Raw genomic sequence first — 72,089 nt, forward strand, 5'->3', positions numbered from 1 at the left:
GCCCCCCTAGGGCCAATGACACATGGGGCCTAGCCCCCCAGAACGAAATTAAAAAAAAGGATTAAAAAAAGAGAGGATTTTTTTTAAAAAATAATTAAAAATAAGTAAACTTAATTAATTAATTAATTAATCCTAGTTAATTAATCTAATTAATCTATTAGTTTAATTAAACAGTAGTTTGATTAGCCTAATCCCTAATTAACTAAAACAGCCAATGACACGGGGGTCCCACCCCTGTTGACCAGTCAAACGTTGACTGGTCAACTGGGTCCCTCTGGCCCACCTGTCAGTCACTGGGTACACTTTTGTGTACACTGTGCTGGGTGCGCCTAGCAATTTAGCAATTATTTTCGAATTAAAAATAATTTCAGAAATTAGTAAAATCTATAGAAAATCATATCTTTTAATCCGTAACTCGGATGAAAAAACTTTGTACATGAAAGTTGCTCAGAACGACGAGACGAATTTGAATACGCAGCCCGTTTATCCGCCACGCATCCCTAGCATAGCGAACACGCAACTTTCCCCCTCTGTTTCATCTGTCCGAAAACGCAAAACGCCGGGGATACTTTCCCGGATGTTTCCCCCCTTCACCGGTATCACCTCATACCACGATAGGGCACCCCTAGCACCGATACTTGTCATGTCATGCATCGCTATGCATCTGTTTGCTTAAATATTTATTGTTTCTTCCCCCTCTTCTCTCGCTAGACACCGGGACCGACGCCGTCGCTACCCAGTACGACTACGGAGTTGACGACCACACCCCTCCTTGTCTGAGCAACCAGGAAAGCCCCCCCTTTGATCACCAGATATCGCCTACTCTTCTCTATACTGCTTGCATTAGAGTAGTGTAGCATGTTACTGCTTCCCGTTAATCCTATACTGATGCATAGCCTGTCCTTGCTACTACTGTTGTTACCTTTACCTGCAATCCTAATGCTTAGTATAGGATGCTAGTTTATCATCAGTGGCCCTACATCCTTGTCCGTCTGCCATGCTATACTATCGGGCCGTGATCACTCGGGAGTTGATCACGGGTATATACTATATACTTTATACATGATACATGTGGTGACTAAAGACGGGTCGGCTTGAGGAGCACCCGCGAGTGGATCTTTGAGGCGGAGCGACAGGGCAGGTTCCGACCACCTAGGAGAGAGGTGGGCCTGGACCTGGTCGACGTTTGCGGATACTTAACACGCTTAACGAGATCTGGGTATTTGATCTGAGTTTGGCCATTTGGTCTATACGCACTAACCATCTACGCGGGAGTAGTTATGGGTATCCCGACGTCGTGGTATCAGCCGAAGCCTTCGTGACGTCAGCGACTGAGTGGCGCGCGCCGGATTGGAACGTAAGCATGCTCTTGTATTAAGGGGGCTAGTTCTGCTTCCGGCCGCGTACGCAACGTGCAGGTGTGCTAAGGGCGATGGGCCCAGACCCCTGTGCACTTAGGTTTAGACCGGCGTGCTGACCTCTCTGTTGGTCTAGATGGGGCTGCGACGTGTTGATCTTCCGAGGCCGGGCATAACCCAGGAAAGTGTGTCCGGCCAAATGGGATCAAGCGTGTTGGGGTATGTGGTGCACCCCTGCAGGGAAGTTAATCTATTCGAATAGCCGTGATCTTCGGTAACAGGACGACTTGGAGTTGTACCTTGACCTTATGACAACTAGAACCAGATACTTAATAAAACACACCCTTCCAAGTGCCAGATACAACCGGTGATCGCTCTCTCACAGGGCGACGAGGGAAGGATCATCGGTTAGGATTTATGCTATGCGATGCTACTTGGAGGACTTCAGTCTACTCTCTTCTACATGTTGCAAGACGGAGGCTGCCAGAAGCGTAGTCTTCGAAAGGATTAGTTATCCCCCTCTTATTCTGGCACTCTGCAGTTCAGTCCACATATGATACCCTTACTCCATTTGATACCCATGCATATGTAGTGTAGCTCCTTGCTTGCGAGTACTTTGGATGAGTACTCATGGTTGCTTTCTCCCTCTTTTCCCCCTATCCCTTCTTCCTGGTTGTCGCAACCAGATGTTGGAGCCCAGGAGCCAGACGCTACCGTCGACGACGACTCCTACTACACCGGAGGTGCCTACTACTACGTGATGCCCGCTGACGACGACCAGGAGTAGTTAGGAGGATCCCAGGCAGGAGGCCTGCGCCTCTTTCGATCTGTATCCCAGTTTGTGCTAGCCTTCTTAAGGCAAACTTGTTTAACCTATGTCTGTACTCAGATATTGTTGCTTCCGCTGACTCGTCTATGATCGAGCTCTTGTATTCGAGCCCTCGAGGCCCCTGGCTTGTAATATGATGCTTGTATGACTTATTTTATTTGTAGAGTTGTGTTGTGATATCTTCCCGTGAGTCCTTGATCTTGATCGTACACATTTGCGTGCATGATTAGTGTACGGTTAAATCGGGGGCATCACAAGTTGGTATCAGAGCCGACTGCCTGTAGGAATCCCCCTTCCACACTCCTTGGCCGAAGTTGAGTCTAGTCAATGAAAATTGTTTTACTAACATGGCTGTGCGGCCCATGGGCCCACATCGCCATTGGGTGGTATTAGGAACTTTTATTCCATGACCTATACTCTGGGACTCTGAACTCTCTCCTACTCGGGTTAAATGAATTTTGCTAAATCTAACATTAGGATCTCGTTATCACTTTCACCCGGAGAGCCCCTTATTACTGATGATCGTCTGCTGCACGTGAAGACCCTGAAGATACTCTCCGCTGTTAACCCGAGAACTTGTGTTCATCGTGTTTACAATTCCCCTTCCACCGTCAACCCTTGTGGATAATTACTTGCAGTTGTTATTCTTACATTCATCCATAGTTGATCTTGTTATTATAAGATACCCCGAAATACTCGTCGTTGTTTCGATACTCCTTGAGCTTATCGCCTTGCTGTTCCTTGTCACCTGAATACCCCTACGGATAATTCCTCGCACTTATCGAGTATCCGCTCATTCCCAGTTGTTCATGTGTTTCGCAAAAGACTTCGAAATACCATTCGATCTTCCAAAAATCTTGAGCATCCTCTTGCTCTTGAAATTCTTGCTTGCTTGCATTATGGTTAATCCCATAAGTCTCGTAATCTTATTGGCATCTCTTGTCATTATCATTTTGAGTCCGTTGATTCAATTTGTTGCGAATGCTCGCAATTCTCAATCAGATCCTAGAATTCAACCTTCTGGCTCAGACGTCATTTTGAATAGGAGCTAGTTCTCGACCAATCAAATTGCCGTCGATTGTGCCCCTAAGTCTATTCAACTTATCCATCCTTGATCAGAGCGTCTGCTTCTGATCCCTTGTTTTGGACATCATAATTCCTTTGGTATCTAAACCTCGAATTATTCAGATGTTCTATAAAATGATAACTGTGCATTCTTTCTTCGTCTGATTGAGTACCGATACTCACATCAGCTCCGTTGTGGATTGCCCGATCCATTGTTGGATTTCATCTGACCTCGTCCTTCATATTCAATAACCTTGTGAGCCTTTCCACGGGTACATAATGCCTTTGGTAAATTGTATCCTCTGCTTTGTCAACCATGCTCTGTTTTCGGACTTGTGTTAGTTACTCTTGAAACTTGTGGTATATGTTTCTAAGAAGCCCCTATGGGTTGAACATATGCCTTCTCTAAACCATGTGAACCCAGAAGTTTTCACGAGTCATACTCTTCTGGTGCTTCGCCAGATAAAATTTCAACACTGCAACTTCATCGAACGCGAGAAGTGAATGAAAGGTTATGCATTGGAGAAGTGGGAGTCGACCTTGAACTTTGTGTTCATGCCCATGGACACGATGTAGATCTTATCATTAAAGCTTCTCTTAAATTAATTACTCCCTTGGTATAAGTTCATATTATATCTGGGATCTGGCCTTTTACAATCGTGGTTTCGACCATGTTCTCTTTTAGGTACCGTTTCTCGTGCAAGTTTAAGCACTTGTCTTCTGCAGAGCAATACCCCAGTCCAACCTCTACTTTGATCTGCCGTCGAGCATTACCCCCCTGGTATCTCGAGGGTACCACGGGATACATAACTTCTTATGAGTTCTTCATCAACTAATATTCTTGCCGATTCCATTTTTCCAACGGGTTCTCAGTTGTTAGAACCCCTCAAGGACACCGACAACTGAATTGAGTCCGCACTACGATTCAACAACTCTTGGTAACCTTCATTACTTACGAGTCTGAACTCGATCTCGTCATTCCGAGCCTACTCGGCTATATCATTATCGTGCCAAATTTTAACTGTGCTACCTGGTCCTTCTTTCCGGAGCATAATTTCGACGATGGGCTAAGCTTACGTCAATCTTCCTTGTCTTATTGTTTCACCTCAAACCACAAACTTGATTTCAAGTTTGTGTCGTACCCATGGTTCCAATAACCTTTTGCTTCATCATTCGTTTGACTCGATGTCATCGCCGACCGATTACATCTCCATGAAACCTCTCGACAGAAATTGTCATGATCATCATCAACATTTCGAGCTCCTCAAGGATATCAATTGAATTCCTGATGAGAAATACCATCCTTGCCCTCGATGATTTGTGTTATCATCGACCCCTCGATTGCCTTCCGTTCAACACAAACTTGTTCGTGTTTTGTGTTATACCTTGAGATCCTTGCTATCCAGCAATTGTTCTCCTTTACCTTGGAGTATTACCACCTTTGTTGCCAAGAATGTCATGAGAATATCACCACCCTTATGAATTCTTTGTACAAGTGATACTTCCTGCCATCTCCGTTCATTCCTTGGTCCTTGTGTTGATTCCAACCGGGGTACCAACAAGTGAACGGTGCTGTTTGGATTCTGCCCTTCTAGCAACCCTATTGCTTTGAAGTTAATGGTCGGCCGTTCATTCTTGGACTATTGATTATTGAATCACCATTCTGACATTGGTCGTGCAACCCAACCCATATTTCGGGTGCACCTTTCAACCAAGGTTTAATTGTGTATGTTTTCCTCGAGCATATTTCATTATATCATTTGATCTGACAAATGTTATCTCCTTATCCACATAATTGTGGAGATCCATTTTTTTTGATACCCCGTTGAATTGTCGCTGAGTCCATCAGCCACCTCCTCATCCTCTCCATGGATTAATGATGAACTCTTGTTTCGGAACTCGCTACCATAGTACATTTCCCGAGAATCTTACAATGTCGTCTCGTTAATTGTGTTGCACCTTTTCTTCTCAGGCATCCTGAGTCTGAGGTATCCTGACACCAATCAGATCTAAATCTTGGTCAGATATGATGGTTGGAACATTTTTCAAGAGACATATCATTGGTCCTTATATGACCCGGTAAGGTGATGTCATGCCTAGCCCACCTGACCGGAGGACCTAATGTTTTAGTTTCCTTTTTAGCAAGGTTAACCATTCTTCCATGAGGAAATGGAATGACTTTCTTTATAAATTGTTCCTGATGAATCCTTTGTATATCCAAAGCCCGACCTTTGTTTGAAGACCATGTCGGTGCTATCTCGAAGCATGTATGTGGTACTCCTATCATCGATAAGAACACTTGAAGCACAAAGCTAAATTTTCTTAATCAAATTATCCAAACATCGTTGTATGGATAATGTCATGAAATTTCTCTCCCCTACCTAAAAGGTTTTCTACATTATATCCTGTCATGGATATCATACTCTGCTTGTCCTTGGGAAGGGTATACCCCTGGTATATGTGTCAAACACGTTATCCTTTACACTGTTCGGTTTGATCTGATGATCACATTTTCCTTCCATTGGTTTGTTTAAACCTCCTTGTGATCTATAATATATAAGCAATAATATTTCCCTGCTTGTGTAAACACCTCGTTGTACCACTCTGTCTGCAAGACCCTGTTGCGATTGTTGATGACATTCGGTAACCACCGATGGACGAGAACTTTGCCTATTGGTCCGCCTCGTTTCAACGAGCAGGAGAATGGTTCTCTTCGTCCCTTTGGTACCGATGTTGTTGCCGACTTAACCGACAGACTATCCTCTGACATGCCTTGCTCACATGATCATGCAAGATGTCAACGCCCTTCCTAGTTTTAACCCACATGGTGGGCCCATAACCCACAGTTCCCAGGATCGAAACCTGACTCTCCTATACACCCTGTTTCCAAGGTTGTTCCTCGCGCTTGACTTCGTATGTAATTCACGGACCACCTGTCTAGTGATCTATTCTGGTATGAGGCGCAATACCTATTCTCGTTGCCCTAAAACCCTTTCACCTTCTGGTTAGGCATCGAATGATTGCCTATCCATTTGAAGCTTCTCATGGTACCTTCTTACTTCACTCTCGATATCTTCTTAAGTTTCAAATCGAGAGATACTTATGCTTCTTCCCTGAGTTAACCGTCTGATGCTCGATCTTGTTAGAATCCATCCATATCGAGTTTTCCCTTCTTACCCTTTCGTATGTACAGTGAAGATCCTGAAGGAAGGACGACAACTTCATTATGATGACCTGAAGCAGAGAAATGAAGACATCAGCGCTATGGATCGACCACTTCGAGAAGAGCAACCAAGACCGAGAACACTCGTTAGAATTTCGTAACCAAACCCCTTTCCCTTACTCCCGCTCCTAAATCTCGGGACGAGATTTCTTGTAGTGGAGGAGAATTGTGACGCCCGGATAATTAGGCTACAGTAATCCCACGTTAACGATGCCACGTCACTTTGATTACTGTTAGTAATCTCGCGTTAGTTCGAAACCGATTCAAATTCAAAATCAAAATCAAGCAAACAATAAAAGTTTTTCAAATATTAAAACTAAAATGTTCAATAAATAGTAGATAAATCAGAGGCTATGATAAAATTGTAAACAACATTATTGAATTGATAAGTGACTTAAACAACCTCAAACAGTGGCTGAAAACAATATTTACTAACCTTTTTATTAATAAAAAAATAAATATGAAATGATAATTACCCCAAAACTAGTTTTTGGTGGTAGGTTATATTGTGTTGTGAATTTTGGGCCAACTCTCATATTTTACAAAACTCATTTGGTGCCCAAACAATTAGCCAAAACAGAAAAGGAAATAAATAAAAGAAAGAAAATATATAAAAAAAAGAAAGAGAAAACCCCCTGCCCCCTGGGCTTCGGCCCAGCAAGACAAGGCCCAACCGGCCAACCCACCTCACTCTCCTTATCCACTCCCCTCACCCCCCGCAACCCTAGCCGCCACCCACTCGCCCCCCCACTCGCTCTTCCCCCTCCTCTCTCCCGATCTGGATCGGGATCCAGAGGAGCCGGCGGAGCTCGCCGCCCCCCCACGCCAGGACGCCGCCACCTCGCCGTCCTCCTCCACTCCGTCGCGCGTCCCCGTCCCCCTCCACAACGGTCCTCCCCGACGTGCTCCACCGACCCCGACGCCACCCCGAACCGCCGGCGCCGAGCGCCATCCACCCGGAGCTCCCCCCGTCGCCGCCTGTAGTCTTCGTCCTCCTCCGCGACCCCCCACTGCCACTCCCCTACACTACTCGGTGAGGGTCATGCCCTCTTCTCTCTCCCCTGTCCCGCGCACTCTATGGCGTCGTCGCCCCCCTGCAGCTCTCGACCACGCCCGCGTCTTCCCGTAGCCGCCATCGCGCCCTGACCGCGGGGTGGCCACACCCAGCGTGCGCGCCCGGCCCGCGCCTGCCGCCTACTGATCTCGCCGGCCCCGCCCCTCTCGTGCTCACCCCCGCGTGCTCGTCGGTGCCCTGCTCCTCTGCTCACGCGCCACCACGCTCGCCAGCTTCCGCGCGCGCCGCACTGCCGCGCCTCGCCGTGTCCTCCCTGCAGCCGCTGCTGCTCGCCTTAGCCTCGCCCCTCCGCCCCTGACCACTGCTCCATCGCGCGACCCCGCCACCACCTCCACCGTTGTAGCTTGCGCGCGCCACCGCATGCCTCACCTTCGATGCCTCACCTGGCCGGCGTCTTGCCGCCGTCCCCTAGCCGCCCCGTTGGCCACGCCCGGGCCAGCGCCCGCACACTCACGGGGCTCCGCCCGGAACGCCCCAACGCCCGTGCGCCCATTATGCCCCCCTAGGGCCAATGACACATGGGGCCTAGCCCCCCAGAACGAAATTAAAAAAAAAAGGATTAAAAAAAGAAGGATTTTTTTTAAAAAATAATTAAAAATAAGTAAACTTAATTAATTAATTAATTAATCCTAGTTAATTAATCTAATTAATCTATTAGTTTAATTAAACAGTAGTTTGATTAGCCTAATCCCTAATTAACTAAAACAGCCAATGACACGGGGGTCCCACCCCTGTTGACCAGTCAAACGTTGACTGGTCAACTGGGTCCTCTGGCCCACCTGTCAGTCACTGGGTACACTTTTGTGTACACTGTGCTGGGTGCGCCTAGCAATTTAGCAATTATTTTCGAATTAAAAATAATTTCAGAAATTAGTAAAATCTATAGAAAATCATATCTTTTAATCCGTAACTCGGATGAAAAAACTTTGTACATGAAAGTTGCTCAGAACGACGAGACGAATTTGAATACGCAGCCCGTTTATCCGCCACGCATCCCTAGCATAGCGAACACGCAACTTTCCCCCTCTGTTTCATCTGTCCGAAAACGCAAAACGCCGGGGATACTTTCCCGGATGTTTCCCCCCTTCACCGGTATCACCTCATACCGCGATAGGGCACCCCTAGCACCGATACTTGTCATGTCATGCATCGCTATGCATCTGTTTGCTTAAATATTTATTGTTTCTTCCCCCTCTTCTCTCGCTAGACACCGGGACCGACGCCGTCGCTACCCAGTACGACTACGGAGTTGACGACCACACCCCTCCTTGTCTGAGCAACCAGGAAAGCCCCCCCTTTGATCACCAGATATCGCCTACTCTTCTCTATACTGCTTGCATTAGAGTAGTGTAGCATGTTACTGCTTCCCGTTAATCCTATACTGATGCATAGCCTGTCCTTGCTACTACTGTTGTTACCTTTACCTGCAATCCTAATGCTTAGTATAGGATGCTAGTTTATCATCAGTGGCCCTACATCCTTGTCCGTCTGCCATGCTATACTATCGGGCCGTGATCACTCGGGAGTTGATCACGGGTATATACTATATACTTTATACATGATACATGTGGTGACTAAAGACGGGTCGGCTTGAGGAGCACCCGCGAGTGGATCTTTGAGGCGGAGCGACAGGGCAGGTTCCGACCACCTAGGAGAGAGGTGGGCCTGGACCTGGTCGACGTTTGCGGATACTTAACACGCTTAACGAGATCTGGGTATTTGATCTGAGTTTGGCCATTTGGTCTATACGCACTAACCATCTACGCGGGAGTAGTTATGGGTATCCCGGCGTCGTGGTATCAGCCGAAGCCTTCGTGACGTCAGCGACTGAGTGGCGCGCGCCGGATTGGAACGTAAGCATGCTCTTGTATTAAGGGGGCTAGTTCTGCTTCCGGCCGCGTACGCAACGTGCAGGTGTGCTAAGGGCGATGGGCCCAGACCCCTGTGCACTTAGGTTTAGACCGGCGTGCTGACCTCTCTGTTGGTCTAGATGGGGCTGCGACGTGTTGATCTTCCGAGGCCGGGCATAACCCAGGAAAGTGTGTCCGGCCAAATGGGATCAAGCGTGTTGGGGTATGTGGTGCACCCCTGCAGGGAAGTTAATCTATTCGAATAGCCGTGATCTTCGGTAACAGGACGACTTGGAGTTGTACCTTGACCTTATGACAACTAGAACCAGATACTTAATAAAACACACCCTTCCAAGTGCCAGATACAACCGGTGATCGCTCTCTCACAGGGCGACGAGGGAAGGATCATCGGTTAGGATTTATGCTATGCGATGCTACTTGGAGGACTTCAGTCTACTCTCTTCTACATGTTGCAAGACGGAGGCTGCCAGAAGCGTAGTCTTCGAAAGGATTAGTTATCCCCCTCTTATTCTGGCACTCTGCAGTTCAGTCCACATATGATACCCTTACTCCATTTGATACCCATGCATATGTAGTGTAGCTCCTTGCTTGCGAGTACTTTGGATGAGTACTCATGGTTGCTTTCTCCCTCTTTTCCCCCTATCCCTTCTTCCTGGTTGTCGCAACCAGATGTTGGAGCCCAGGAGCCAGACGCTACCGTCGACGACGACTCCTACTACACCGGAGGTGCCTACTACTACGTGATGCCCGCTGACGACGACCAGGAGTAGTTAGGAGGATCCCAGGCAGGAGGCCTGCGCCTCTTTCGATCTGTATCCCAGTTTGTGCTAGCCTTCTTAAGGCAAACTTGTTTAACCTATGTCTGTACTCAGATATTGTTGCTTCCGCTGACTCGTCTATGATCGAGCTCTTGTATTCGAGCCCTCGAGGCCCCTGGCTTGTAATATGATGCTTGTATGACTTATTTTATTTGTAGAGTTGTGTTGTGATATCTTCCCGTGAGTCCTTGATCTTGATCGTACACATTTGCGTGCATGATTAGTGTCTACGGTTAAATCGGGGGCGTCACAAGTTGGTATTCGTTCGATATTTTGATGAGATGTATGTTGTCTCTCCTCTAGTGGTGTTATGTGAACGTCGACTACATAACACTTCACCATTATTTGGGCCTAGAGGAAGGCATTGGGAAGTAATAAGTAGATGATGAGTTGCTAGAGTGATAGAAGCTTAAACCCTAGTTTATGCGTTGCTTCGTAAGGGGCTGATTTGGATCCATATGTTTCATGCTATGGTTAGGTTTACCTTAATACTTTTGTTGTAGTTGCGGATGCTTGCAATAGAGGTTAATCATAAGTGGGATGCTTGTCGAAGTAAGGACAGTACCTAAGCACCGGTCCACCCACATACCAAATTATCAAAGTACCGAACGCGAATCATATGAACGTGATGAAAACTAGCTTGACGATGTTCCCATGTGTCCTCGAGAGTGCTTTTCTCTATATAAGAGTTTGTCAAGGCTTGTCCTTTGCTACAAAAAGGATTGGGCCACCTTGCTGCACTTTATTTACTCTTGTTACTTGTTGCTCGTTACAAATTATCCTATCACAAAACTATATGTTACCACTTGTTTCCGTACTTGCAGAGAATACCTTGCTGGAAACCACTTATCATTTCCTTCTGCTCCTCGTTGGGTTCGACACTCTTACTTATCGAAAGGACTACGATAGATCCCCTATACTTGTGGGTCATCAAGACTCTTTTCTGGCGCTGTTGCCGGGGAGTGAAGCGCCTTTGGTAGGTGGAATTTGGTAAGGAAAATTTATATAGTGTGCTGAAATTTACTGTCACTTGTTACTATGGAAAGTAATCCTCTGAGGGGCTTGTTCGGGGTATCTTCACCCTGACCAGTAGATCAAAGAGTTGCTCCTCAACCTACTGAACCTACTGAAAATGAAAATGTCTGCTTTGAAATTCTTTCGGGTATGATAGAAAAACTGCTAGCTAATCCTTTTGCAGGAGACGGAACAACGCATCCTGATGAGCACCTAATATATGTGGATGAAGTTTGTGGATTATTTAAGCTTGCAGGTGTACCCGGAGATGTTATTAAGAAGAAGGTCTTCCCTTTATCTTTGAAGGAAGATGCATTGACATGGTATAGGCTATGTGATGATACGGGGTCATGGAACTACAAACGATTGAAATTGGAATTTCATCAGAAGTTTTATCCTATGCATCTTGTTCATCGTGATCGCAATTATATATATAATTTTTGGCCTCGCGAAGGAGAATGCATCGCTCAAGCTTGGGGGAGGCTTAAATCAATGTTATATTCATGCCCCAATCATGAGCTCTCAAGAGAGATGATTATTCAAAATTTATATGCTCGGCTTTCTGATAACAATCGCACCATGCTCGATACTTCTTGTGCTGGCTCTTTTATGATGAAGACTATTGAATTCAAATGGGATTTATTGGAAAGAATTAAACGCAACTCTGAAGATTGGGACCTCGACGAAGGTAAGGAGTCAGGTATGACACCTAAGTTTGATTGTGTTAAATCTTTTATGGATACCGATGTTTTTCGTAAATTTAGCACTAAATATGGACTTGACTCTGAGATAGTAGCTTCTTTCTGTGAATCTTTTGTTACTTATGTTGATCTCCCCAAGGAGAAGTGGTTTAAATATCATCCTCCCATAGAAGTAAAAGTAGCTGCACCTATTAAAGTTGAAGAAAAGACTATCACTTATAATGATCCTATTGTTCCTACTTCTTATGTTGAGAAACCACCTTTCCCTGTTAGGATAAAGGATCATGCTAAAGCTTCAACCGTGGTTCGTAAAAGCAATATTAAAACTTATACACCTCTTGAGCAAATTAAAGTTGAACCTGATATTGCTATTGTTAAAGATCTCTTGTCTGATAATATTGATGGGCATGTTATTCATTTCCTTGATGAGACGGCTAGAATTGCTAAACCTTGTGCTAAAGATAAAAACAAACCTGTGGTAGCCATGCCTGTTATTTCTGCTAAAATAGGAGATCATTGTTATCATGGCTTATGTGATATGGGTGCTAGTGCTAGTGCAATACCTTGTGCCTTATACAAAGAAATTATGCATGATATTGCACCTGCTGAGATAGAAGATATTGATGTCACAATTAAGCTTGCCAATAGAGATACTATTTCACCAATGGGAATTGTTAGAGATGTTGAAGTCTTGTGTGGGAAAACTAAATATCCTGCTGATTTTCTTGTTATTGGTTACCCACAAGATAGCTTTTGTCCCATTATATTTGGTAGACACTTCTTAAACACTGTTAATGCTGAGATAGATTGCAAAAAGGATGTTGTTAATATCGGTTTAGATGATATGTCTCATGAATTTAGTTTCTCTAAATTTAGTAGACAACACCGTGAAGAAGAATTACCTAGTAAGTATGAAATTATTGGTCTTGCTTCTATTGCCGTACCTCCTAGTGATCCTTTAGAACAATATTTGCTAGACCATGAAAATGATATGTTTATGAATCAAAGAAGGGAAATAGATGAAGTATTCTTTAAACAGGAACCTATTCTGAAACACAATTTGCCTGTTGAAATCCTAGGGGATCCTCCTCCACCCAAGGGTGATCCCGCGTTTGAGCTTAAACTGTTGCCTGATACTCTTAAATATGCTTATCCTGATGAGAAAAAGATATATCCTGTTATTATTAGTGCTAACCTTTCAGAGCATGAGGAAGAGAGATTATTGAAAACTCTGAAGAAGCACTGTGCTGCTATTGGGTATACTCTTGATGATCTTAAGGGCATTAGTCCCACTCTATGTCAACATAAAATAAATTTGGAAGAAGATGCTAAACCAGTTCGTGATCATCAACAACGGCTGAATCCTAAAATGAAAGGAGTGGTAAGAAAGGAAATACTAAAGCTCCTTGAGGTAGGTATAATCTACCCCGTTGCTGATAGTCAGTGGGTAAGTCCTGTCCATAGTGCCCCTAAGAAGGGAGGTATTACTGTCATTCCTAATGATAAAGATGAATTGATTCCTCAAAGAATTATTACAGGTTATAAGATGGTAATTGATTTCCGCAAATTAAATAAGGCCACTAAAAAGGATCATTACTCCTTACCTTTTATCGATCAAATGCTAGAAAGATTATCCAAACATACACATTTTTGCTTTCTAGATGGTTATTCCGGTTTCTCTCAAATACGTGTGTCAGCCAAGGATCAATCAAAGACTACTTTTACTTGCCCTTTTGGTAATTTTGCTTATAGACATATGCCTTTTGGTTTATGTAATGCACCTGCTACCTTTCAAAGATGCATGATGGCTATATTCTCTTACTTCCGTGAAAAGATTTTTTAAGGTTTTCATGGACAATTTCTCCGTCTATGTATCTTCTTTTGATGATTGCTTGAGCAACCTTGATCGAGTTTTGTAGAGATGTGAAGAAACTAATCTTGTCTTGAATTGGGAAAAGTGCCACTTTATGGTTAATGAAGGTATTGTCTTGGGGCATAAAGTTTCTGAAAGAGGTATTGAAGTTGATAAAGCCAAGGTTGATGCTATTGAAAAGATGACATGCCCCAAGGACATCAAAGGTATAAGAAGTTTCCTTGGCCACGCCGGATTTTATAGGAGGTTCATTAAGGACTTCTCAAAAATTTCTCGGCATCTGACTAATTTATTACAAAAAGATATAACATTTGTCTTTGATGATGATTGTGTAGAAGCATTTGAAATACTTAAGAAAGCATTGATCTCTGCACCTATTGTTCAGCCACTTGATTGGAATTTATCCTTTGAAACTATGTGTGATGCTAGTGATTATGCTGTAGGTGCTGTTCTAGGGCAAAGAGTTGATAAGAAATTAAACGTTATTCAATATGCTAGTAAAACCCTAGACAATGCTCAAAGAAATTATGCTACTACTGAAAAAGAATTCTTAGCAGTTGTATTTGCTTGTGATAAGTTCAGACCTTATATTGTTGATTCTAAAGTAACTATTCACACTGATCATGCTGCTATTAAATATCTTATGGAAAAGAAAGATGCTAAACCTAGACTTATTAGATGGGTTCTCTTGCTACAAGAATTTGATTTACATATTGTTGATAGAAAGGGAGCTGAGAACCCCGTTGCAGACAACTTGTCTAGGTTAGAAAATGTGTTTGGTGACCCACTAACTATTGATGATAGCTTTCCCGATGAGCAATTAAATGTCATAAATGCTTCTCATACTGCTCCATGGTATGCTGATTATGCTAATTACATTGTTGCCAAATTCATACCACCTAGTTTCACATACCAGCAAAAGAAAAAGTTCTTCTATGATTTGAGACATTACTTTTGGGATGACCCACATCTTTATAAAGAAGGAGTGGATGGTGTTATTAGACGTTGTGTACCTGAGCATGAACATGAACAGATCCTACGCAAGTGTCACTCCGAAGCTTATGGAGGACACCATGCTGGAGATAGAACTGCACATAAGGTATTGCAATCTGGTTTTTATTGGCCTACTCTCTTCAAAGATGCCCGTAAGTTTGTCTTATCTTGTGATGAATGTCAAAGAATTGGTAATATTAGTAGATGTCAGGAAATGCCTATGAACTATTCACTCGTTATTGAACCATTTGATGTTTGGGGCTTTGACTATATGGGACCTTTTCCTGCCTCTAATGGATATACACATATTTTAGTTGCTGTTGATTACGTTACTAAGTGGGTAGAAGCTATTCCAACTAGTAGTGTTGATCATAACACTTCTATTAAAATGCTTAAAGAAGTTATTTTCCAAGATTTGGAGTCCCTAGATATTTAATGACTGATGGTGGTTCACATTTTATTCATGGTGCTTTCCGTAAAATGCTTGCTAAGTATGATGTTAATCATAGAATTGCATCTCCTTATCACCTGCAGTCTAGTGGTCAAGTAGAATTGAGTAATAGAGAACTCAAATTAATTTTGCAAAAGACTGTTAATAGATCTAGAAAGAATTGGTCCAAGAAACTTGATGATGCATTATGAGCCTATAGAACTGCATATAAAAATCCTATGGGTATGTCTCCGTATAAAATGGTTTATGGAAAAGCATGTCACTTACCTCTCGAACTAGAACACAAGGCATATTGGGCTATTAAAGAGCTCAATTATGATTTTAAACTTGCCGGTGAGAAGAGGTTATTTGATATTAGCTCACTCGATGAATGGAGAACCCAAGCCTACGAAAATGCCAAGTTGTTTAAAGAAAAAGTTAAAAGATGGCATGATAAAAGGATACAAAAGCTTGAGTTTAATGTAGGTGATTATGTATTGCTATACAACTCTCGTTTAAGATTTTTTGCAGGAAAACTTCTCTCTAAATGGGAAGGTCCTTATGTTATCGAGGAGGCCTATCGTTCCGGTGCCATAAAAATCAATAACTTTGAAGGCACAAATCCGAAGGTGGTGAACGGTCAAAGAATCAAACATTATATCTCAGGTAATCCCATAAATGTTGAAACCAATGTTATTGAAACCATAACCCCGGAGGAATACATAAGGGACACTTTCCGGAACGTTTCAGACTCCGAAAAGGAATAGGTATGTGGTACGGTAAGTAAACTGACTCCAAAACAATTTTTAAGGCAATATTTCTCTGTTTTGGAATATTTAGAAAAATAGAAAAATAAGAAGCAATCCGGGAAGGACACGAGGCCTCCACAAGGGTGGAGGGCGTGCCCCCCTACCTCGTGGGCACCTTGTGCGCTCTCCGGACTCCGTTTTCGTACAGGACACGTATTTTGGTCGGTAAAAATTCATTATATAATCTCCCGGAGGTTTTGAATCCCGTATCACGCAAAAATCTCCTGTCTTTGTTTCGAGCTATTTTTCTGACAGATCCAGGACGTCATGTCGTCTTCAAGTGCCCCCAAGGACTAGTTCTTCGAGAAGGTCATCAACCCCTACCTCGCGGAGGTGCTGCAACACCCTCAAACCATTGAGATGCATGAGGGGTTGTTGCACATCCGCGATGTTGAGGGACCAAGGAAGACCGGAAGCACTGAGGCAAGGCTCGAGGCATTGGAGCTAGAAGTTTTCAAGTGTCAGGAGATGGTGGAGCATGGACTCGATTCCAATCACATTATGACCACAGAGTTCACCAACAACCACAAGCTGGACGTTAAGGACATTGGGGAGGCCATCTTCAAGCTTCATGAGAAAATCGAGCACCTCCAAGCCTAGATCTATGACCTGCAAAATCAAAACTGTGAGTATGAATATAGATTCAAGAGGATGAGTTTGGCTGCAGATTTGAGGTTTCCGGAGAGTCGATCATCCTTCTATGATGGTGAGCCTATGCCTTGGAAGAAGGACGACAAGCCTACGCCATCAACAAAACCATCACCTTCTCCACCAACAAAGAAGAATTGAGTATCTGGTATGGGCACTCCCCTTGGCAACTGCCAAGCTTGGGGGAGTGCCCCGGTATCGTATCACCATCACTTTTATCTTTACCGTTTTTCTTAGTTCGATCCTTTTGGTAATATCTTGATCTAGTAGAATAAAGTTTATGGCATGATCTAGTTTTGAGTTTTGCTTTATGATCCCTCTATGTAATCGAGTCTGTGAGCTATATATAATAAAGATTAGTGTTGAGTCAAGGGCTTGATTATTTTGCCATGAGCCTAAGTGAATAAAAGAAAAGAGAAAGAATAAAAGGGGAACAAAGAGATCATATGGATCTTATGGAGAGTAATGAGCTCACATAGAAAAGTATGATGAATAGAAGTTGTTGAGAGTTAACAAACATAGTTTTGGTCATCGTTGCAATTAATAGGAAGTAATAAAGAAAGAGAGGTCTTCACATATAAATATACTATCTTGGACATCTTTTATGATTGTGAGCACTCATTAAAATATGACATGCTAAAGAGTTGACGTTGGACAAGGAAGACAACGTAATGGGTTATGTTTTCTTACATCTAAGATAAATTATATTGTCATGGATCATCCAACATGGTTGAGCTTGCCTTTCCCCCTCATGCTAGCCAAATTCAATGCACCAAGTAGAGATACTACTTGTGCTTCCAAATACCCTTAAACTAGTTTTGCCATGAGAGTCCACCATACCTACCTATGGATTGAGTAAGATCCTCCAAGTAAGTTGTCATCGGTGCAAGCAATAAAAATTGCTCTCTAAATATGTATGACTTATTAGTGTGGGAGAAAATAAACTTTATACGATCGTGTGATATGGAAGAAATAAAAGCGACAGACTGCATACTAAAGGTCCATATCACAAGTGGCAATATAAAGTGACGTTCTTTCGCATTAAGATTTTGTGCATCCAACCATAAAAGCGCATGACAACCTCTGCTTCCCTCTGCGAAGGGGCTATCTTTTACTTTTATCTCCTACCTTGCATAAGAGTCATGGTGATCTTCACCCTTCCTTTTTACATTTTATCCTTTGGCAAGCACAGTATGTTGGAAAGATCCTGGTATATATGGCTAATTGGATGTGAGTTTTCATGAACTATTATTGTTGACATTACCCTTGAGATAGAACATTGGGAGGCAAAACTATAAGCCCCTATCTTTCTCTGTGTCCGATTAAAACTCCATACCCATAAGTATTGCGTGAGTGTCAGCAATTGTGAAAGACTATATGATAGTTGAGTATGCGGACTTGCTGAAAAGCTCTTATATATTGACTCTTTCCTATGTTATGATAAATTGTAATTGCTCCAATGACTGAGATTATAGTTTGTTAGTTTTCAATGAAGTTTACGGTTCATACTTGAAATTGTGATTGAATTATTACTCTAGCATAAGAAATCATCTAACAAGAATTATATAAGTTGTTGTTCTCAGAATGATCATGATGCCCTCATGTCCGTATTTTACTTTTATCGACACCTCTATCTCTAAACATGTGGACATATTTTTTGATTTCGGCTTTCACTTGAGGACAAGCGAGGTCTAAGCTTGGGGGAGTTGATACGTCCATTTTGCATCATGCTTTTATATCCATATTTATTGCATTATGGGCTGTTATTACACATTATGTCACAATACTTATGCCTATTCTCTCTTAGTTTACAAGGTTTACATAAAGAGGGTGAATGCCGGCAGCTGGGATTCTGGGCTGGAAAAGGAGCAAATATTAGAGACCTATTCTGCACAGCTCCAAAAGTCCTGAAACTTCACAAAAGACGTTTTTAGAATATATAAAAAATACTGAGTGCAAGAAGTTCACCAGGGGGCCACACCCTGCCCACGAGGGTGGGGGGCGCGCCCGACGCGCCCCCTACCTCGTGGGCCCCCTGGTGGCCCTCCGATGGCCATCTTCTGCTATATGAAGTCTTTCGATGAGGAAAAAATCATAAGCCATCTCCTCGGGCGAAACTCCACCGCCACGAGGCGGAACCTTGGCGGATCCAATCTAGGGCTCCGGCAGAGCTGTTCTACCGGGGAAACCTCCCTCCGGGAGGGGGAAATCATCGCCATCGTCATCACCAACGCTCCTCTCTTTGGGAGAGGGCAATCTCCATCATCATCTTCACCAACACCATCTCCTCTCAAAACCCTAGTTCATCTCTTGTATCCAATTTTTGTCTCCAAGTCCAGGATTGGTACCTGTGGGTTGCCAGTAGTGTTAATTACTCCTTGTAGTTGATGCTAGTTGGTTTAATTGGTGGAAGATCATATGTTCAGATCCTATATGCATATTAATACCCCTCTGATTATGAACATGAATATGCTTTATGAGTAGTTATGTTTGTTCCTGAGGACATGGGAGAAGTCTTGCTATTAGTAGTCATGTGAATTTAGTATTCTTTCGATATTTTGATGAGATGTATGTTGTCTCTCCTCTAGTGGTGTTATGTGAACGTCGACTACATGACACTTCACCATTATTTGGTCCTAGAGGAAGGCATTGGGAAGTAATAAGTAGATGATGGGTTGCTAGAGTGACAGAAGCTTAAACCCTAGTTTATGCGTTGCTTCGTAAGGGGCTGATTTGGATCCATATGTTTCATGCTATGGTTAGGTTTACCTTAATACTTTTTTTTGTAGTTGCGGATGCTTGTAATAGAGGTTAATCATAAGTGGGATGCTTGTACAAGTAAGGACAATACCTAAGCACCGGTCCACCCACATACTAAATTATCAAAGTACCGAACGCGAATCATATGAACGTGATGAAAACTAGCTTGACGATATTCCCATGTGTCCTCGGGAGCGCTTTTCTCTATATAAGAGTTTGCCCAGGCTTGTCCTTTGCTACAAAAAGGATTGGGCCACCTTGCTGCACTTTATTTACTTTTGTTACTTGTTGCTCGTTACAAATTATCCTATCACAAAACTATCTGTTACCACTTGTTTCATTACTTGCAGAGAATACCTTGCTGGAAACCGCTTATCATTTCCTTCTGCTCCTCGTTGGGTTCGACACTCTTACTTATCGAAAGGACTACAATAGATCCCCTATACTTGTGGGTTATCAACTGGGCATCCCTATTATCGCCCTTTTCTCGTGCGATGGCGAGTGAATAAACACTCGACCTAAGAATAACCCGCTTAGCATGGAAGATACCGACCACCTCATGTTGTTCCATGAACGATCCAGGCACACAAAAAGGATATTTTTTTCAGAAGTTTTTAGAGGGGGCACATGCAAATTTACTTAGGACGGTAGGGTAATACTGCATATAGGTAGGTATGGTGGACTCATTTGGAATAACTTTGGGTTCAAGGTTTTTGATCTACAAGCAGAATTCCCACTTAGTACAGGAGAAGACTAGCAATTAGATTGAGAAGCGGCCAGCTAGAGAGCAACAACGATCATGATCATGCATTATGCATAAGTAACATTGGACACTAGCATGAGTAGGATATGATCACCATGAACATAAATATCATAGAGGCTATGTTGGTTTTGATTCAACTACATGCATGAACATGTGCCAAGTCAAGCCACTCGAACATTCAGAGGAGGATACCATATCATCATACTACATCACATTCATTTTAACGCAATGTTGACATCCAAGATAAATCGTTATCCACTCCTAGCTACTTATGCATGGCATGAGGAACTATAATATCTAATTTTCATTGCAAACATGTTTAATCATAATGGGTTAAAGCATGGATACTAGGTTAACCATATTTACAAAAATAGAACAAGTCGAGTTCATACCCGTTTCTCTCTGCCACGGCCAGGTCATCCAATATCGTCATTATTGTCTTTCACTTGCACGACCGAATGATATGAAAATAATAATAGTGCAAGAGTGACGTGGACTAAGCTAGAATCTGCAAACATTTTATTCAACAGGAGAAGATAAGGTAAAATGGGCTCTTTGTTAGATCAACAATAATGCATATGAGAGCCACTCAACATTGTCATCGTGGTCTTCTCCTCGGTATGACTCAATAAAAAGAAAAGAAATTCAGAGAAACAAACTGGAATATTTTTGGAGGTTTTGGTTTTCTGGAACAAGCAAATAAAAGCAAAAAAGCAAAAACGAGAAAAACTATTTACATGGGAAAGCTCCCAACAAGCAAAAGAAGAACAAGGAAATCTTTTGGGTTTTCTTTTTAGTGCTACAGCTAACTGAAGGAAATATGCCCTAGAGGCAATAATAAAGTTATTATTTATTTCCGTATATCATGATAAATTTTTATTATTCATGCTAGAATTGTATTAACCGGAAACATGATACATGTGTGAATACATAGACAAACAGAGTGTCACTAGTATGCCTCTACTTGACTAGCTCATTGATCAAAGATGGTTATGTTTCCTAGCCATAGACATGAGTTGTCATTTGATTAACGGGATCACATCATTAGGAGAATGATTTGATTGACTTGACCCATTCCGTTAGCTTAACACTTGATCGTTTAGTATGTTGCTATTGCTTTCTTCGTGACCTATACACATTCCTATGACTATGAGATTATGCAACTCCCGTTTACCGGAGGAACACTTTGTGTGCTACCAAACGTCACAACATAACTGGGTGATTATAAAGGTGCTCTACAGGTGTCTCCGAAGGTACTTGTTGAGTTGGCGTATTTCGAGATTAGGATTTGTCACTCCGATTGTCGGAGAGGTATCTCTGGGCCCACTTGGTAATGCACATCACTACAAGCCTTGCAAGCATTGCAACTAATGAGTTAGTTGCGGGATGATGTATTACAGAACAAGTAAATAGACTTGCCGGTAACGAGATTGAACTAGGTATTGAGATACCGACGATCGAATCTCGGGCAAGTAACATACCGATGACAAAGGTAACAAGGTATGTTGTTATGCGGTTTCACCGATAAAGATTTTCGTAGAATATGTGGGAGCCAATATGAACATCCAGGTTCCACTATTGGTTATTGACCGGAGACGTGTCTCGGTCATGTCTACATAGTTCTCGAACCCATAGGGTCCGCAGGCTTAAAGTTCAGTGACGATCGGTATTATGAGTTTTTGTGTTTTGATGTACCGAAGGTAGTTCGAAGTCCCGGATATGATCACGGACATGACGAAGAGTCTCGAAATGGTCGATACGTAAAGATCGATATATTGGACGACTATGTTCAGACATCAGAAAGGTTCCGGAAGGTTTCAGACATATACTGGAGTACCGGGGGTTACCGGAACCCCCCTCCCCCGAGGCTTAATGGGCCTACATGGGCCTTAGTGGAAATAGAGGGAAGCAAGGGGAGTGTGGGGCGCGCCCCCCCAAGGCCCAAATCGAATTGGTTTAGGGCAAGGGGGCCCGGCCCCCTCTTTCCTTCTCCTCCTCTCCCTTTCCTTCCCCTCTCCTACTCCTAATAGGAAAAGGAGGAGTCCTACTCCTAGTGGGAGTAGGACTCCCCCCTTGGCATGCCCTCCTTGGCCGAATGCCTCCCCCCCTTGCTCCTTTATATATGGGGGCAGGGGGCACCCCATAGACATAACAATTGATCATTGATCTCTTAGCCGTGTGCGGTGCCTCCCTCCACCATAATCCACCTCGATCATATCATAGCGGTGTTTAGGCAAAGCCCTGTGTCGGTAGCATCATCATCACCGTCACCACGCCGTCGTGCTGACGAAACTCTCCTGTGAAGCTTTGCTGGATCGGAGCTCGCGGGACATCATCGAGTTGAACGTGTGCAGAACTTGGAGGTGCCGTGCGTTCGGTACTTGGATCGGTCGGATCGTGAAGACGTACGACTACATCAACCGCGTTGTGCTAACACTTCCGCATTCAGTCTACGAGGGTACATGGACAACCTCTCCCCTCTCGTTGCTATACATCACCATGATCCTGTGTGTGCGTAGGATTTTTTTTTGAAATTACTATGTTCCCCAACAGTGGTATCAGAGCCAGGTTTATTGCGTAGATGTTATATGCACGAGTAAAACACAAGTGAGTTGTGGGCGGTACAAGTCATACTGCTTACTAGCATGTCATACTTTGGTTCAGCAGTATTGTTGGATGAAGCGGCGCGGACCGACATTACGCGTACGCTTACGCGAGACTGGTTCTACCGACGTGCTTTGCACACAGGTGGCTGGCGGGTGTCAGTTTCTCCAACTTTAGTTGAACCAAGTGTGGCTACGCCCGGTCCTTGAGAAGGTTAAAACATCACTAACTTGACGAACTATCATTGTGGTTTTGATGCGTAGGTAAGAACGGTTCTTGCTAAGCCCGTAGCAGCCACGTAAAACTTGCAACAACAAAGTAGAGGACGTCTAACTTGTTTTTGCAGGGCATGTTGTGATGTGATATGGTCAAGGCATGATGCTATATTGTATGAGATGATCATGTTTTGTAACCGAGTTATCGGCAACTGGCAGGAGCCATATGGTTGCCGCTTTATTGTATGCAATGCAATCGCCCTGTAATTGCTTTACTTTATCACTAAGCGGTAGCGATAGTCGTAGAAGCAATAGTTGGCGAGACGACAACGATGCTACGATGGAGGTCAAGGTGTCGCGCCGGTGATAATGGTGATCATGATGGTGCTTCAGAGATGGAGATCACAAGCACAAGATGATGATGGCCATATCATATCACTTATATTGATTACATGTGATGTTTATCTTTTATGCATCTTATTTTGCTTTGATTGACGGTAGCATTATAAGATGATCTCTCACTAAATTTTAGGATAAAAGTGTTCTCCCTGAGTATGCACCGTTGCCAAAGTTCGTCGTGCCGAGACACCACGTGATGATCGGTGTGATAAGCTCTACGTTCATCTACAACTGGTGCAAGCCAGTTTTGCACACGCAGAATACTCGGGTTAAACTTGACAAGCCTAGCATATGCAGATATGTCCTCAGAACACTGAGACCGAAAGGTCGAGCATGAATCATATAGTAGATATGATCAACATAGTGATGTTCACCATTGAAAACTACTCCATTTCACGTGATGATCGGTTATGGTTTAGTTGATATGGATCACGTGATCACTTAGATGATTAGAGGGATGTCTATCTAAGTGGGAGTTCTTAAGTAATATGATTAATTGAACTTAAATTTATCATGAACTTAGTACCTGATAGTATTTTGCTTGTCTATGTTGATTGTAGATAGATGGCCCGTGCTGTTGTTCCATTGAATTTTAATGCGTTTCTTGAGAAAGCAAAGTTGAAAGATGATGGTAGCAATTACACGGATTGGGTCCGTAACTTGAAGATTATCCTCATTGCTGCACAGAAGAATTACGTCCTGGAAGCACCGCTGGGTGCCAGGCCTGCTGCAGATGCTGCTGATGATGTTAAGAACGTCTGGCAGAGTAAAGCTGATGACTAATCGACAGTTCAGTGTGCCATGCTTTACGGCTTAGAACTGGGACTTCAACGACATTTTGAACGTCATGGAGCATATGAGATGTTCCAGGAGTTGAAGTTAATATTTCATGCAAATGCCCGGATTGAGAGATATGAAGTCTCCAATAAGTTCTACAACTGCAAGATGGAGGAGAATAGTTCTGTCTGTGAACATATACTCAAAATGTCTGGGTATCATAATCACTTGACTCAACTGGGAGTTAATCTTCGTGTTGATAGTGTCATTAACAGAGTTCTTCAATCACTGCCACCAAGCTACAAGAGCTTCGTGATGAACTATAATATGCAAGGGATGAATAAGACAATTCCCGAGCTCTTCGCAATGCTAAAGGCAGCGGAGGTAGAAATCAAGAAGGAGCATCAAGTGTTGATGGTCAACAAGACCACCAGTTTCAAGAAAAAGGGTAAAGGGAAGAAGAAGGGGAACTTCAAGAAGAACAACAAACAAGTTGCTGCTCAAGAGAAGAAACCCAAATCTGGACCTAAACCTAAGACTGAGTGCTTCTACTGCAAAGGGACTGGTCACTAGAAGTGGAACTGCCCTGAGTATTTGGCGGATAAGAAGGATGGCAAGGTGAACAAAGGTATATGTGATATACATGTTATTGATCTGTACCTTACCAGAGCTCGCAGTAGCACCTAGGTATTTGATACTGGTTTTGTTGCTAATATTTGCAGCTTGAAAGAGGGACTACGGATTAAGTGAAGATTGGCTAAGGTCGAGGTGACGATGCGCGTGGGAAATGGTTCCAAAGTCAATGTGATCGCCGTCGGTACGCTACCTCTACATCTACCTTCAGGATTAGTTTTAGACCTGAATAGTTGTTATATGGTGCCAGCGTTGAGCATGAACATTATATCTGGATCTTGTTTGATGCGAGATGGTTATTCATTTAAATCTAAGAATAATGGTTGTTCTATTTATATGAGTAATATCTTTTATGGTCATGAACCCTTGAAGAGTTGTCTATTTTTGTTGAATCTCGATAGTAGTGATACACATATTCATAATGTTGAAGACAAAAGATGCAGAATTGATAATGATAGTGCAACTTATTTGTGCCACTGCCGTTTGGGTCATATTGGTGTAAAGCGCATGAAGAAACTCCATACTGATGGACTTTTGGAATCACTTGATTATGAATCACTTGGTACTTGTGAACCATGCCTCATGGGCAAGATGACTAAAACGCCATTCTCCGGAACAATGGAGCGAGCAATAGACTTGTTGGAAATCATACATACTGATGTATGTGGTCCGATGAATATTGAGGCTCGCGGCAGGTATCGTTATTTTCTCACCTTCACAGATGATTTGAGCGGATATGGGTATATCTACTTAATGAAACATAAGTCTGAAACATTTGAAAAGTTCAAAGAATTTCAGAGTGAAGTGGAAAATCATCGTAACAAGAAAATAAAGTTTCTACGATCTGATCATGGAGGAGAATATTTGAGTTACGAGTTTGGTCTACATTTGAAACAATGCGGAATAGTTTCGCAACTCACGCCACCCGGAACACCACAGCGTAATGGTGTGTCCGAACGTCGTAATCATACTTTACTAGATATGGTGCAATCTATGATGTCTCTTACTGATTTACCGCTATCGTTTTGGGGTTATGCTTTAGAGACGGCTGCATTCACGTTAAATAGGGCACCATCAAAATCCGTTGAGACGATGCCTTATGAACTATGGTTTGGCAAGAAACCAAAGTTGTCATTTCTTAAAGTTTGGGGCTGCGATGCTTATGTGAAAAAGCTTCAACCTGATAAGATCGAACCCAAGTCGGAAAAATGTGTCTTCATAGGATACCCAAAAGAAACAGTTGGGTACACCTTCTGTCACAGATCCGAAGGCAAGATTTTTGTTGCGAAGTATGGATCCTTTCTAGAGAAGGAGTTTCTCTCGAAAGAAGTGAGTGGGAGGAAAGTAGAACTTGATGAGGTAACTGTACCTACTCCCTTATTAGAAAGTAGTTCATCACAGAAACCGGTTCCTGTGACATCTACACCAATTAGTTAGGAAGCTAATGATGATTATCATGAAACTTCAGATGAAGTTACTACTGAACCTCATAGGTCAACCAGAGTAAGATCCGCACTAGAGTGGTACGGTAATCCTGTTCTGGAGGTCATGTTGCTAGACCATGATGAACCTACGAACTATGAGGAAGCGATGATGAGCCCAGATTCCACAAAATGGCTTGAGGCCATGAAATCTGAGATGGGATCCATGTATGAGAACAAAGTGTGGACTTTGGTTGACTTGCCCGATGATCGGCAAGCAATAGAGAATAAATGGATCTTCAAGAAGAAGACATGCACTGATGGTAATGTTACTGTCTACAAAGCTCGACTTGTTGCAAAAGGTTTTCGACAAGTTCAAGGAGTTGGCTACGATGAGACCTTCGCACCCATAGCGATGCTTAAGTCCGTCCGAATCATGTTAGCTATTGCCGCATTTTATGATTATGAAATTTGGCAAATGGATGTAAAGACTGCATTCCTGAATGGGTTTCTGGAATGCAGAGTTGTATATGATGCAACCAGAAGGTTTTGTCGATCCTAAAGGTGCTAGCAAAATGTGCAAGCTCCAGCGATCCATCTATGGACTGGTGCAAGCATCTCGGAGTTGGAATATACGCTTTGATGAGTTGATCAAAGCATATAGTTTTATACAGACTTACAGTGAAGCCTGTATTTACAAGAAAGTGAGTGGGAGCACTACAACATTTCTGATAAGTATATGTGAATGACATATTGTTGATCGGAAATAATGTAGAATTTTCTGGAAAGCATAAAGGAGTATTTGAAAGGAGTTTTTCAAAGAAAGACCTCGGTGAAGCTGCTTACATATTGAGCATCAAGATCTATAGAGATAGATCAAGACGCTTGATAAGTTTTTTCAGTGAGTACATACCTTCACAAGATTTTGAAGTAGTTCAAAATGGAACAGTCAAAGAAAGAGTTCTTGCCTGTGTTACAAGGTGTGAAATTGAGTAAGACTCAAAGCCCGACCACAACAGAAGATAGAAAGAGAATGAAAGCCATTCCCTATGCCTCAGCCATAGGTTCTATAAAGTATGCCATGCTGTGTACCAGATGTATTGTATACCCTACACTGAGTTTGTCATGGGAGTACAATAGTGATCTAGGAGTAGATCACTGGACAGCGGTGAAACTTATCCTTAGCGGAATAAGGATATGTTTCTCGATTATGGAGGTGACAAAAGGTTCGTCGTAAAGAGTTATGTCAATGCAAGTTTTGACATTGATCCAGATGACTCTAAGTCTCAATCTGGATACATATTGAAAGTGGGAGCAATTAGCTAGAGTAGCTCCGTGCAGAGCATTGCTGACATAGATATTTGCAAAATACATACGGATCTGAATGTGGCAGACCCGTTGACTAAACTTCTCTCACAAGCAAAACATGATCACACCTTAGTACTCTTTGGGTGTTAATCACATAATGATGTGAACTAGATTATTGACTCTAGTAAACCCTTTGGGTATTGATCACATATCGATGTGAACTATGGGTGTTAACCACATAAATATGTGAACTATTAATGTTAAATCACATGGCGATGTGAACTCGATTATTGACTCTAGTGCAAGTGGGAGACTGAAGGAAATATGTCCTAGAGGCAATAATAAAGTTATTATTTATTTCCTTATATCATGATAAATGTTTATTATTCATGCTAGAATTGTATTAACCGGAAACATGATACATGTGTGAATACATAGACAAACAGAGTGGCACTAGTATGCCTCTACTTGACTAGCTCGTTGATCAAAGATGGTTATGTTTCCTTGCCATAGACATGAGTTGTCATTTGATTAACGGGATCACATCATTAGGAGAATGATGTGATTGGCTTGACTCATTCCGCTGGCTTAGCACTTGATCGTTTAGTATGTTGCTATTGCTTTCTTCATGACCTATATGCGTTCCTATGACTATGAGATTATGCAACTCCCGTTTACCGGAGGAACACTTTGTGTGCTAATAAACGTCACAACGTAACTGGGTGATTATAAAGGTGCTCTACATGTGTCTCCGAAGGTACTTGTTGAGTTGGCATATTTCGAGATTAGGATTTGTCACTCCGATTGTCGGAGAGGTATCACTGGGCCCACTCGGTAATGCACATCACTATAAGCCTTGAAAGCATTGCAACTAATGAGTTAGTTGCGGGATGATGTATTATGGAACGAGTAAAGAGACTTGCCAGTAACGAGATTGAACTAGGTATTGAGATACCGACGATCGAATCTCGGGCAAGTAACATACCAATGACAAAGGGAACAACATATGTTGTTATGCGGTTTGACCAATAAAGATCTTCGTAGAATATGTGGGAGCCAATATGAACATCCAGGTTCCGCTATTGGTTATTGATCGGAGACGTGTCTCGGTCATGTCTACATAGTTCTCAAACCCGTAGGGTCCGCACGCTTAAAGTTAGGTGACGATCGATATTATGAGTTTTGTGTTTTGATGTATCGAAGGTAGTTTGGAGTCCCAGATATGATCACAGACATGATGAAGAGTCTCGAAATGGTCGATACGTAAAGATTGATATATTGGACGACTATGTTCAGACATCGGAAAGGTTTCGGAAGGTTTCAGACATATACGGGAGTACCGGGGGTTACCGGACCCCCCCGAGGGCTTAATGGGGCTACATGGGCCTTAGTGGAAATAGAAGGAAGCAAGGGGAGTGTGGGGCGCGCCCCCCAAGGCCCAAACCGAATTGGTTTAGGGCAAGGGGGCCGGCCCCCTCTTTCCTTCTCCTCCTCTCCCTTTCCTTCCCCTCTCCTACTCCTAATAGGAAAAGGAGGAGTCCTACTCCTAGTGGGAGTAGGACTCCCCCCTTGGCGTGCCCTCCTTGGCTGGCCGCCTCCTCCCCCTTTCTCCTTTATATACGGGGGCAGGGGGCACCCCATAGACACAACAATTGATCATTGATCTCTTAGCTGTGTGCGGTGCCCCCTCCACCATAAACCACCTCGATCATATCGTAGCGGTGCTTAGGCGAAGCCCTGCGTTGGTAGCATCATCATCACCGTCACCACACCATCGTGCTGACGAAACTCTCCTGTGAAGCTTTGGTAGATCGGAGCTCGCGGGACATCATTGAGTTGAACGTGTGCAGAACTCGGAGGTGCCGTGCGTTCGGTACTTGGATCGGTCGGATCGTGAAGACGTACGACTACATCAACCGCGTTGTGCTAACGCTTCCGCATTCGGTCTACGAGGGTACGTGGACAACCTCTCCCCTCTCGTTGTTATGCATCACCATGATCCTGTGTGTGCGTAGGAATTTTTTTGAAATTACTACATTCCCCCAACACTAACTACTCTAGAAATAGAAATAAAAAAGAATCAGGAAATATTTTTGAATTTTCTCAAAGTTTTTCAAACACACAAGAAGAAAGCAAGAAAATAAATTTAACATGGATAGTACAATGAAAGAGTGTGGACACCGACAAATGAGTTGCGTGAACATGAATATAAAGTCGGTGGAAATACGTACTCCCCCAAGCTTAGGATTTTGGCCTAACTTGGTTGTCAGTTAGTAGCCTGGATAATAGTCGCGGTGGTAGCTCACGGAGGCTCTCGGTGCGGATGCCTCAGCCTGTCGTGCGACCACCACCGCCATGTTATGATCTCGGGCCTCGCTCTCAAGAACAAAGTATCTTCATCTGCTGTGATAATCAAAGAGAGCAGGCGCGGGCAAATATGTGTGCACATCAGAGTCTTGATTAAACAACAATTTATAGGTGAAATTATGGGGTTCACCTTTAAGGATCTTATGGCGTTTCATAGCATCAAAGTCTAAATAATGGGTGGGTAAAATAGGATCATAGGGCAAAGATGGAACACCCAGCTCTTGTGCTAAATGCGTGGCATAAATGCCACCATAGAAATAACCACTATTAGCGTTGTGTTGCAACATGCGCGCAACAGTCGCTCCAAGATTATAACTTGTGTCATCGGTGAGATAGGTGAGTATGAGGCTGAAGTCTGGAGCACATAGTGTACTACAATCTTGTTTGCCTACAACACATTTTCCATTAAATAATGTGAAGTACTGGATTGCGGGAAAATGAATGCTCTTTATTCGACCTTGCGTCACTCCCCTAGTCTCACCGTAGCAAAGACTAGTCAAGAGCACTTGAAACTCAGACCTCGATGGTTCGTCAAGTGAACCCTAGAATGGGATTTTGCAATGTTGAGCAAATCTTTCTAGTGATATGGTAAAAGGATTTTCATACAGTTTAAATTACACCCTAGACTCATGGGGATGGAATTTAAATCCTTTGACAAATGATTTAGTGAGAGTGTGGTGTTGATTGCACTTATCTGAAATGTAGGGACCAAGGTTGGACATTGTGAATATATTGCTCCAATTCCTCCTTAAGGCCCACACTCACCATATAATCATCGCATGGCCATGGGCATGTTTTGGTGGCGACATCTCGTATGAAACTTTCACTTGGTTCAACATACGACCGACGAGCGGAGTTGTCACTAGAAGATGCCCCCGAGGATCTTCTCCTCGAAGAACTCCTTCCAAAAAGGTTCATCATGTTTGCGTACAATTTTCTGAAAAAAGGAAATTTTTGGGTGACAAAAATTTATCAACAAAACTTTACAAGATTGATAGTAACTACTCATAGGGATACATAGAGGCCATAGCAAGCATTCAAACTACTTAGAACTCTAAGAATTCAACATGCAAGCTCATCTACAACAGCACCAAGAGTAGCTAATTATTCAAAATATAAACCACTAAAGCAAAAACTAATTGGATAAACGGAGGAGTCACATACCAAGCAACAATCCCCCGAAACACGAAACGGAGCTTCAAGCAAAGAGATCGAAATCCGCGGGTTTGAGAGCAAGAACACGAGAGAGAGAGAGAGCAATGGTGATTTTTTTCTGGAGGTAGGTGATGATGTGGTATGAACAGATAAGTGAGGGGCCCATGTGGGGACCACAACCCTCCAGGGCGTGCCTGGGGGTCCTGGTGCGCCCAGGTGGGCTGTGCCCACCTGGTGCACCTCACTCTAGTGTTATTTGCACAAAAAAATCTTAAATATTCAGAAAATCATTTAAATTTCAAAGCATTCTGAGAACTTTTATTTTTGGGTCATTTTTTATTGCCCGAAAAATTTAGAAAACAGACAAAACATGGTATTTTATTTTATTTAACTAATAAAAAAGAAAACAAAAAGTAGGGACAGAAGGTAGTGCTCACTAAATTCATCAACTTCATACCTCTAAAAAATGATCCATTAATAAGGTTGATCAAGTCTTATTAACAACCACTTTCGATTAGCATGAAACCGAAGAACTTTCGTAAATCACTAAGTTATCTTAATGGGGATATGAATGTCCCCAACAATAAGCATTTCATAATTCTTTTTAACAGTAGGTAGAGGTAGTTGAAAACTTCCAATAGTGATTGTCGGAGATTTCTCGATGACATTAATACCATTCACTTGGAATTGTTTCTTCAAAAAGTGCACCGTATGCTCATTACCATTGATATGAAAAGTGACCTTGCTTTTATTGCAATCAATAACATCCCCTGCAGTATTCAAGAAGGGTCTACCAAGGATAATCGACATGTTGTCGTCCTCGGGCATCTCAAGTATAACAAAGTCAGTCAAAATAGTAACATTAGCAACAACAAAGGGCACATCCTCACAAATACCGATAGGTATGGACATTTGCAGAGATATTTCAGTAGGTGTGAGTTTATTCAAATAAAGTTTTTTTATATAAAGAGAAAGACATAACACTAACAACAGCCCCCAAATCACATAAAGCAGTTTTCACATAATTACTTTTGATGGAGCAAGGTATAGTTGGTATTCCTGGATCTCCAAGTTTTTTAGGTACTCCATCTTTAAAAGTATAATTAGCAAGCATGGTGGAGATTTAATCTTATGGTATTTTTCTCTTATTGGTGATGATGTCTTTCATGTACTTTGCATAAGGAGGCATTTTAAGGATATCAGTCAAGCGAGTATGCAAAAAGACTGGCCTCGGCATTTTAGCAAAGCATTCAAATTCTTCATCATCTTTCTTTTTAGTTGATTTAGGTGGAAAGGGCATAGGTTTTTGAACCCATGATTTTCTTTCCTTACTGTGTTTCCTAGCAACAAAGTCTCTTTTATCATATCTTTTATTTTTAGGTTGTGGGTTATCAAGATGAACTGTAGGTTCTATCTCAACATCATTGTCTGGTTCTTCAGTATTTGGTTTACTATCTTCATGAACCTCATCATTAACTTTTTCATTATCAGAAGGTGAGTGTTCACTACCAGGTTGAGTTTCAGCATCAGAGAGAGACTTCATTATCATGAGTTTTTTCTACTTCAGGTTCACTAGAGGCATGCAAAGTCCTATCATTTTTATTTTTATTTTTATTTTTAGAAGGACTACGTGCATCAGTGTTAACTCTTTGGGAGTCCTGTTCAATTCTTTTTGGGTGTCCCTTGGGATAAAGTGATTCCTGAGTCATTTTACCTCCTCTAGTTGCTACTCTAATAGCAAATTCATGTATGTTATTGTTCATTTCATCTAGCAACTCTCTTTGAGATTTAGCAACTTGTTCTAACTAGGTTTGAACAATAGAAGCATGTTTTCCCACACCTCTAACATCATTTGAGATTCTGAATAACAAGTCACTCAAGCGAGCAATCATATCAGAATTGTATTTCAATTGTTTCATAACATTTGCATTGAAGTGATCTTGCTTTCTAATGTAATTTTCAAACTCATACAGACATTGCCTAGGGTGCATATTGTGAGGATTGTCATTATCATTGAATTTCATTAGAGAATTTACCTCTACCACCTTAGGAGGAGGTGGTGTATTAAGCCCATGTATTTCTTCAATAGGGGGGTAAATTTTTGACATCCTCAGCTTTAATACCTTTTTCCTTCATATATTTCTTTGCCTCTTGCATATCTTCAGGACTGAGATATAAGATACCCCTCTTCTTCGGAGTGCGTTTAGTAGGTGGTTCAGGGAGAGTCCAATCATCATAGTTTTTCAATATTTTATTCAATAATTCTTCAGCTTGCCCAATAGTTTGTTCCCTGAAAACACAACCAGCACAACTATCTAGGAAATCCCTAGAGGCATCGGTTAGTCCATTATAGAAGATTGAAGTAAATATGCCCTAGAGGCAATAATAAATTTGTTATTTATATTTCCTTATATCATGATAAATGTTTATCATTCATGCTAGAATTGTATTAACCGGAAACTTGATACATGTGTGGATACATAGACAAAACACAATGTCCCTAGTGTGCCTCTACTAGACTAGCTCATTTATCAAAGATGGTTAAGTTTCCTCACCATAGACATGTGTTGTCATTTGATGAACATGATCACATCATTAGGAGAATGATGTGATGGACAAGACCCATCCGTTATCTTAGCATAATGATCGTTAAGTTTTATTGCTATTGCTTTCTTCTTGACTTATACATATTCCGTTGACTATGAGATTATGCAACTCCCAAATACCGGAGGAATACCTTGTGTGTTATCAAATGTCACAACGTAACTGGGTGATTATAAATATGCTCTACAGGTATCTCCGAAGGTGTTTGTTGGGTTGGCACAGATCAAGATTAGGATTTGTCACTCTGAGTATCGGAGAGGTATCTCTAGCCCCTCTCGTTAATGCACATCATGATAAGCCTTGCAAGCAATGTGACTAATGAGTTAGTTGCGGGATGATGCATTACAGAATGAGTAAAGAGACTTGCTGGTAACGAGATTGAACTAGGTATGGAGATACCGACGATCGAATCTCGAGCAAGTAACATACCGATGACAAAGGGAATGACGTATGTTGTCATTGTGGTTTGACCGATAAAGATCTTTGTAGTATATGTGGGAACCAATATGAGCATCCAGGTTCTGCTATTGGTTATTGACCAGAGAAGTGTCTAGGTCATGTCTATATAGTTCTCGAACTCGTAGGGTCCACACGCTTAACGTTCGTGTTGGGGAACGTAGTAATTTCAAAAAAAAATCCTACGCACACACAAGATCATGGTGATGCATAGCAATGAAAGGGGAGAGTGTTGTCTACGTACCCTCATAGACGAAAAGCGGAAGCGTTAGCGCAACGCGGTTGATGTAGTTGTACGTCTTCACGATCCGACCGATCCAAGTACCGAACGTACGGCACCTCCGAGTTCCGCACACGTTCAGCTCGATGACGTCCCGCGAACTCCGATCCAGCAGAGCTTCACGGTAGAGTTTCGTCATCATGACGGCGTGATGATGGTGATGATGTTTCTACCGACGCAGGGCTTTGCCTAAGCACCGCTACGATATGATCGAGGTGGAACATGGTGGAGGGGGGCACCGCACACGGCTAAGAGATCAAGCTATCAATTGTTGTGTCTAGAGGTGCCCCCTGCCCCCGTATATAAAGGACCAGGGGGAGGAGGCGGCCGGCCAGGGGAGGGCACGCCAGGGAGGAGTCCTACTCCCACCAGGAGTAGGACTCCCTCTTTTCCTAGTTGGAGTAGGAGGGGGAAAGGAAGGGAAGGAGAGAGAGGAAGGAAAGGGGGGCGCCGCCCCCCTCATTGTCCAATTCAGACTAGATGGGGAGGGGGTGCGCGACCTGCCCTAGCCGCCCCTCCTATTCTCCACTAAAGCCCATCTTGGCCCATTAAACTCCCCGGGGGGTTCCGGTAACCCCCCGGTACTCCGGTATATGTCCGAAACTCCCCGAAACCATTTCGGTGTCCGAACATAGTCATCCAATATATCGATCTTTATGGCTCTACCATTTCGAGACTCCTCGTCATGTCCATGGTCACATCCGGAACTCCGAACTACCTTTGGTACATCAAAACACAAAAACTCATAATACAACCGTCACCGAAACTTTAAGCGTGCGGACCCTACGGGTTCGAGAACTATGTAGAAATGACCGAGACATGTCTCTGGTCAATAACCAATAGCGGAACCTGGATGCTCATATTGGCTCCTACATATTCTACGAAGATCTTTATCGGTCAAACCGCATAACAACATACGTTGTTCCCTTTGTCATCGGTATGTTACTTGCCCGAGATATGATTGTTAGTATCTCAATACCTAGTTCAATCTCGTTACTGGCAAGTCTCTTTACTCGTTCCGTAATACATCATACCGCAACTAACTCATTAGTTACAATGCTTGCTAGGCTTTATAGTGATGTGCATTACCGAGTGGGCCCAGAGATACCTCTCCGACAATCGGAGTGACAAATCCTAATCTCGAAATAAACCAACCCAACAAGTATCTTCGGAGACACCTGTAGAGCACCTTTATAATCACCCAGTTACGTTGTGACGTTTGGTAGCACACAAAGTGTTCCTCCGGTAAACGGGAGTTGCATAATCTAATAGTCATAGGAACATATACAAGTCATGAAGAGAGCAATAGAAACATACTAAACGATCAAGTGCTAAGCTAACGGAATGGTTCAAGTCAATCACATCATTCTCCTAATGATGTGATCCCGTTAATCAAATGACAACTCATGTCTATGGCTAGGAAACATAACCATCTTTGATTAAGGAGCTAGTCAAGTAGAGGCATACTAGTGACACTTTGTTTGTCTATGTATTCACACATGTATCATGTTTCCGGTTAATACAATTCTAGCATGAATAATAAACATTTATCATGATATAAGGAAATAAATAATAACCTTATTATTGCCTCTAGGGCATATTTCCTTTAGTTCGATGACGATTTGTATTAAGAGTTATGTGTTTTAGTGACCGAAGATTGTTCGGAGTCCCAGATGAGAACACATACATGACGAGGAGTATCAAAATGGTTGAGAGGTAAAGATTGATATATTGGACGAAGGTATTCAGACACGGGAATGGTTTCCGGACATTTCAGATATTTATCGGAGTACCGAGGGGTTATCGGAACATCCCGGTGAAATATTGGGCCTACATGGGCCATAGGGGAGAGGGGAGGGGGCGCGCCCCCCTTCCCTTCTCCTCTTCCCTCTCCCTTCCCCCTTTCCCCTCCATGAGAAGGAAAAGAGGGGGGGCAAATCCTACTAGGGCTTGGAGTCCTAGTAGGCATCCCCTCTCCTTGGCGCACCCCTGGTGTCGACCCTCCTCTCCTCCTCCTTTATATATGTGGGCAGGGCACCCCTTGGAGACACACCAATTGTTCCAAGCCGTGTGCGGCGTCTCCCTCCACGGTTTACTCCTCCGGTCATATTCACGTAGTGTTTAGGCGAAGCCCTGCGCGGATCACATCACCATCACACCACCATGCCGTCGTGCTAACGAAACTCTCCCTCAACACTTTGCTAGATCAAGAGTTCGAGGGATGTCATCGAGCTGAACGTGTGCTGAATTCGGAGGTGCCGTAAGTTCGGTACTTGATCGGTTGGATCATGAAGACATTCGACTACATGAACTGCGTTAACCTAACGCTTCCGCTTTCGGTCTATGAGGGTACGTGGACACACTCTCCCGTTCTCGTTGCTATGCATCTCCTAGATAGATCTTGCGTGATCGTAGGAATTTTTTTTGAAATTGCATGCTATGTTCCCCAACAGTGGCATCCGAGCCAGGTCTATGTGTAGATGATATGCATGAGTAGCACACAAAGAGTTGTGGGCGATCATAGTCATACTGCTTCCCACCAATGTCTTATTTTGATTTGGCGGTATTGTTGGATGAAGCGGCCCGGGCCAACCTTACATGACCACGTTCATGAGATCGGTTCCACCGACAAACATAAAACTTGTTTTGCATAAAGGTGGCTGGCGGGTGTCTGTTTCTCCAACTTTAGTTGAATCGAATTTGACTATGGCCGGTCCTTGTTGAAGGTTAAAACAACACACTTGACGAAAAATCGTTGTGGTTTTGATGCGTAGGTAGGATCGCTTCTTACTAGAAGCCCGTAGCAGCCACGTAAAACTTGCAACAACAAAGTAGAGGACGCCTAACTTTTTTTTCCAGGGCTTGTTGTGATGTGATATGGTCAAGACATGTTGTGATATATGTTGTTGTATGGGATGATCATGTTTGGTAAAAGTTATCGGCAACTGGCAGGAGCCTTATGGTTGTCGATTTATTGAATGAAATGAAATCACCATGTAATTGCTTTACTTTATCACTATGGTTAGCGATAGTTGTAGAAGCAACAGTTGGCGACACGACAAGGACGCTACGATGGAGATCAAGGTGTCAAGCCGGTGACGATGGAGATCATGACGGTGCTTTGGAGATGGAGATCAAAGGCACAAGATGATGATGGCCATGTCATGTCACATATTTTGATTGCATGTGATGTTTATCCTTTTATGCATCTTATTTTGCTTAGTACGGCGGTAGCATTATAAGATGATCCCTCACTAAATTTCAAGGTATAAGTGTTCTCCCTGAGTATGCACCGTTGCGACAGTTCGTCGGGCCGAGACACCACGTGATGATCGGGTGTGATAAGATCTACGTTCACATACAATGGGTGCAATACAATTTTGCACATGCGGAATACTCGGGTTAAACTTGACGAGCCTAGCATGTACAGACATGGCCTCGGAACACTAAGATCGAAAGGTCGAACGTGAATCATATAGTAGATATGATCAACATAGAGATGTTCACCATTGAAAACTACTCCATCTTGATACGTCTCCATGTATCTACAATTTTTTATTGTTCCATGCTGTTATATTATCAATCTTGGATGTTTTATAATCATTTTTAGTCATTTTATATCATTTTTTGGTACTAACCTATTGACATGGTGCCAAGTGCCAGTTGCTGTTTTTCCATGTTTTTTACATCGCAGAAAATCAATATCAAACGGAGTCCAAATGCCACGAAACTTTACGAAGAATTTTTATGGGCTAGAAGGAACACAACTTGCCCTGGCTGTGCCTCGGGGGTGCCCCGAGGGGAGCACAACCCACCAGGGCGCGCCAGGAGGCCCAAGCGCGCCCTGGTGGGTTGTGCCCACCTTGGGTGCCCCGGACCACCTCTTTGCTCTATAAATACCCCAATATTCCCAAAACCCTAAGGGAGTTGACGAAATATTGATCCAGCCGCCACAGAGTCTAGAGCCACCAGATCCAATCTAGATACCATCTCGGATGGGGTTCACCACCTCCATTGGTGCCTCTCCGATGATGCGTGAGTAGTTCTTTGTAGACCTTTGGGTCCGTAGTTAGTAGCTAGATGGCTTCCTCTCTATCTCTCTATTGATTCTCAATACAATGGTCTCTTGGAGATCCATATGATGTAACTCTTTTGCGGTGTGTTTGTTGGGATCGATGAACTTTGAGTTTATGATCAGATCTATCTTTTTATATCCATGAAAGTATTTGAGTTCTTTGATCTCTTTTATGCATGATCTCTTATAGCCTCGTATTTCTTCTCTGATATTTGGGTTTTGTTTGGCCAACTTGATCTATTTATCTTGCAATGAGAAGAGGTGCTTTGTAGTGGGTTCGATCTTACGATGCTTAATCCCAGTGACAGAAGGGGAACCGACACGTATGTATTGTTGCTACTAAGGATAAAACGATGGGGTCTATGTCTACATAGATAGATCTTGTCTACATCATGTCATCATTCTTATTGCATTACTTCGTTTCTCCATGAACTTAATACACTAGATGCATGCTGGATAGCGGTCGATGTGTGGAGTAATAGCAGTAGATGCAGGCAGGAGTCAGTCTACTAATCTTGGACGTGATGCCTATGTAATGATCATTTCCTGGATATCGTCATGAGTATTTGAAGTTCTATCAATTTCCCAACAGTAATTTGTTCACCCACCATTTGCTATTTTTCTCGAGAGAAGCCACTAGTGAAACCTACGGCCCCCGGGTCTCTTTCTCATATTATTTGCCTTTGTGATCTACTTTTATTTGCTTTTATTTCTAGATCTATTAATCTAAAAACCCAAAAATACTTTGCTGCACTTTATTTTATTTGCGATCTATTCATTCAATCTATTACAACTTTCTCCCATCATGGACCAATTTCTGGCACCATTACCCGAAAGGGATTGACAACCCCTTTTACACGTCGACTTGCGAGGATTTGTTATCTGTGTGCAGGGGATGTTTACGTTGTGTTGCTTGGTTCTCCTATTGGTTTGATAACCTTGGTTTCATATCTGAGGGAAATACCTACCACCGCTGTGCTGCATCATCCCTTCCTCTTTGGGGAAATACTGACGTAGCTTCAAGCGACATCACATCTCACGTGATGATCGGACATGGTTTAGTTGATATGGATCACGTGATCATTTAGATGACTAGAGGGATGGCTATCTAAGTGGGAATTCTTTGGTAATATGATTAATTGGACTTAATTTATCATGAACTTAGTCCTGATAGTATTTGCGTATCAATAGCTCGCGTATAGCTCCCCTGTTTTATTTTTGATATGTTCCTAGAGAAGACTAAGTTGAAAGATGATAGTAACAATGATGCGGACTGGTGATGTCTACTACGCAACTTTATTCTTGTAGACACATGTTGGGCCTCCAAGCGTAGAGTTTTGTAGGACAGTAGCAATTTCCCCTCAAGTGGATGACCTAAGGTTTATCAATCCGTGGGAGATGTAGGATGAAGATGGTCTCTCTCGAACGACCCTGCAACCAAATACAAGAAATCTCTTGTGTCCCAACACACCCAATACAATGGCAAATTGTATAGGTGCACTAGTTCGGCGAAGAGATGGTGATAAAAGTGTAGTAATGATAGTAGATATTGGTTTTTGTAGCAGTAACAATAAAAAACAGCAAGGTAGCAAGTAACAAAAGTGAGCACAAACGGTATTGCAATGCTTGAAAATGAGGCCTAGGGTCCGTACTTTTGCTAGTGCAATATCTCAACAATGCTAATATAATTGGATCATATAACCATCCCTCAAAGTGCGATGAAGAATCACTCCAAATTTCCTATCTAGCGGAGAACATAAGAATAAATTGTTTGTAGGGTACGAAACCACCTCAAAGCTATTCTTTCCATTCGATCTATTCAAGAGTTCATACTAAAATAACACAAAGCTATTCTTTCCGTTCGATCTATCCTAGAGTTCGTACTAAAATAACAGCAAAGCAAATTCATATTCATAGTACTCAATCCAACACAAAGAACTTCAAAGAGTGCCCCAAAGATTTCTACTAGAGAAACAAAGACAAGAACGTGCATCAACCCCTATGCATAGATTACCCCAATGTCACCTCGGGAATCCGCGAGTTGAGTGCCAAAACATATATCAAGTGAATCAATACGATACCCCATTGTCACCACGAGTATTCAATTGCAAGACATATATCAAGTGCTCTCAAATCCATAAAAGTATTCAATCCGATAACAATGAAATCTCAAAGGGAAAAACTCAATTCATCACAACAAGATAGAGAGGGTAAAACACCATATGACCCGACTATATTGACAAAGCCCACGATACATCAAGATCGTGACATCTCAAGAACACGAGAGAGAGAGATTAAACACATAGCTACTGGTACAAACCCTCAGCCCCGAGGGTGGACTACTCCCTCCTCATCATGGTGGCCGCCGGGATGATGAAGATGGACACCGGTGATGATTTCCCCCTCCGGCAGAGTGTCAGAAAGGGTCTAGATTGGTTTTTGGTGGCTACAGAGCCTTGCGGCGGTGGAACTTCTGATCTAGGTTTATTTTTGATGATTTCTCTATTTATAGGATTTTTTGGCATCGATTTCACACAAAGATGGGCCTCGAGGTGAGCACAACCCACCGGGGCAAGCCAGGCGCACACTGGTGGGCTGTGCCATCCTCGTGGCTCTTCTGGCCCTCCCACGAACCTTCAGGGGTCTCTTTTGTTCCAAAAAAATCGTAAAAAAGTTTCAGCTCATTTGGAGAACTTTCATTTCTACACAAAAACAACACCACTGTAGTTCTGCTGAAAACAACGTCAGTCCGGGTTAGTTCCATGCAAATCATACCAAAACCATATAAAATTGTTGTAAACATGGCATGAATACTTCATAAATTATAGATATGTTGGAGACGTATCAGCATCTCCAAGCTTAATTCCTACTCGTCCCCGAGTAGGTAAATGATAAAAGAAATGATTTATGAAGTGTGAATGCTAACAAAATGCATAAGTTTGATCAATGATAATTTCAACCACTTTTCCTAGCATCATAACAGCAATTCTTTTTATAAAACCTCTCATGTTGTAGTAGCAACCAATTCACATGTTAAGGTTCAAACAATGAATTCTCTTGAAACTCAACAACCTATGTTCTGAGTCACCAAGCAATTGCAATTCAACTTATTCAACAGTGTTTAAGTAAGAGCTCCACATACTCAAGCATCATATTGTCTTCTATGATTGCTAACACTCACCGCATACACATGAGCAAAACATTTCAACTGGACACATAGAAAGATAGGGGCTTATAATTTTGCCTCCCAACGTATTCACCTCAAGGGTGATGCCAACAATAATAACTCATGCTACACATATTCAACTGGACATGTGTGCCTAGATCTTTCCTCACCACATGATGCTTGCCAAAATAGAAAAATAAAAAGGAATAGAGATAAAAACTTTGACTCTTTGCATAAAAGTAAATACTGAAAAGTAAAAGATAGGCCCTTCGCAGAGGGAAGCAGAGGTTTCCATGCGCTTATTTGTTTGTATGCTCAATCCATTAGTGCAAAATAACGTCACGTTATATTGCCCTTTGTGGTAGCAACCTTTATTATGCAGTCTGTCGCTTTTATTCTTCACCATCACAAGTTCGTACAATGCTCACACTAAATGATCCAACACTTTTAGAAGCAATTTTTATTGCGTTATTGCACCGATGACAACTTACTTGAAGGATCTTCCTCAATCCTTAGGTAGGTATGGTGGACTCTTGAAAATAAGATTTGGATTTAAGGGTTGTTTGGATGCACAAGTAGTATCTCTACTTGGTGCGGAATTTTTGGCTAGCAAAGATGGGGGCAAGCACCACATGTTGAAGGATCTATGACAATATAACTTCTATGTGAATATGAACAAACATAAACCATTACGTTGTCTTCCTTGTCCAACGTCAACCATTTTGGCACATGATATTTTGATGGGGGCTCACAATCACAAAAGATTTCCAAGATAGTATATTTGCATGTGAAGGTTCTCTTCCTTATACTAATTATTCGTGAATTGCTTGTATGATCAATATTGTGATTGTCAAGCCTCAAAAGATTTCACTTTCTAAACCCAATGTGAAGCTACCACTAGGCATGATATGATTTCAACTTCATGACATTCAATTTATTCAACAATTTACTCATAGGATATAATGAAGCACAAGAGTAATTCCATAGAAAAGAGCTTCGTTGACGGGATGTGAATGCCGCTTACCTAGCCTCCCTGGCAACTATTTGGGGGCTCTATTTTATTTAAAAACTTCCAGATCTAAGTATTTATTAAAACAACAAGAAAAGTGAAAATAAAATGACATTCTAAGAATAGCACAACTCATGTGAAGAAGCAAAAACTTAGGCTCACCTGATACTAACCGATAATTGTTGAAGAAGAAAGGTGGGATGCCTATCGGGGCATCCCCAAGCTTAGATGCTTGAGACTTCTTGAAATATTATCCTAGGGTGCCTTGGGCATCCCCAATCTTGAGCTTTTGTGTCTCCTTAATTCTTCTCATATCACGGTTTTCCTAAATCTCAAAAGCTCCATCCACACAAAAGTCAACAAGAACTCGTGAGATAAGTTAGTATAAACCAATGCAAAAACCTTATCATTCTCTATTGTAGCAAGTCACTAAAATTATTATTCAACATTGCATACTAAACCCTCTGCATATTTAATACTCTTGTCCTCAAATAGAATCATTAAACAAGCAAACATATGCAAACAATGCAAACATAACAACAATATGCCAGAACAGTACAGACTATAAAGAATGCAAGAGTATCAATACTTATTCAACTCCAAAATTTTGAAATTTTACCACACCGAAGAAAATTTATCAGAGCTTATTGTGCAAAAAGTTTCAACATTTTATCACATTCTGACTTTTCTAGGGAATTTTTGGAACAATGGTAAACTTTCTGTTTTCAAACAGCAACATATAGACTTGCAAGATAAGCATGGTAAAGGCTATCAATGCCACTTTTATTGAAATAAAATATGCAAAAATTATTCTAAATAACAGCAAGCAAAACCTAGCAAAATAAAATGACGCTCCAAGAAAAACACATATCATGTGGCGAATAAAAATATAGCCTCAAGTGAGGTTACCGATAATGTTGGAGACGAAAGAGGGGAAGCCTTCCAGGGCATCCCCAAGCTTAGTTGCTTGGAACCTCCTTGGATATTAAATTGGGGTGCCTTGGGAATCCCGAAGCTTAGGGTCTTCTCACACCTTATTCTCCTCATATCGACGTCTCACCCAAAACTTGAAAACTTCAATCACACAAAACTTAACGGAACCTCGTGAGATAGGTTAGTATGATAAAGAGCAAACCATTTCACTTTGGTACTGTAAAAGACAAGATTCATAATTGTTTCCACACAATTCCTAATGTAGCATATCATTTCCACAATTTGTATTGAGCAATATAAGCCATAGAAACTAGAAAACAAGCAAACTATGCATTGAAAACAGAATCTGTCAAAAACAGAACAGTCTGTAGTAATCTGTACTCCAACCATATTTCCGCTACTCCAAAAATTCTGAAAAAGAAAACTTGGGTAATTTGTCTATTAATCTTCTTCAAAAAGAATCATCATTTTGTCATGCTTCTGTTAAAAATGAGAATTGTTTTCCTGAGCGCAAAAGTTTCTGTTTTTCAGCAAGATAAAATCAACTATCACCGTAAGCCATCCCAAAGGTCTTACTTGGCACTTTATTGGAATGAAAGCAATAAAACATGATTACTACAGTAGCCTAATCATGTGAACACACAAAACATTAGGTAAAAGTGTTGGGTTGTCTCCCAACAAGCGCTTTTCTTTAATGCCTTTTAAGCTAGGCATGATGAGTTCAATGATGCTCGCATAAACGATAATGATTGACTAGCACATTTAAGCCTAACCCACTTCCTACGCATAGGGATTTTTTGAGCAAACACTTTGTGGAGGCAAGAATCAACTAGCATAGGAAGGTAAAACAAGCACAACTTCAAGATTTTCAACACATAGAGAGGAAACTTGATATTATTGCAATTCCTACAAGCATAAGTTCCTCCCTCATAATAATTTTTAGTAGCATCATGAATGAATTCAACAATATAGCTATCACATAAAGCATCCCTTTCATGATTCACAAGCATAGAAAATTTATTACTCTCCACATAAGAAAATTTATTCTCATCAATAATTGTGGGAGCAAACTCAACAAAATAACTCTCATGTCATTGAAAATTAAAATCACCATGACAAGTTTGACGTTTATCATTATTCAATATAGCATACATGTCATCACCATAATCATCATAGATATCGACCTTGTCCTCATAGTCAATTGAAGCCTCATCCAAAATGGTGGATTCATCACTAAATAAAGTCATGACCTCTCCAAATCCAATTTCATCAATATAATCATCATAAATAGGTGGCATGCAATCATCATAATAATTTTTCTCATCAAAACTTGGGGGACTAAAAATACCATGCATATTCATCAAATATAACATCCCCAAGCTTATGGCTTTGCATATCATTAGCATCATGGATATTCAAAGAATTCGTACTAACAACATTGCAATAATGCTCATCATTCAAATATTTTGTGCCAAACATTTTATTGACTTCTTCTTCTAACAATTGAGCACAATTTTTTGAACCATCATTTTCAAGAAAGATATTATAAAGATGATCAATAATATGATGCAACCTCAATTCCATTTTTATGTAGTTTTCTTTTATAAACCAAACTAGTGATAAAACAAGAAACTAAAAGATTCAATTGCAAGATCTAAAGACATACCTTCAAGCATTCACCTCCCCGGTAACGGCGCCAGAAAAGAGCTTGATGTCTACTACGCAACTTATTCTTGTAGACACATGTTGGGCCTCCAAGCATAGAGTTTTGTAGAACAGTAGCAATTTTCCCTCAAGTGGATGACCTAAGGTTTATCAATCTGTGGGAGGCATAGGATGAAGATGGTCTCTCTCAAACAACCCTGTAATCAAATACAAGAAATCTCTTGTGTCCCCAACACACCCAATACAATGGCAAATTGTATAGGTGCACTAGTTCGGCGGAGAGATGGTGATAAAAGTGTAGTAATGATAGTAGATATTGGTTTTTGTAATAGTAACAATAAAAAATAGCAAGGTAGCAAGTAACAAAAGTGAGCACAAATGGTATTACAATGCTTGAAAATGAGGCCTAGGGTCCGTACATTTGCTAGTGAAATCTCTCAACAATGCTAATATAATTGGATCATATAACCATCCCTCAAAGTGCGATGAAGAATGACTCCAAAGTTCCTATCTAGCGGAGAACATAAGAACAAATTGTTGTAGGGTACGAAACCACCTCAAAGCTATTCTTTTTGTTCGGTCTATTCAAGAGTTCGTACTAAAATAACACAAAGCTATTCTTTCCGTTCGATCTATCCTAGAGTTCGTACTAAAATAACAACAAAGCAAATTCATATTCATAATACTCAATCCAACACAAAGAACTTCAAAGAGTGCCCCAAGATTTCTACCGGAGAAACAAATACGAGAACATGCATCAACCCATATGCATAGATTACCCCAATGTCACCTCAGGAATCCGCGAGTTGAGTGCCAAAACATATATCAAGTGAATCAATATGATACCCATTGTCACCACGAGTATTCAATTGCAAGACATATATCAAGTGCTCTCAAATCCATAAAAGTATTCAATCCGATAACAATGAAATCTCAAAGGGGAAAACTCAATTCATCACAACAAGATAGAGAGGGGAAAACACCATATGATCCGACTATATTAACAAAGCCCACGATACATCAAGATCATGACATCTCAAGAACACGAGAGAGAGAGAGAGATTAAACACATAGCTACTGGTACAAACCCTCAGCCCCGAGGGTGGAGTACACCCTCCTCATCGTGGTGGCAGCCATGATGATGAAGATGGCCACCAACGATGATTTCCCCCTCCGGCAGAGTGCCGGAAATGGTCTAGATTGGTTTTCGGTGGCTACAGAGCCTTGCGGCGGCGGAACTTATGGTCTAGGTTTATTTCTGATGGTTTCTCTATTATAGGATATTTTGGCGTCAATTTCATGCGAAGATGGGCCTCGAGGTGAACACAACCCACCGAGGCAAGCAAGGCCCACCAGGCACGCCCTGGTGGGTTGTGCCTTCCTCGTGGCTCTTTTGCCCTCCCACGAAGCTTCGGAGGTCTCTTTTGTTCCAAAAAAATCATCAAAAAGTTTCAGCTCATTTGGAGAACTTTCATTTCTACACAAAAAACAACACCACGGTAGTTCTGCTGAAAACATCGTCAGTCCGGGTTAGTTCCATGCAAATCATACCAAAACCATATAAAATTGTTGTAAACATGGCATGAATACTTCATAAATTATAGATGAGTTTGAGACATATCAACTGGGTCCGTGATCTGAGGATTATCCTCATTGCTACACAGAAGAATTATTTCCTTGATGCCCCGCTAGGTGACAGACCTATTGCTGGAGCAGATGCATACGTTACGAACGTTTGGCAAGCTCAGTATGATGATGTACTACTGGATAGTTTAGTGCACCATGCTTTACGGCTTAGAACTGGGACTTTAAAAATGTTTTAATACCACGGAGCATATAAGATGTTCCAAGAGTTGAAATTGGTATTTCAGACTCATGCCCATGTCGAGAGGTATGAGACCTCTGACAAGTACTTTGCCTAGAATATGGAGGAGAATGGCTCAGCTAGTGAGCATGTACTCAGAATGTCTGGGTACTACAATCACTTGAATCAAGTGGGAGTTAATCTTCCAGATAAGATAGTGATTGACAGAGTTCTCTAGTCACTATCACCAAGTTACTAGAACTTTGTGATGAACTATAATTGCAAGGGATGACGAAAACGATTCCCAAGCTCTTTGCGATGCTGAAATCGACAAAGGTAGAAGTCAAGAAAGAGCATCAAATGTTGATGGTTATCAAGACCACTAGTTTCAAGAAAAGGGAAAGGGAAAGAAAGGGAACTTCAAGAAGAATGACAATCAAGTTGTCACTCCCGTGAAGAAGCCCAAAACTGGACCTAAGCCTGAAACTAAGTGCTTACATGGCAAAGGGAATGGTCACTAGAAGCAGAACTGCCCCTAATACTTGGCGGATAAGAAGGATGGAAAAGTGAACGAGGGTATATTTGATATACAGATTATTGATGTGTACCTTACTAGTGTTCATAGTAGCCCATGGGTATTTGATACTAGTTTAGTTGCTAAGATTAGTAACTTGAAACAAGAGTTGCAGAATGAACAAAGACTAGTTAAGGGTGAGGTGATGATGTGTGTTGGAAGTGATTCCAAGGTTGATACGATCACCATCGCACACTCCCTCTACCTTCGGGATTAGTGTTGAACCTAAATAAATGTTATTTGGTGTTTGCGTTGAGCATGAATATGATTAGATCATGTTTATTGCAATACGGTTATTCATTTAAGTCAGAGAATAATTGTTGTTCTGTTTACATGAATAAAACCTTCTATGGTCATACACATAGTGTGAATGGTTTATTGAATCTCAATCATGGTGATACACATATTCATAATATTGATGCCAAAAGATGCAAAGTTGATAATGATAGTGCAACATATTTATGGCACTGCCATTTAGGTCATATTGGTGTAAAGCGCATGAAGAAACTCCATGCGGATGGACTTTTGGAATCACTTGATTATGTATCATTTGATGCCTGCGAACCATGCCTCATGGGCAAGATGACTAAAACTCCGTTCTCCGGAACAATGGAGCGAGCCACTGACTTATTGGAAATAATACATACCGATGTATGCGGTTCGATGAGTGTTGAGGCTCGCGGCGGGTATCGTTATTTTCCGACCTTCACAGATGATTTAAGCAGATATGGGTATATCTACTTAATGAAACACAAGTCTGAAACATTTGAAAAGTTCAAAGAATTTCAGAGTGAAGTTGAGAATCATCGTAACAAGAAAATAAAGTTTCTACGATCTGATCGCAGATGCGAATATTTGAGTTATGAGTTTGACCTTCATTTAAAACAATGTGGAATAGTTTCACAACTCAAGTCACCTGAAACACCAAAGCGTAATGGTGTGTCCGAACGTCATAACCGTACTTTATTAGATATGGTGCGATCTATGATGTCTCTTATCGATTTGCCACTATCATTTTGAGTTTACGCATTAGAGACAACTGCATTCACGTTAAATAGGGCACCATCTAAATCTGTTGAGACGGCACCATATGAACTGTGGTTTGGCAAGAGACCTAATATGTCGTTTCTTAAAAGTTTTGGGTTGCGATGCTTATGTGAAAAAGTTTTAGCCTGATAAGCTCGAACCCAGATCGTAGAAGTGCGTCTTCATAGGATACCCAAAAGAAACTATTGGGTACACCTTCTATCATAGATCCGAAGGCAAGATATTTGTTGCTAAGAATGGATTCTTTCTAGAGAAAGAGTTTCTCAAAAGAAGTGAGAGGGAGGAAAATAGAACTTGATGAGGTAATTGTACATTCTCTCGAATTGGAAAGTAGTTCATCACAGAAATCAATTCCAGTGATGCCTACACCAATTAATGAGGAAGTTAATGATGATGATCATGAAACTTCATATCAAGTTACTACCGAACTTCGTAGGTCAACCAGAGTACGTTCCACACCAGTGTGGTATGGTAATCCTGTTCTAGAAGTCATGTTACTAGACCATGACGAACCTACGAACTATGAGGAAGCGATGATGAGCCCAGATTCCGCAAAATGGTTTGAGGCCATGAAATCTGAGATGGGATCCATGTATGAGAACAAAGTATGGACTTTGGTTGACTTGCCCGATGATCGGCAATCCATAGAAAATAAATGGATCTTCAAGAAGAAGACTGACGCTGATGGCAATGTTACTGTCTACAAAGCTCGACTTGTTGCGAAAGGTTTTCGACAAGTTCAAGGAGTTTACTACGATGAGACCTTCTCACCCATAGCGATGCTTAAGTCTGTCCGAATCATGTTAGCAATTGCCGCATTTTATGATTATGAAATTTGGCAAATGGATGTCAAAACTGCATTCCTTAATGGATTTCTTAAAGAAGAGTTGTATATGATGCAACCGAAAGGTTTTGTCGATCCTAAGGGTGCTAACAAAGTGTGCAAGCTCCAGCGATCCATTTATGGACTGGTGCAAGCATCTCAGAGTTGGAATATACGCTTTGATGAGGTGATCAAAGCATATGGTTTTATACAAACTTTCAGAGAAGCCTTTATTTACAAGAAAGTGAGTGGGAGCTCTATAGCATTTCTGATATTATATGTGGATGACATATTGTCGATCGGGAATGATATAGAATTTCTGGATAGCATAAAAGGATACTTGAATAAGTTTTTTTTTCAATAAAAGAATTCAGTGAAGCTACTTATATGTTGAGCATCAAGATCTATAGAGATAGATCAAGACGCTTGATAGGACTTTCATATACCTTGACAAGATTTTGAAGGAGTTCAAAATGGACCAGTCAAAGAAAGGGTTCTTACCTGTGTTACAAGGTGTGAAGTTGAGTAAGACTCAAAACCCGACCATGGCAGAATATATTGAGATAATGAAAGTCATTCCCTATGCCTCAACCATAGGTTCTATAAATTATGCTATGCTGTGTACCAGACCTATTGTGTACCTTACCATGAGTTTGGCAAGGGGGTACGATAGTGATCCAGGAGTGGATCATTGGACAACGGTCAAAGTTATCCTTAGTTACCTAAGAGGACTAAGGAAATATTTCTCGGTTATGGAGGTGATAAATAGTTCGTCGTAAAGAGTTACGTCGATGCAAGCTTTGACACTAGAGATGACTCTGAGTCTCGATCTGGATGCATATTGAAAGTGGGAGCAATTAGCTAGAGTACCTTTGTGCAGAGCATTGTAGACATAGAAAATTTGCAAAATACATACAGATCTGAATGTGGCAGACCCGTAGACTAAACTTCTCTGACAAGCAAAACATGATCACACCTTAGTACTCTTTGGGTCTTAATCACATAGAGATGTGAACTAGATTATTGACTCTAGTAAAACATTTGGGTGTTGGTCACATGCCGATGTGAACTATGGGTATTAATCACATAAAGATGTGAACTATTGGTGTTAAATCACATGGCAATGTGAACTAGATTATTGACTCTAGTGCAAGTGGGAGACTGAAGGAAACATGCCCTAGAGGCAATAATAAAGTTGTTATTTATATTTCCTTATACCATGATAAATGTTTATTATTCATGCTAGAATTGTATTAACTGGAAACTTAGTACATGTGTGAATACATAGACAAACAGAGTGTGACTAGTATGCCTCTACCTGACTAGCTCGTTGAATCAATGATGGTTATGTTTCCTAACCATAGACATGAGTTGTCATTTGATTAACGGGATCACATCATTAGAGAATGATGTGATTTACTTGACCCATCCGTTAGCTTAGCACGATGATCGTTTAGTTTGTTGCTATTGCTTTCTCCATAACTTATACATGTTCCTATGACTATGAGATCATGCAACTCCCGAATACCGGAGGAACACTTAGTGTGCTATCAAACGTCACAACGTAACTGGGTGACTATAAAGATGCTCTACAGGTGTCTCCGATGGTGTTTGTTGAGTTGGCATAGATCGAGATTAGGATTTGTCACTCCGAGTATCAGAGAGGTATCTCTGGGCCCTCTCGGTAATGCACATCATAATAAGCCTTACAAGCAATGTGACTAATGATTTAGTTACGGGATGATGCATTATAGAACGAGTAAAGAGACTTGCCGGTAACGAGATTGAACTAGTTATGAGGATACCGACGATCGAGGGCAAGTAACATACCGATGACAAAGGGAATAGCATATGTTGTCATTGCGGTTTGATCGGTAAAGATCTTCATAGAATATGTAGGAACCAATATGAGCATCCAAGTTCCGCTGTTGGTTATTAACCAGAGATATGTCTCGTTCATGTCTACATAGTTCTCAAACTTGTAGGGTCCGCACGCTTAACGTTCGATGATGATTTGTATTATGAGTTATGTGTTTTGGTGACAGAAGATTGTTTGGAGTCCTGGATGAGATCACGGACATGACGAGGAGTCTCAAAATGGTCCAGAGGTAAAGATTGATATATTGGACGAAGGTATTCGGACACGGGAATGGTTTCGGGACATTTCAGATATTTATCGGAGTACCGAGGGGTTACCAAAACCCCCGGGGGCAATATTGGGCCTACATGGGCCATAGGGGAGAGGGGAGGCAGCCCACAAGGGGTGGGCGCCCCCCCATGGGGAGTCCGAATTGGACTAGGGGTGGGGGCGCACCCCCGTTTCCTTCTCCTCTTCCCTCTCCCTTCCCCCTTCCCCCCTCCACGAGAAGGAAAAGAGGGGGCGAATCCTACTAGGACTCCCCTCTCCTTGGAGCACCCCCGGTGGGTGGCCTCCTCCCCTCCTCCTTTATATACGTGGGCAGGGCACCCCTTGGAGACACACCAATTGTTCCAAGCCGTGTGCGGCGTCTCCCTCCATGGTTTACTCCTTCGGTCATATTCATGTAGTGCTTAGGCGAAGCCCTGCGCAGATCACATCACCATCACCATCACCACGCCGTCATGCTGACGAAACTCTCCCTCGACACTTTGCTGGATCAAGAGTTCGAGGGACGTTATCGAGCTGAGCGTGTGTTGAATTCGGAGGTGCAGTACATTCGGTACTTGATTGGTTGGATCGCGAAGATGTTCGACTACATCAACCGCGTTAACCTAACGCTTTTGCTTTCGGTCTACGAGGGTACGTGGACACACTCTCCCCTTCTCGTTGCTATGCATCTCCTAGATATATCTTGCATGATGGTAGGAATTTTTTTGAAATTGCATGCTACGTTCCCCAGCAAATATATCATGTATTTCATTTTTCTTAAGAGGACGATGAGGCAAAGATTAAGCAATTGGAGAGGCCTCCCCCAAGCTTGTGGGAGACTCTCTTCTTCAATTTGCACAAATTTAAATATTTCCTGCAAGGCAACTTGTTTTTTATGAGCAGGGAAATATTTTTTAGAGAAGTAATAAATCATATCCTAGGGACTACACACACAACAAGGAGCAAGAGCATTGTACCAAGATTTAGCATCACCCTTTAATGAGAACGGAAATAATTTGAGAATATAGTAATAGCGAGTTTTCTCATCATGAGCAAAAAGGGTGGCTATGCCATTCAACTTAGTAAGATGTACCACAACAGTTTCAGTTTCATAACCATGGAAAGGATCAGATTCAACCAAAGTAATTAACTCTGGGTCGACTGAGAATTCATAATCCTTATCATCAATAAATATAGGTGAAGTAGCAAACTTAGGATCATATTGCATTCTATCATTCAAGGATTTTTCTTTATACTTGCATAATAATTTCTCTAGATCATCTCTATCCTTACAAGCAAGAATGTCTCTAGTTGTCTCCTCATTCATAACATAACCTTTCGGTACCTTAGGCAATTCATATCTAGGAGGGCTAGTTCTAGTAGGTGTTTCAAGATTTTCAATTTCAAACTCATCATCAGTTTCAACAATATCATGCTCTCTTACTCTAGCAATTTGTACATAAAGAAATTCACCTAGTGACACATCATCATCAAGCAAGGTACTAGCATCATCATAAGTATCATTCATAGCAGAAGTAGCATCATCAACAACTTGCGACATATCAGGATTAATAGCATGTGGTGGTGTTGCGAGTTTACTTATAATAGAAGGTGAATAAAGCAGAGCTAGATGGCACTTCCTTACCTCCCCTCATCTTAGAGGAAAAAATCTTGGTCTTAGCATCCTTCAGATTCTTCATAGTGACAGATTGATAATAATCCCAAGTGACTCAACAAATATAGTTATGCTCCCCGGCAACGGCGCCATAAAAAGGTCTTGATAACCCACAAGTATAGGGGATCGTAACAGTTTTCGAGGGTAGAGTATTCAACACAAATTTATAGATTCGACACAAGGAGCCAAAGAATATTTGTAAGTATTAGCAGATGAGTTGTCAATTCAACCACACCTGGAGATTAATTATCTGCAGCAAAGTGATCCGTAGCACAATAATATGATAGTTTTGATAGTAGTAGCAATACCAATAGAAACAGCAACAGTGATAGCAGTAATAACTTAGCAAGAACAATATAATAGAAATTCGTAGGCATTGGATCGGCGATTTGTTGGATGATATTCATCATGTGACAGTCATAACCTAGGGCGATACGACACTAGCTCCAGTTCATAAATATAATGTAGGCATGTATTTCATAAATAGTCATATGTGCTTATGGAAAGAACTTGCATGGCATCTTTTGTCCTACCCTCCCGTGGTAGCGGGGTCCTATTGGAAACTAAGGGATATTAAGGCCTCTTTTTAATAGAGTACCGGAACAAAGCATTAACGCACAGTGAATACATGAACTCCTCAAACTACGGTCATCACCAGGAGTGGTCCCGACTATTGTCACTCCGGGGTTGCTGGATCATAACACGTAGTAGGTGACTATAACTTGCAAGATCAGATCTAGAACATAGATATAATGGTGATAACATAAACGGTTTAGATCTGAAATCATGGCACCGGGCCCAAAGTGACAAGCATTAAGCATGGCAAAGTCATAGCAACATCAATCTGAGAACATAGTGGATACTAGGGATCAAGCCCTAACAAAACTAACTAGATTACATGATGAATCTCATCCAAATCCTCACCGACCAGTGAGCCTACAAAGGAATTACTCACTCCCAGTGGGGAGCATCATGCAATTGGTGATGGAGAAGGGTTGGTGATGAAGAAGATCAAAGATCCCCCTCTTCGGAGCCCCAAACGGACTCTAGATCTGGCCTCCCGATGAAGAACAGGAGGTGATGGCGGCTCCGTCTCATGGAATGCGTTAATTCTTTCTCCTTGATTTTTTTCTGGAAAAATAGGATTTTATAGCGTCGGTTTCAGGGTCTGCGGGGCCACTAGGTGGGGACAACCCACCTGGGCGTGCCTGGAGGGGGGTCACCCTGGTGGGTTGTGCCCACCCAGGTGCCCCCTCCGGTGGTTCTTGGCTCCAGAAATTCTCTTTTATTGTACAAAAAATCCTCGCAAAGTTTTGTTCCATTCCGAGAACTTTTATTTCTGCACAAAAACAACACCATGGTAGTTCTGCTGAAAACAGCGTCAGTCTGGGGTTAGTTTCATTCAAATCATGCAAATTAGAGTCCAAAGCAAGAGGAAAAGTAGATACGTTGGAGACGTATCAATCCACATTTTGGCCTCTGGCTGAAGATGTTTGGCATAAAGCCGAAGAGCAGCGACGCCCAACTTGTTGAATGTGGCAAAGCCATGATCAACAAACTTTAGAAGGTGACTTGGCCGGAGGGCACCTTCGTGGATACGAGCAAGCAGTGGCAGCGGGAGTAGCTTGCCGTATGATACATCCCAAATGTATCTATTTTTTCAAACACGTTTGTTGTTGTTTTGGACTCTAATTTGCATGATTTGAATGGAACTAACCTGGACTGATGATGTTTTTAGCAGAACTTCCATGGTGTTATTTTTGTGCAGAAATAAAATTCTCGGATCGGGCTGAAAATTTATAGATAATATTTCCAGAATATATAAAAAATATTGGCGAAGAGAACTACTGGAGGGGGGCCACCCAGGAGCCACAGCTGAGGGGGCACTCCCACCCCCAAGGCGTTCCCTGTGAGCTTATGGGTCCCACAAGCCTTCGTTTGCCCTAGTCCAACTCCATAAGTACCATCTCATGGTGAAAAAATCATAGAGAAGGAATTATCATGTTTTACGATACGGAGCCACCACCACCTCATGTTCTTCATCAGGAAGGCTGGTCTGGAGTCCGTTCGGGGCTCCAGTGGGTGGAATTCATCATCGTCGTCATCATCAACCCTTCTCCATCAACAATTCCATGATTCTCACACTTGGAGTGAGTAATTCTTTCATATGCTTGCTGGACGGTGATGGAGTTGGATGAGATTTTCCATGTAATCAAGTCAATTTGTTAGGGCTTGATCCCTAGTATCCACTATGTTATGAGATTGATGTTGCTATGACTTTGCTATGCTTAATGCTTCTCACTATGGCCCGAGTGCCATGATTTCAGATCTGAACCTATTACGTTTTCATGCATATAAGTGTGTTTTGGATCCTATCTTGAAAGTTTTGTGCACCTATTACGTGTTATGATCCACATACCCCAAGGTGACAATAATTGGGATTCTTTCCGGTGATTACCGTAGTACGAGGAGTTCATGTATTCACTAAGTGATAATGCTTTGTTTTGGTTCTCTATTAAAAGGATGCCTTAATATCCCTTAGATTTCCTTATGGACCCCGCTACCACGGGAGGGTAGGACAAAAGATGTCATGCAAGTTCTTATTATAAGCACGTATGACTATATACGGAATACATGCCTACATTACATTGATGAAGTGGAGCTATTGTGTATCGCTCTAGGTTGTGCCTGTTATATGATGAATATCATCCAACACAAACATCCATCGTTGGTCCAATGCCTATGCTTTTCTCATATTGATCTTTGATAAGTTACTTTCGTTGTTGCTGCTGTTACAATCACCACAAACTGTTATTGTTCCTGTTACCATTGCCACTGTTGTTGCTATTATCAAAACTATCATATTACTGTGCTACCAAACACTTTGTTGCAGAAATATAATTTTCCAGATGTGGTTGAATTGACAACTCAACTGCTAAGGCTCATAAATATTCTTTGGCTCCCCTTATGTCAAATCAATAAATTTGGGTGAAATACTACCCTCGAAGACTGTCATGATCCCCTATACTTGTGGGTTATCAAGACCTTTCACTAAAAAAAAGACACATCCGTGACATTTTGGGCCGAACGAATTTTTTTCCTGTCATACATATGACACTTCTATGACGATAATTGTGACAAAACCCGGTATCATCATAGATGTGGTGGGCTCCTACTTCTATGACAAAAAATCATGACAGAAAATGGGCTTTTCGTCCTGGGCGGGCCGGAGACGCAGCTGCATGACATTCTTTGGGACGTCCATGACATAAAAAACTGTGGTAGAAGCGAGGGGGAGGAAAATTTCAGGGAGTTCCTGGTTATAGTGGGAGGTCGGGGGCCGAGCGATGCGCGTTTCTCTCGTACACGTACGCGCGTGTGTGCGAGGCGTTGGCTCTAACTGAACCCGAGCGAGGCGTTGGGCTCTAATTGAACCCGAGCGATTGCACTGCAGGCTACGCGTTACTGAACTCGAGCGATCGATCAATGGCTGTTAACTGAACCCGATCGAGCGATTCCTTCGCTACTGCTGCTAACTGAAGCCGATCGATGGGATGAACAGTGAGCGTTGCGGGGGGGGGGGGGGGGGGGGGGGGGGGGGTTGGATGAACAGTGAGCGGTGGCGTTGCCTCTGGATGAACAGGACCCCGTGGTGTGGTGGAGGGCTGGATGAACAGTAGACGGTGGAGGGGTGCCCGTGGAGGGGGTGGATGAACAGGACCCCGTGGTGTAGAGGGCTGGATGAACAGTAGACGGTGGAGGGGTGGTTGAACAGGACCCCGTGGTGTGGAGGGCTGGATGAACAGTAGACGGTGGAGGGGTGGTTGAACAGGACCCCGTGGTGTGGAGGGCTAGATGAACAGTAGACGGTGGAGGGGTGGTTGAACAGTAGCCGGTGGAGTAGCACGCGGTGGAGGCTGGATGAACAGGAGCCCGTGGAGGCTGGAGGAGGTTGACGGTGGAGATGAACAGTATCTCGTGGAGTCCCGTTTTGCGGTACGCCACACCCCTCCCGATGAACAGGACCCCCGTTTCGACCATAGCGCTCCAACACAAGTCCGTTTCCTCCGTTTTGCGGTACGCCACACCCCTCCCGATCAACAGGACCCCCGTTTCGACCGTAGGAGGTCCGTTTCCTCCATTCTGCGGTACGCCAAACCCCTCCCGATGAACAAGATCCCGTTTCGAACGTGGCCGGTCGAACACAAGGCCGTTTCCTCCGTTCTGCGGTATGCCAGGCCTAGTTTCCATTGCCTGTTCTGTCCAAGCCCTCCCGATGAACACGACGCATTCCGTTGCCGCCCCATGAACACAACGACGACACTGTTTCTCCGTTCCGACCCAGCCATGTACACGAGCCCTGGCCGTACGTATGCGCGAGTAGGCGTTCGAGACCCTGCCCGTATGTACACATACGTGGCCGTATTTTCTTTCTTGCACCCTGGCCGCTGTACGTATGTGTAAATGCTACATGCGCGCCTCTACTACAACACGTGCGCGCCTCTACATCGACCAGTATGTACGTACACATTCGCGACCAGAATGACAATGCTACGTACGCTTCGACCAGGTGGGTCCCGACTGTCAGGCACTTCCTTGCCTGCGAAGATGTAGCTGGTGGGTCCCAGCAGTCAGGGGGCGAATCATTTTTTTTTGCCCGGACGCACTTCCTTGCATGTGAAGATGTAGCTGGTTGGTCCCAGCAGTCAGGGGGAAACATTTTTTTCACGAAATACGGTGGCCCGTCCGGTGGGTCCCGCTGTCAGGTGGAGGAATAATTATTTTGCACATAATAAGGAGGCACTTCCTTGCTGCGGCCATGGACCCAACTGTCAGCCTCTCCACGTACAGTCCATGTCCGATGGAAGCCGTTCCTTGACCACGTTGACCACGCCGCGCCGAGAGCACTAGGGAGGTGGACGACGGTGAGGCCTAGGAAGGGGATGACGCGGAGCCAGGGAAGACGCGACAGTGGATGCCCACGCGTAGAGGAGTACGAGGGTTCACTGGTTCGCTGCGGTGTGAGGCTGCCGTCGCCGCAGAATAACAGGGGGTGTGGGTGAGTAGAGGGATGGCCTGGCCAGCGGTGGGAGTAGTAGGGGGTGGTGAGGCCTCCGCCGCATCGCAACCGGCCACGGGAGGCAGGAGCACGAGGCACGGCCAGCGCTGGTTTGGGCGGCTGGAGCAAGAAGACCAGAGGTTGAAGAAGAACTACGGCCGTTGGATGGACATCGTACGGTCATTGGAGCTAGAATCGTGCATATTGACTAAGTTGACAAAGCCCTCCGTCCCCGTCAACTTAGTAGGCCCACAAGTCAGCCTCCCACCAAGGTGGGTCCCAGCTAGCAGGGGGTATTCATTTTTTTGAGCGTAATAAGGAGGCACTTCCTTACGTGCGAAGATATAGCTAGTGGGCCCGAGCTGTCAGCGGCGGTAACGTTTTTTTTTCGCGAAATACAGAGGCCCTTTCGGTGGCTCCCTGATGTCAGGTGGAGGAATCATTATTTTGCGTGTAATAAGGAGGCATTTCCTTGCGTGCGGCCGTGGACCCAGCTGTCGACTTCTCCACGTACAGTCCACTTCAGATGCATGTCGGTCGTTGACCACGTTGACCAGGCCGCGCCGAGAGCACCAGGGTGGTGGACGACAGCGAGGCCTAGGAAGGGAATGACACGGAGGCAGGGAAGACTCGGCAGCTGTTTCCCACGCGGAGGGGAGTACAACTGTATGAGGGTTTACTGGTTCTTCTGCCGTCGCCGAAGGATAACAGCAGGTGTGGGTGAGTAGAGGGATGGCTAGGCCAGCGATGGGAGTACGGTGGGGCGGTGAGGCCTGCGCGGCAGCAGAGCCGGCCGCGGGGAGGAGGGAGCAGGCAGTCCCGTCGGCGCCTGTTTGAGCGACTGGAGCAGGAAGAGCAGAGATTGAAGAAGCACGACGACCGTTGGATGGACATCCAACATTCACTGCTTGTGCGTCAACCTTTTTTTAGGAAAGCCTCAAATCTGTGGAAAATAGCATACAACCCATCTGCCATTATTTCTAATAATCTACAGTCCATTTGCTAATTATTAAGGTTTTTTTGGAGCCCATATTCTTTTTGTTAGCATTACAGCCCATATTGTGGCCACAGTTAAAAAATTATACGAAATTTTGCATATTTCGGTGTGGTCCGAACTGTTTTTAATCCCGAAATTTTGACTCACATTCAAACTGATTTTAAAAATAAATGTATATCAATATAAAATCCAACAAATTCTCCACGCGTAAAAATTAATGTAATTTCAAATCTCGAAATGAAGAAAAGATATTTGAAACTAATTGCCGGTTTGATGTGTTTTAAAAATGTATAGCCCATTTCTCATTACTGATGGGCCATTTTCTCGGCCAGCCGAATGAAAGCTCTCCTCGTCTTGAAAGATTTGTAGCCCAACAGGCCTGACAAAGCGACTTACTTGGCAAATCACAAAAAACCGGGCTGTGGCCGTGGACCCAGCTGTCAGCCTCTCCACGTACAGTACTCTTCCGATGGAATGTCGTTGACCACGTTGACCACGCCGCGCCAAGAGCACCAAGGCGGTGGACGACGGCGAGGCCTAGGAAGGGGACGACGCGGAGCCGGGGAAGACGCGACAGTGGATGCCCACGCAAAGAGGAGTACGAGGGTTCACTATTTCGGCTGTGGTGTGAGGCTGCCGTCACCGCAGGGCATGGCTAGCGGTGGGAGTAGTAGGGGGTGATGAGGCCTCATCGGCAGCACAGCCGGCCACTGGAGGCAGGAGCAGGCGGTCTCCCCGGCGCTGGTTTGGGCGGCTGGTGCAAGAAGAGCAGCGATTGAAGAAGCAACTGGACCGTTCGATTCAAATCCAACGGTTATTGCTGCTAGAATCATTTGTTGACTAAGTTGACAAGCCCTGCGTACGCGTTAGTAGGCCCATAGGTCAGCCTCCCAACCGGTGTGCCCCAGATGTCAGTGGGAGGAATCATTTTTTTTGCGTAATAAGGAGGCAGTTGATTGCGTGCGGCCAGGCCAGTAGAGGGAGTAGGGTGGGCCGGGGAAGCCTGCGCAGCATCACAACGGGCCACAAGAGGAGGGAGCAAGCAGTCCCGCCGGCGCTAGTTTAGGCGGCTGGAGCAGGAAGATCAGAGATTGAAGAAGCACGTCGGCCATTGGATGGACATCCAACACTAACTGCTGCTAGAATTGTGTGTTCACTGACAAAGCCTTACGTAAACAAGTCAGCCTCGAAATATGTGGCGTGTACAGCCCATTTGCTATTATTTTTATAATTTTTACTCATTTTCTAATTCATATGGAATTTATTGCAGCCTATTTTCCATTTTTAGAATTGCTGGCCATTTTCTGGTCAGTACCAGGGTCAAAAAATTAACTAAATATGTGAGAAATTTTGAAAATTCGCAAATTTTTGCTGGGGAACGAAATATTCTTAATCCAAAAATTAATAGCCATACTAAAACAAATTTAAAAATAAATTAGTACTATGTCATGTTAAATCCAATGAAATACGTATAAGATATCAGTGAAGAACAAAAACAAAAAAAGAAACTTATATCCCATTTGCTATAATTTTTTTTGGAATTTTCAACCCTATTTGATATTACTTTTAACAGACATTGACCATACTCTTAAGCCAGGCCAGAATGCATCCCTCCTCGTCTTGAAAGATTTTCAGCCCAGTAATTCGGAGAAACAAATAGGCCTAGCTTGGGTATTCTTCAAAAAGAAATACTGGGCTACCTATTTTCCCAAAGAACTGGTGCATGAGCATTTAGCTTTATTTATTTATTTACTTATTTATGTTTAGGGGACCATGAGCATGTACCTTGGCCGGATTCATGTGAGAGCCTCCCTTCCATTTAATTATGGGCTTCTCTATTGGGCCTTCATCAGTGGGCTGCATGTTATCAACAAGTGGAAAATGTGTTCCGAGTTTAAAAAAAATGTGTTCCGTACGATAAATAGTATGCGCTACGTACGATACGGGGCACTAAAGGATCGAACCGTGCAACGACTTCCAAAACATTGTGTTTGTCGTTCTAACCACACATTTATTCAACCAACAGACGAAATATACTACTGATTGTACATTGAAAACAGCAGCAGCAGTAACCAGGGCTGGGGGTGCAACAGAAGCAGTAAGCAGGCCAGAAGAGTGAAGACGCAGCTCCCTCTTCCAAACCAAACATCAGCCATCATTACAAAAGGGCTACCAAAAAAGAACAAGTGTATGCATCAAACTAAATAAAGATCCTACTACACCAAGTGTACGCATCTAACTAACTGGCTCAGTTAGACGTTACTATTTATTAAGCTGTGGAGATTGGCTGACGGCTTGAACTAGATGGGTGCCTAATGGGGGAAACTCCAGCCAGCAGGTCAAAGTCTGATACTTGCGACCCTCTCTCCTACTTTGGGCTGCAGAGCGTGGCGGCACATATCAGGGTATGGTGCATGCAGAGACACATGGTACGCTGTGTACACACAGTTTTGCCTGATGAACGAAACCGCGCTGCCATCATGATCCTTGCCATCGGTTATCTCTTGGTTAATCGGATAATTCAGTCCGACAAACAGAGAGTGTGTACCAAGGCTACTTACTAGCCTCCAGTCAAAAATTCCTGAAGGCCCAGAGAAGCTGGGATCCTGCTCAAAGACCTTGCAGTGACTGTGATTGTATTCCACGAAACAACACGTCCGGTACGTGCGAACGATCATCAATCTTTCGCTGTCATCTGATCGAGCCAGGAACCACCTGCAACTGCCATGCCGCTTTTCTTTGAAAGGTTCTGGGATTAGGAAGGGTAGGGACACCAGGAGGCTTACAACATCGTATCAAGTTGGAGTCAAATAAAAAAGGGCTCTTGGTTTAGTCAATCTTAAGAATAGCATGTTATGAGCATGAATATTTTTTCAGCAAATGTTGACAGTAATATAAGCAAGCCATCATGATATCATAGGAAAGTAACATACTACTGTAACAGCCGTTTGTAGCGATGACTGGAGTAGGCCAGCAATACGTCCAGCCATAGAAGGAGTCGACAGCGTAAATGAAGCCCTTGTGTTCAATGGCATCAGAGAACCATGGAGGATGCATGATCCTGCGATGGACGTGCAGATTTATCCACTTACCGCAGTGACCTGTCAGATAGGTGAGACCGCGGTTGAAGAACGCAATTAGTCTGAAGTCTTTATAATTCGCAGATCTTGTGGGCACTTGGCAGATTACAACCTTGAGAAAATTGAACTTGGTATCATGTTGGCTACTGTAAGATTCCGAGTATTTTGGGCCACGGTGCCAAAGCAGTGCAGTGTTAATCGAAGGAAGGGGGATCAATCACCGGGTGTAGACCTCCACGAGCATCCAGCTGCCGCGACCGTCGACAAGCACCATCCAAGACGTGTTCATGCCGACCCAGTACATACCGTTAATGTAGTTGAGGCTGACGGGGATCGGATCGCAGTCAAGGAGGTTGATGCTCGCCACCCTATGATTGTTATGCTGCGTGACACGCCATTTCTGAAGATCAGGCGGCATCAGCAAGCAAGGAGCTACCTTAAAAAGCTCCGGCCTGAGGGCTTTGAGTAAACGGTACAGCCCGGACGAGCACGCGACGAGCGGCATGGTACTGAGATTGTCCACATGCGAAACAATGAGCTTGATTACCTCTGTGGGGAGCGAATTCCAGCCACTCTTTCGGCGGACGCTGCTCGGTTCTGCCATTGTTAGTGCTTGGGTTTCGGACGAGGGGGGGGGGGAGGCGCCTTAGCGGGGATGGAAGATTGGACAAGATTATGTGCGGACAAAGATGGAGAAGCGAATATGTGCTACGGGAAGTGGACATGTGATGATGACTACAGCATGCCGCTTGACTTACGAGACACATACCAGCAGCGTAGGGTCATGTCGATGCCAGACAACTTGCTTGAGTGATCACAGTACTGGTACTCCCTACAATGCTATGCCCTAACTTGCTTGAGTAGAGTAGTAGAGTAGGACTCCGCTCTACTACTAGCACCGGAGGAGTAGTATATTCTAATCTAAAATAGTTACAAACTTCAATGCCCGAGCGTGGAACGACTACGAACCATTCTCAAAGACCGTGTCTACGTGGTGTTTGGACATGGGCGACAACCTCAACACCAACGGTGCTGCTCCCGTTGCACCGTATGTGTTTCTGTCCTTCCTGTTCGAAATCGTGGTAAAATTCATGTTTCTACTCTGTATCCTACTACTATGCTAGTCCACATGATTAGTTGCGAACGACGACTTCTTCCCCGACCTCGGCAACCTCATCCTCGATGACATGGGCGACAACGTCAACGCCGGCAACCAGTGAGATACAGGGTGTAGGAAGCGGTTTGGGAATTTGCATGCCTTTCCAACCAGTGAGATACTCCATACAAAGTACGACAGAGAAATAACCACATAGAAGGAAGCTAAAAGTAAACAATCAAACGAGCATTTTTGCATTTGTTTTGCATTGAATCATTTCACAAGCTTGACTAGTGCTGTTTTTCTACTTTTACAAAAACCGCATCATAATGTTAAAACGTGCATTTGCACGTACATAAGTAATAGTAGTACTCCCTCCGTCTAGGAGTATAAGTCTTCCCTCCTTCTGGGTCATGGTGCACAACCGAAGATGACTTATTGACCTGGACGGAGGGAGTAGCACAGCCTGCAAGCATATATCGAGAGAGACGTGTAGTGCGATAGTGGAAAAAAATACTCGTATATGAGACCAGGTCTCACGGTTAGCAGGTGAGACCCGTCCTGATGGATGACACGTGGCTTTTAAGTGGGGGGTGGGGGATGCTTTGTGATTTGTGAATGCCACGTGTCATGCATCAGGATGGGTCTCGCGTGAGACCTGGTCTCATAGAATTCTTTTCCTGCGATAGTATATAGTAAAGTTTGTGCTATATGCACGTACTTGCAAAATGCGTATGAATACACAAGGTTTCCAAACTTTCCCTTTTACATACTTAATTAAGGACGCTAAAAATTCCTGAACGTTCAGAATTTTTCATTTGCGTCCCAAAACTAATGAGATCGCCTTACGAAACAAAAATTATACTCCTCCTAAAAGCCACGACACTCGCAGGAGCGCTTGCGGCGCGCCACGAGTGCCCTGGTGCGTGGCCGTTTCCCAGTGCGCCGACACAACGCCTCTTCCTCAGCCTCGCAACTCGCGAGGTGCTGATTGGTGGCTTGCCGGCAGGCGAGCGCGATCTCACCAGTGTGGTGATCCGGCGCCAACAGGTACTCCTCCTCGCTGGAAGCGTGTACCTGGTCCATGTACCGCCAAGCGTAGATGAGGCGCTTGGGCCCGATTGCACTCAGGGCATCGGCACGGGCGTCCTCCGCCACCCTCATGGCCCTCGCACGAGCCTTCTGCCAAAGAGCCAATTGCCTGACTCTCTCGGACGCGACATAGGCCTCCCAGGCAGCTTGTTCCGCGGTGCGCTTCTCTTCCTCGGCCTTCTTCTCCGCCTCTATTTTGGTGCGCTCTACTGGAGGCAAAGCCTCCCACAAGGCGACATCCATTTCTTTCCAAAGCTCCTCAAGGCTGGGGGGCTCGGCGGGCGGCGCGGCGTTCTCCTCGTAGCGGGGAGCCGACGCGTCCTCCAGCGCGCGTGCTGGCGAGATTGGGAACGCCGACGCGTCCACCTCGACGCGTCGTGGCGAGAGCGAAACACCGATGCGTCCTCCTCGACTAGTGGCGGCAAGGAACGGAACGGTGACGCGTCGCGTAGCGGCGAGGAGCGGAACACCGACGCGTCCTCCTCGACTAGTGGCGGCAAGGAACAGAACGGCGACGCGTCGCGTAGCGGCGAGGAGCGGAACACCGATGCGTCCTCCTCGACTAGTGGCAGTGAGGAACGGAACGGCGACGCATGACCGTCCACGCGGTGCAGCGAGGGGCTCCTAGGGCTTGGGAGGGCGATGCCATGGTGGTCGACGTGAGAGGGAGGGGGAGGAGATAGCGATGAACGTGAACGTGAGGGGGAGGAGATAGCGATGTCGTGGGAGGCGCAGTATTTATAGCGAGCAATGGCACACCTACGTAAGATATGGACTGAGCTGCACTGACTTAACTGCCGGTCCAGTTGCGTCACTGACATGTGGGCCAGACCCCTGTTGGGCCCATATGTCAGTGACCGAATGCACCTGCAGTTAAGTAACAACTACGTGGGCATATTTGTTGGAGTAAATTACAGGGGAGCGAAGGGGTGGAAATATTGCTGGTCACAACGGATTGGACGAGAGTGGGGGGAGGAGAGTCATGCATGCAGAGTTTTTCACAAGGGGTGGAGTGGTGGGACCGCCGGAGGGAGAAGGAGAGTTTGGCAGGCATATTGTTTCCACACATGGAGAGGAAATTTTTTGGAGACGAACGGGCTTCCTGCTGGTATGGGGAACGGTGCATAATAAGTCATCTTGCATGCCGGGCTAGGTATAGTCTCAAGTCATTAAAAACAAACACGCCCCACACATGTTCATATTTCAAGGTGCACTAAATTATTGCATGCGATGATTAAGGCTGGCCATAATGGTGGTATCTTAGCTGGTATCATGCACACGGGAATAGCAAACATGCTGATGTGGCAAAGAATTAAAGAAGAGAGGGGGGTTAGAGTAACTAGAGTTCATGCATGCATTGGTAAACACATTTTTTTTGTGGAGAACGACAACACTAGTTGAGTACTTTTGCAGACTTCAAAAACTATTCCACAATGTGTCAACATTCACAATGTCAAATCAATATTTTTACACTCATTATATGTAACGCCCCGAGACCGATGTCCCAGGTGTCCTCCGCTTATTCGCTGTTGTTGCCTTGTCTTTGCTTGCGTGTCATGCATTGCATATCATGTCATCATGTGCATTTCATTTGCATACATGTTCGTCTCATGCATCTGAGCATTTTTCCCGTTGTCCGTTTTGCAATCCGGCGCTCCTATGTCACCCGGTGTCCCTTTCTACCTCTTTTCGTGTGTGGGGATTAAACATTTCCGGATTGGACCAAGACTTGCCAAGAGGCCTTGGTTTACTACTGGTAGACCGCCTGTCAAGTTTCGTGCCATTTGGACTTCGTTCGATACTCCAACGGTTAACCGAGGGACCGTAAAGCCCTCGTGTGTGTTGCAGCCCAACACCTCTCCAAAGTGGCCCAAAACCCACCTAAACCTACTCCATCATCTCGGTCGTTCGATCACGATCGCGTGGCCGAAAACCGCACCTCATTTGGACTCTCCTAGCTCCCTCTACCTATATATATGTGTTCCACTCTGAAATTCGCGGTGCAAACCCTAGATCTCACCTCCCTCCGCTCCCCGTACATGTCCGTCCCGCCGCTGGACGTGTCCGCCGCCGCCGCCACATCACTCCAGCCAATGGAGCGCCACCACGTCAGCGCGCCGCCTCCCGTTGACAACTCACGGCGCGCCACGTCGCCACACCGGCGCCCTCCATCGCGCGAGGCCCGTCCCGGCCCAGGGCGGGCCCTCCCCGCCACCAACCGGGCCGTCGCCTCCCTCACCACGCGCGCCGCCCGCGCCCTCGCTCCGCCGCCTTCGTCTGCTTGCCACCGCCCTATACCTCCTCGACGCCGGCGCGCTGCCGCCCTCCACCGGCGCCGACCGCCGCCGACGCCCGAGGTGCCCGCGCCCTCAACTCGGGCGCCGCCCGACGCCCGGAGAGCTCCTCCCTCGCCCTCAATGCTCCGGCCGGCCCAAGTCCCCGACGTCTCCGGCCACCTCGTTCTCCGGCGAACAGTGTACTCCGACAAGCTCCCGACCATCCTCGAAGTCCGTGCCTGCTACAGTGCCCCGCGCTGGATCTGGATCTGAAATCCCCTCGCGGTTGACTTTTCTCCTCTAACCCTAATTATTTTGCTTTCTTCATCATGCTACATCTCCGCATCCGTAGCTCCGTTTTGGGCGTGTAGCATATCAAAATGTTCGCCTCAGAGAGTACATGATTTCATCCCATTGCATCATTTTCATTTGAGCTCATCTTGGTGCCCGAAATGCTGTTGGAAGAGAGCTATTTGAGTTAATTGTCAGATCTGCTGCATCAAATAGCTATTTGTCATTTTTGCCATGATTATTGTGTGCATGATATGCTCCTGAGCTCTACATGAGTTTTGTTACATGCTTTGCCATCTTTGCATAGGTGCTATCCATGTATTTTTGTGATGTGTGTGGTGACTAGCACAAGCTTGCAAAGTGGTGCATTCGTTAATGCTGATTTCAGGGACTTAGCAATTCCACCAAGTCCTTGATATGTTTTTATCAATATGTCATATGTTCAGGTTGTTTCCTAGTGATCCGTGCCTCTTTTGAGGATGATTTGTTAATCTTGTGGTTCTCTATCCATCCATGTCTTTGTTTGCCTTTATGGAGCACCCTAGCTTGAGTCAATCGAGCTCTACTTTTGTCATTTCGTGAATCTGGGCAGATTGTCTACTTGTTAGCGATTTTGCCGAGGATGTTGTAGTTGATCCATGCATGCTATGTTGTCGTTCTTGCCATGTCTAGCTTGTATAATGTGTATTCTTGATGAGTGTATGCTTATATTGTCATGCCTTGCTCTGTAGTGAGTGCATCGAGCTCGTAATCATGCCTACTTGATATCTGTTTCGCATGCTCCAGTTTTTCACTAAGTCTGTGATCTGATTATGTTTTTGCTATGTTCACATGCTTGTAATTGTATTTTCTGATCCCTTTTGGTTCAAGGTCACTAAGGGTCTTTTGTCAAGCATCATGAGTGGATCCCTGCCATGTATTTTTATGCCATGTTTGAGTGCTGTAGCTTAATTATCTTGATGCATTTAGATGGCTACTTGCTGTTTATCGCAGACCGGTGCCATATTTGTTTTGCTTGCCATTTCCAAACCGTGCATCCGATTCCGGTGATCTTTATATCGATTTCAACCGAAATCACCTCACATTTCCAGTGGCACTCTTGGATTTCCTAGTTGAGGCCAGGTTCAATCATTCCTTTGCAAATCATGCATATGCATCGCATACCGCATCTCGCATATCATACCATGTTCATGTGTGGTTTGTTTACTATGTTGTGTGCTTCTTTCCGGTGTTTGCTTCTTCGGGTTGGTTCCGGTAACGTCGCGTTTCTGAGGAACCGTTCAACTTCGTCCGTTTGTCTTCTTCATGGACTCGTTCTTCTTCCTTGCGGGTTTTCAGGCAAGATGACCATACCCTCGAAATCACTTCTATCTTTGCTTGCTAGATGCTCGCTCTTTTGCCATGCCTATGCTGCAATACCTACCATTTGCTTATCATGCCTCCCATATTGTTAAACCAAGCCTCTAACCCACCTTGTCCTAGCAAACCGTTGTTTGACTATGTTACCGCTTTGCTCAGCCCCTCTTATAGCGTTGTTAGTTGCAGGTGAAGATTGGAGCTTGTTCCATGTTTGGAACATGGATATTTTGTTGGGATATCACAATATCTCTTATTTAATTAATGCATCTATATACTTGGTAAAGGGTGGAAGGCTCGGCCTTATGCCTGGTGTTTTGTTCCACTCTTGCCGCCCTAGTTTCCGTCATATCGGTGTTATGTTCCCGGATTTTGCGTTCCTTACGCGGTTGGGTTATAATGGGAACCCCTTGACAGTTCGCCTTGAATAAAACTCCTCCAGCATGGCCCAACATTGGTTTTACCATTCGCCACCTAGCCTTTTCTTTCCCTTGGGTTCTGCAGACTCAAGGGTCATCTTTATTTTAACCCCCTCGGGCCAGTGCTCCTCTGAGTGTTGGTCCAACTAGAGCCCCTTGCAGCGCCACCTCGGGGAAACTCGAGGGCTGGTTTTAGTTGTACGGATTGCTCATCTGACTGTGCCCTAAGAACGAGATATGTGCAGCTCCTATCGGGATTTTCGGCACATTCGGGCGGTGTTGCTGGACTTGTTTTACCATTGTCGAGGATGTCTTGTAACCTGGATGCCAAGCCTGATCGAATTGTCTTGGGAGAAGGAATATCGTTCGTTGACCGTGAGAGCTTGTGATGGGCTAAGTTGGGACACCCCTGCAGGGATTTGAACTTCGAAAGTCGTGCCCGCGGTTATGGGCAGATGGGAATTTGTTAATGTTCGGTTGTAGAAAACCTGAAGTTTATCTTAATTAAAATGCACCAACCGCGTGTGTTACCGTGATGGCCTCTTCTCGGCGGAGTCCGGGAAGTGAACACGGTGTTGGAGTTATGTTTGACGTAGGTTGTTCTAGGATCACTTCTTGATCATAGTTGTTCGACCGTGCTTTTGCCTTCTCTTCTCGCTCTCATTTGCGTATGTTTAGCCACCATATATGCTAGTCGCTTGCTGTAGCTTCACCTCATACCTTTTACCCTTCCTATAAGCTTAAATAGTCTTGATCGCAAGGGTGTGAGATTGCTGAGTCCCCGTGACTCGCAGATACTTCCAAAACCAGCTTGCAGGTGCCATTGAACCATGCGGATGACGCAACCAAGCTCAAGGAGGAGCTCGATGAAGATCTTGTCCTTTGTGTTGTCTCGTTCTAGTTGATCAGTAGTGGATCCCAGTTGGGGTCGATCGGGGATCTGTGTAGCATTTGGGGTAGTCTTCTTTTATTTTGGGTTCCGTAGTCGGACCTTGATTGTATCTGGATGATGTAATGCTTTATTCATGTAATTGTGTGAAGTGGTGAGTGTAAGCCAACTATGTATCCTTTTCCCTTAATATATTACATGGGTTGTTGTGAAGATTACCTCACTTGCGACATTGCTTTCAATGCGGTTATGCCTCTAAGTCGTGCTTCGACACGTGGGAGATATAGCCGCATCGAGGGCGTTACATTATAAAACATAGTTCTTATACTCCCTCCTTCCATCTATATAGGGCCTAATGCGTTTTTCGAGGCTAACTTTGACCAAATGTTAGAGCAATAATATATGACATGCAACTTACACAAAGCACATCATCAAATTCGTATGTGAAAGGAGCTTTCAATGATATAATTTTCACATTATGCATGTCATGTAGTATTAATTTTATCAATAGTCGAAGGCGGGCTTGAAAAATGCATTAGGCCCTATATAGATGGAAGGAGGGAGTACTCATTATAATCAGTACTCCCTCCGTCTAGGTGAGCAAGTGATCTTAGATTGTGTAGTGTGACCAAGGAGGAGGGGAAAATGAGAGATCTTAATGTTTATTTGCTAATTAATAGCATTGCATGCAATGCACTAACCACTGCATGTCGTGTTTGGTAGTCTCAAGTCATTAAAAGCATGCACACCAACATCTCCTATTGGTTGATATGTCAAGAAACAAGAAACGAGGTAGAAGTTAATGCACCGCGCCTAAGTGTTTTGGGAGTATTGTAGATATTGATATTTTTAGTATAAATTTGGTCGTGGGATTTCATTGATGCCTGTCAAAGCGTTGACAGGTCTGCTATGCATGACCTGATGATGAAAGCGTTGAGCATCTCGAAGTTGATCAACAATCTTCAATTGTCAAAGATTAGCCGTTCGGCCAATAAGGTGGCACACTTAATCGCTAAGTATAGCTTTGACAATAGATTAGATGGTATTCTTGTAAATAACATACCGCCCTGTGTGGTGAATATTGTATCGAATGAGTGTACTGGTGTGGCTGGTTAATTAATATAAGGTGGTGTTCATAAAAAAGTATAAATTTGGGCAAACACTTTGCAAACGGTTGATGGGAGTAAAAAGGACCAGAGGGAGTATCATGCATGCGGAGTAGGCAAAAAAATTGCTTGTCTAAAAAAAGGCAAAAAAATTGCTCATTTATAGCCGGTCGAAGTCTCAAAGGGCGCGACCGCACGAGGGAGGCGAAGGTCGTGGGAGGCGCGACGTTTGACGGAATTAAGTGAAGTTACATCCACCCGCCGACATGGCGTGCGAACAGGTAGAAGCTATACCGTCAAGCCTACGATATGGGTCTAGTAGACATGACATCTAGTGGGTCCCGCATAGTTCTCGAGAACTCTTTGGGGGCTTGCAGCCGTTTATCCACCGGGCAAGCCAACAACCCCACACCGTTCGCACGCCCTACTCGTCCCCGTCTTCTACCTTACAACAGTTTGCTCTCAGTCATCCCGTCCTTTCACATTAGTTCGCTCCCAGTTTTTTTGCGGGGTACAACAGTTCAACTTCTCCTAACCCTCCTCCAAAATCCATGGCCTCCCAAATCTCCATGGTCGCCGCTGAGTACCAGGTTAGAGCCATCACCGGCGATCAGTTCATCGTCATCTACACACGTGGATCCGAGATGGTGAAAGCATGGCTTGCTCGCTTCCTACGCATGTTCAACAGTTCAACGGATGAGTGAGTCGCTGGGCTAGATGTTGAGTACACCACAATCCTGGGACGAGAGAAGGATCTAAAGGACGAAGAGAGGAAGAAGCCCGCCGTGATCCAGGTTTGCGTACATAACGTTTGCTTGGTCTACCACATATGCCATGCCGACGTTGAGTGCCAGGATTTTAAGAACTTCCTCAAGGACAAAAGAGTGAAATTCGTTACTGTAGGATTTAAGAACGACAGTGACGTCCTGCGTCAGATAGGTCTCATTGTAGGCCAGCCCTTCGATCTCCAGAAGGCAAGCCTGGTGTCCTCCTCTCAACCTTCAATCCTGACCCTGGCAGCAGCCATGATTGATCCTTCGTACGCTAAACTGAGGAAACCTCATCACGAGTTTCATCATG

Source organism: Triticum urartu, chromosome 2 (assembly GCF_003073215.2).
Source record: "Triticum urartu cultivar G1812 chromosome 2, Tu2.1, whole genome shotgun sequence".
Taxonomy (NCBI): domain Eukaryota; kingdom Viridiplantae; phylum Streptophyta; class Magnoliopsida; order Poales; family Poaceae; genus Triticum; species Triticum urartu.